Consider the following 72,089-nt stretch of genomic DNA (forward strand, 5'->3'; position numbering starts at 1 on the left):
GATTGTTTACAATCATGAAAAATGCATGAATTTATTATTATTAAGCATATCAATAAATCCTTTATCATTTATTTTTTCCTACCTTGAATTTCCTATCTTGATAAGCCATATTAACTTCTATTTTTGTATCATTTTAATACAAATTATATCTTTGTATTTAATAATATGTATAGCTACTGGTTGAGTGATGTTTGACAGGATACACTGTTACTTTTTAAATATGTAGTTAATGAAAAAATCTAAGCATTATTTGTTAATTTGCTTCCCACTAATTTGTAAGTCGAATATATTTGTTTTGTTTTGTTAGTAAAATTATTTTATATAAGGATGGCTTTTCTCTACCTTTTTATTTTGTTCCCATAGTCCCTCTGCTTATATAATCTGGTAAGGATCTCCACAATATACAAATCATCTTAACCCTGAAATGCTATATCTGAAAATATAAATATTATTTTATTCAGTTTTCCCAAGAAAAAAAAAGTTTATTCTCACCCAAATATACCTCAAAATGAATTTGTCAATCAAATAACCAAAATCTATAAAAACTCAGTTGGGATTTTATTGGATTGACACTAAATGTTTACATTGATGGTGGGGTGGGATTTATGTCATTATAATCCTCACCATCTAGAAGCACAGGATTGGTCTTTTTTTCTTTCTTTCTTCCTTTCTTTCTTTCTTTCTTTCTTTCTTATTATTATACTTTAAGTTCTAGGGTACATGTGCATAATGTGCAGGTTTCTTACATATGTATACTTGTGCCATGTTGGTGTGCTGCACCCATCAACTTGTCAGCACCCATCAACTCGTCATTTACATCAGGTATAACTCCCAATGCAATCCCTCACCCCTCCCCCCTCCCCATGATAGGCCCCGGTGTGTGATGTTCCCCTTCCCGAGTCCAAGTGATCTCATTGTTCAGTTCCCACCTACGAGTGAGAACATGCGGTGTTTGGTTTTCTGTTCTTGCGATAGTTTGCTGAGAATGATGGTTTCCAGCTGCATCCATGTCCCTACAAAGGACACAAACTCATCCTTTTTTATGGCTGCATAGTATTCCATGGTGTATATCTGCCACATTTTCTTAATCCCATCTGTCACTGATGGACATTTGGGTTGATTCCAAGTCTTTGCTATTGTGAATAGTGCCTCAGTAAACATACGTGTGCATGTGTCTTTATAGCAGCATGATTTGTAATCCTTTGGGTATATACCCAGTAATGGGATGGCTGGGTCATATGGTACTTCTAGTTCTAGATCCTTGAGGAATCGCCATACTGTTTTCCATAATGGTTGAACTAGTTTACAATCCCACCAACAGTGTAAAAGTGTTCCTATTTCTCCACATCCTCTCCAGCACCTGTTGTTTCCTGACTTTTGAATGATCGCCATTCTAACTGGTGTGAGATGGTATCTCATTGTGGTTTTGATTTGCATTTCTCTGATGGCCAGTGATGATGAGCATTTTTTCATGTGTCTGTTGGCTGTATGAATGTCCTCTTTTGAGAACTGTCTGTTCATATCCTTTGCCCACTTTTTGATGGGGTTGTTTGGTTTTTTCCTTGTAAATTTGTTTGAGTTCTTTGTAGGTTCTGGATATTAGCCCTTTGTCAGATGAGTAGATTGCAAAAATTTTCTCCCATTCTGTAGGTTGCCTGTTCACTCTGATGGTAGTTTCTTTTCCTGTGCAGAAGCTCTTTAGTTTAATTAGATCCCATTTGTCAATTTTGGCTTTTGTTGCCATTGCTTTTGGTGTTTTAGACATGAAGTCCTTGCCCATGCCTATGTCCTGAATGGTATGACCTAGGTTTTCTTCTAGGGTTTTTATGGTATTAGGTCTGACATTTAAGTCTCTAATCCATCTTGAATTAATTTTCGTATAAGGAGTAAGGAAAGGATCCAGTTTCAGCTTTCTACTTATGGCTAGCCAATTTTCCCAGCACCATTTATTAAATAGGAAATCCTTTCCCCATTTCTTGTTTTTCTCAGGTTTGTCAAAGATCAGATGGCTGTAGATGTGTGGTATTATTTCTGAGGACTCTGCTCCATTCCATTAGTCTATATCTCTGTTTTGGTACCAGTACCATGCTGTTTTGGTTACTGTAGCCTTGTAGTATAGTTTGAAGTCAGGTAGCATGATGCCTCCAGCTTCGTTCTTTTGACTTAGGATTGTCTTGGCAATGCGGGCTCTTTTTTGGTTCCATATGAACTTTAAAGCAGTTTTTTCCAATTCTGTGAAGAAGCTCATTGGTAGCTTGATGGGGATGGCATTGATCAAAACCGCTCAACTACATGAAAACTGAATAACCTGCTTCTAAATAACTACTGGGTACATAACGAAATGAAGGCAGAAATAAAGATGTTCTTTGAAACCAATGAGAACAAAGATACAACATACCAGAATCTCTGGGACACATTTAAAGCAGTGTGTAGAGGGAAATTTATAGCACTAAATGCCCACAAGAGAAAGCTGGAAAGATCTAAAATTGACACTCTAACATCACAATTAAAAGAACGAGAGAAGCAAGAGCAAACACATTCAAAAGCTAGCAGAAGGCAAGAAATAACTAAGATCAGAGCAGAACTGAACAAGATAGACACACAAAAAACCCTCCAAAAAATCAATGAATCCAGGAGTTGGTTTTTTGAAAAGATCAACAAAATTGATGGACCGCTAGCAAGACTAATAAAGAAGAAAAGAGAGAAGAATCAAATAGACGCAATAAAAAATGATAAAGGGGATATCACCACCGACCCCACAGAAATACAAACTGCCATCAGAGAATACTATAAACACCTCTACGCAAATAAACTAGAAAATCTAGAAGAAATGGATAATTTCCTGGACACTTACACTCTCCCAAGACTAAACCAGGAAGAAGCTGAATTCCTGAGTAGACCAATAGCAGGTTCTGAAATTGAGGCAATAATTAATAGCCTACCAACCAAAAAAAGTCCAGGACTAGATGGATTCACAGCTGAATTCTACCAGAGGTACAAGGAGGAGCTGGTACTATTCCTTCTGAAACTATTCCAATCAATAGAAAAAGAGGGAATCCTCGCTAACTCATTTTATGAGGCCAACATCATCCTGATACCAAAGCCTGGCAGAGACACAACAAAAAAAGAGAATTTTAGACCAATATCCCTGATGAACATCGATGCAAAAATCCTCAATAAAATACTGGCAAACCGGATCCAGCAGCACATCAAAAAGCTTATCCACCATGATCAAGTGGGCTTCATCCCTGGGACGCAAGGCTGGTTCAACATACGCAAATCAATAAACGTAATCCAGCATATAAACAGAACCAAAGACAAAAACCACATGATTATCTCAATAGATGCAGAAAAGGCCTTTGACAAAATTCAACAGCCCTTCATGCTAAAAATTCTCAATAAATTTGGTATTGATGGAACGTATCTCAAAATAATAAGAGCTATTTATGACAAACCCACAGCCAATATCATACTGAATGGGCAAAAACTGGAAAAATTCCCTTTGAAAACTGGCACAAGACAGGGATGCCCTCTCTCACCACTCCTATTCAACATAGTGTTGGAAGTTCTGGCTAGGGCAATCAGGCAAGAGAAAGAAATCAAGGGTATTCAGTTAGGAAAAGAAGAAGTCAAATTGTCCCTGTTTGCAGATGACATGATTTTATATTTAGAAAACCCCATTGTCTCAGCCCAAAATCTCCTTAAGCTGATAAGCAACTTCAGCAAAGTCTCAGGATACAAAATAAATGTGCAAAAATCACAAGCATTCTTATACACCAGTAACAGACAAACAGAGAGCCAAATCATGAATGAACTTCCATTCACAATTGCTTCAAAGAGAATGAAATACCTAGGAATCCAGCTTACAAGGGATGTAAAGGACCTCTTCAAGGACAACTACAAACCACTGCTCAGTGAGATAAAAGAGGACACAAACAAATGGAAGAACATACCATGCTCATGGATAGGAAGAATCAATATCATGAAAATGGCCATACTGCCCAAGGTAGTCTTTTTCTTTTTTTTAAGATAAATTTCTTCCATGTCTATTAATCTTTCCTATGTCCCTCATTTGTTCGTGCTCTTGTTTAGGAATCTTTTTAAAACTTTTGATTAGAAAATATAGTCCATATTCCCAAAAGTATATTCTCTGAGATATTAACGATGACTGATTAACAAAAAAATGTTTTATGGTGTTACATTTGGAAAAATGCGGATTTTACTTTAATAGGCGTTTTCTTTATTTGCTTTTTAGATTCTTGTTTGTATGTTGTGAAGGGGGTTTTTTTTTATAATTTATTTGAACAAAAACCCTTTTCAAGGGTCATATCTAGGGTCTCTTGTTAAGGAAAGTCCACTGGGACTTTGAGGTTTATTACGTCTGAGATCACATTTATGCATATAACATATCTTTTGGAATTTCTTTTGATAAAAATTTACTGGTGCCAAATTTTGTTTTGTTTCCCCTCAGCTATATATTTCACTTTATTCTTTAAAGATATATTTGTTCTGTATATAAATATGTTGTGTGGTGGGTAAATTATTTTCTGTCAGTATATTATAGAAATTTTGAACTAGGCTTTCATTGTGATGAATAACATCAGTTCAATTTTTTCATTTGTATATATCATCTGTACATTCTTTTCTAGTTCCTTTGAAGGTTTTCTCTTTGTTTCTATATTAAGCATTTTTAATCATCATATATTTGGGTGAATATATTTTTAGTCTGATTGGGATTTTTTGAGTTTTCTGAATCAAAATTGATGTCTTTCATTGGTCATAAAAAATTATTTGCCAATTTTGTGTATTGAACCACCCCTATTTTTTTCTCTTCATTCTAAAACTACAAATTGGATATACTTTGAACTTAGCACTCTATCCTCTATTATATCAGCTTCTTTTCCTTGGTTTCCATACATTCATTTCTTTGTATTTTGTTCTAGATAAATTTTTACTTTCTATCTTTTAGTTCATAAATCCTCTCTTCAACTATGTATAGTGTATTAGGGTTTTATAGAGGGACAAGACTAATAGGATAGATGCATATATGAAAGGGAGCTTATTAAGGAATATTGACTCATGATCACAAGCTGAAGTCCCACAATAAGCCATCTGCAAGCTGAGGAGCCAGGAAGCAGTCCAAGTCCCAAAACCTCAAAAGTAGGGAAGCCGACAGTGCAGTCTTCAGTCTGTGGCTGAATACCCGAAAGCCTCCTGCAAACCACTGGTGTAGGTCCAAGAGTCCAAAAGCCAAAGAACTTGGAGTCCAATGTTCGAGGGCAGGAAGCATCCAGCATGGGAGAAAGATGGAGGCTAGAAGACTTAGCCAGTCTAGTCCTTCCATGTTCCTCTGCCTACTATCCTAGCCATGCTGGCAGCTGATTAGATGATGCCCACCAAGATTGAGGGTGGGTCTGCCTCTTGTAGTCTACTGACTCAAATGTTAATCTCCTTTGGCAACACCCTCACAAACACACCCAGTAACAATACTTTGCATCCTTCAATTCAATAAAGTTGACACTCAATATTAACCATCACAAGTCCACCCCAGTCAACTTGAACCCATAAACATTAACTATCATAAGTCCACCCCTAGTCAACTTGAATCCATACACATCTCCTGAAATCATATGTAATCGTCAAATAAAGACAGTAATAAGGTTATAATTATACCTAACATAATACAGCTATCCTTCATACAACCAGAAATGCACCAATCCCCAACCCAAATGTTATTACATAAAGTTAACACTTAAATGCTAATATGAACTCCATAAATCTCATGTCACATAATAAAGGAAAAAGAAAGAAAATAAAATGAAGTTGCTTTTTAGTATAAGTGTGTATATGCACAAACATGTTCTTAACAAAACGAGAAGGAAAGACTCATGATAATTACAGTACTCATTTTTGTAGCTGGTCACATGGTCATAGCTGGTATCGATGACTACCTTCTTCTACTACCCATTCTGTATTCCTTTTGCCTTCAGCAAGCACCTCAGCAAGTTGTGGTCTTTTTACCTGATGGAGTGACCAAAACCTTCATTCCTAAAAGATCTGGGCCATTTGTAGTCCTTCCTGGATTGGGCTGTTTTAGTTTCCCATTGACCTTAATCACAGGGCATGGTAATATTAAGAGATGCCCCAAGGGATCTCCTGTTTTCCGAGCATAATCTTCCTTACCTCTACTGTGGAGTAGTAGACTGATTTCATCTTGATAGTCCAAGTCAATCACCCCTTCCAACACTGTAACTCCCTTCTTACCTTGTTGACTTAGAAGTAGGAGAATCCCAAAGTGGTCAGGTGGCAATCTTAACTTCCAGTTTCATGGAATCATTGCTGTATTTCCTGTTGGCAGCATCTTTCCCTCCGGAACTAAGACCTCTAGGCCAGCAGAACATAATGTCACAGGAACAGGAAGCAAAAATTTTGCTAATGGGTCACTAGGGGTGATGATGAGTGGAGGTGATGGTGAGTGGTGCCACTTCACTTCCACCCCTCGATTCTTGGACCCATGAATTCTGGCCATGGGAGAAACAGTCCCATATATTGGATGCTGATTCAGAGCATACAGCCTTCTGGAGAACTTTGCCCCAGCCCTACAAAGTATTGTCACCTAGTTGGTGTTGTAATTGTGACTTCAAAAGGCCATCCCAGCATTCTATCAATCCAGCTGCTCCAGGATGATGGGGAACATGGTAAGACCAGTGAATTCCATGAGCATGAGTACACTGCTATACTTCTCTAGCTGTAAAGTTAGTGCCTTGGTGAGAGAGAATGCTGTATAGAATACAATGACAGTGGATAAGGCATTCCACATGTCCACAATGGTAGTCTTGGCAGAAGCATCACATGTACGATAGGCAAACCCATATCTGGAGTGTCTTCCAGTGAGAACAAACCACTGTCCTTTCCATGATGGAAGAAATCCAATATAATCAACCTGCCACCAAGTAGCTGGTTGATCACTCCGAGGAATGGTGCCATATTTAGGGCTCAGTATTGGTCTCTGCTGCTGGCAAACTGGGCATTCAGCCGTGGCCATAGCCAGGTAGAACTTGGTGAATGGAAGTCCATGTTGCTGAGTCCATGGATAACTTCCATCACTGCCGCCATGCCCACTTTGTTCATGGGCCTATTGGGTGATGACAGGGGTGGCTGGAGAAAGAGGCTGAGTGGTATTCACAGAACGAGTCATCTTATTATTGATTATTAAAATTATCCTTTGCTGAGGTCGTCTTTTGGTGAGCACTCACATGAGATACGAATATCTTCACAGTTTGTGACCACTTAGAGAGCTCCATCCACATACCTCTTCCCCAAATTTCTTTGCCACCAATTTTCCAATCATGCTTCTTCCAAATCCCTGACCATCCAGCCAAACCATTGGCTATTGCTCATGTATCAGTATATAATTGTGAATCTGGCCATTTCTCCTTCCAAGCAAAATGCACAACAGGGTGCACTGCTAGAAGTTTTATCTGGCAAAAGAATAAAAGCTCATCAGAATTTAGGATCTCAGTGCCCCCAGTTTCATTGGGGTCCTCCCACATGTCCCCATTCCAAGTTGCAGGGTCCCGTTCTTTCTCAATCAATGCCCTCACTTTAACAGTAGACAACTGGCAAGGCTGTGTATGAATCTTTAGTTGCAGGGCAGCCATTCTCATGGTAAGAGCTTATGTCTGATTTTCTATACTTTCAACTCTTTCTCTACAGGAGATAAGACTGTCACTCAAGGAAATCTTAGAAGATTTGAGCCTCAGTATGTGCTTCTGGAGTTGGGGGATAGAATTCCTGAGTTCATCATTTTCTTTTACCACTTTGTCTAGTGAACTTAGCAGCAACCAACCAACTTCATTATATACCTTGGTTCTCCATATATGGTCAAAGATACTATGTATAGAGTCACTAACTCCTTGCCTCTCATGAGCAGTGAATCAGAAGTATCAAATGCATTTATTTTGCAAAACTGTCTAAACAGTTCATGCCAAGGATTATCAGTGTTCTCCATATTATTAGAAGTAGAGACCTTAGCATTTTGAGGCATAATCATATGAAGCAGCAAATGCCAGAAACTCAAAACTAACTAAAGAACTCCATCTTTAAAACCCTATTCCCCTAGAACCACTCCAGGCACCAAAATCTGTATTAGTCAGAGTTCTCTAGAGAGAGAGGACTAATAGGATTGATGTATATATGAAAGGAAGTTCACTATGGAGTACTGACTCACATGATCACAAGGTGAAGTCCCACAATAGGCTGTCTGCAAGGTGAGGTGCAAGGAAGCCAGACCAAGCCCCAAAACCTCAAAAGTAGGGAAGCCAACAGTGCAGCCTTCAGTCTGAAGGTGAAGACCCAAGAGCCCCTGGCAAACCACTGGTTTAGGTCCAAGAGTCCACAAACTGAAGAACTTGGAGTCCAATGTTCGAGGGCAGAAAGCATCAGCACAAGAGAAAGATGGAGGCCAGACGACTTAGCCAGTCTAGTTCTTCCATGTTTCTCCGCCTACTTTTACCCTAGCCATGCTGGCAGCTGATTAGATAGTGCCCCCATATTGAGGGTGGGTCTGCCTCTCCTAGTCTACTGGCTCAAATGTTAGTGTCCTTTGGCAACACCCTCAGTAAACACACCCAGGAACAATATTTTGCATCCTTCAATCCAATCAAGTTGACACTCAGTATTAACCATCACATATAGTCTGCTTTTTTTTTTTTTTTTTTTTTTTTTGAGACGGAGTCTCGCCATCTCACCCGGGCTGGAGTGCAATGTCAGATCACTGCAACCTCCACCTCGCAGGTTCAAGCAATTATCCTGCCTCAGCATCCCAAGTAGCTGAGACTACAGGCGTGCATCACCACACCCAGCTAATTTTTGTATTTTCAAGTCGAGATGGTGTTTCATCACTTTGGTCAGGCTGGTCTCGAACTCCTGACTTCAAATGATCCAACTGCCTCGGCTTCCCAAAGTGCTAAGATTACAGGCATGAGCCACCGCCCCTGGCCTATATCTTTTTAACTACATCTAATGAGCTTTAAATATCAGTTCTACTATTTTTAAAAAATTTTATTATTTCTTCTCAAATCTTTTTTAACTAACATATTTATCTTTGTTCATATATACAAATATGTATTCCTTTTGCTTATATATACTTATAGTTCATATTTACATATGTGCAATATTTTTTGTTTGTTGTTTGTTTGCTTTTGAGACTGAGCCTCACTCTGTCACCCAGGCTGGAGTGCAGTGGCCAAATCTCAGCTCACTGCAACCTCCACCGCCCAGGTTCAAGCAATTCTCCTGCCTCAACCTCTTGAGTAGCTGGGACTACAGGCATGAACCACCACGCCTGGCTGATTTTTGTATTCTTAGTAGAGATGGAGTTTAATCATGTTGGCCAGGCTGGTCTCGAACTCCTGACTTCAGGTGACCTGCCCACCTCGGCCTCCCAAAGTGCTGGGATTACAGGCATGAGCCACCATGCCTGGCCTATATGTACTAGTGTTATACTTTGTCTCTGACATTTGAAGCATTTGATGTCTAATTTGATTGCCTGTTGTCTGTCAAGACTTACTTATTGACACATCATTATTTGTGTGATGTATGAGTTTTGATTGTAGGCTTAGAATCTTTGGAAGTGTATTTGTACAAATTCCTCGTAACTTGGATTGACTCTGGGCTCAGGGAAGATTTTTATTTGCATCTTGCAGACACTTAAAGACACTATAAACAAATATTTTTTCAAACTTAATATTTGAACTAAGGCATTTGGATTCCCAGGCAATATTAGAGTGCAAACTCATATGAGGGCCATTTATGATTATAAATTCTTACAAGAGATTTATGGGAGATTTTTTCCTTCTACCTAGAACCAAATTTGCAGCCAAGCAATTTTTCTTAACTTTTCCTCGAAAGTAAATTTACAGCCAATTGACCATTCTACAGGCCTACCTTTCTGATGAGTATTTACTGTTAGATATGTCAGCTTGGTTGGATCCTGGTATCTTTCCGCAGTTCCCTACGCCCTGAGAAGCAATGGAAAGTAAAACTGAAGATTATTCAGATATGGAATTGACCTCATGGTTTAAATCAGTTTTAATAAAGCTTTTCTTTTTAAATTCAGATGAAGGCAAAGCATGGGATGGTGTTTCAGCTATAACTCCATAAAACCTATGGTTCAAGTTTTATTTCCTTGTTGACCAGCCCAAGCTCAGCTGCTGGCCTCAAACAATGAGGCTGGCTTACATGGAAACACGGTGCTGGTTATCCATTAGGTGCTTCTACCCCTTTAAGCTTGGAACCTGCATCCAGCAAGGCCCCTACATCTGTGTTGTTTCAAAGAATGATTTTTTTGCTTATTTTCTCTTCATGACCTATTAATATGTTTCATTTTTTTGTTTATTGAGGCCACACTCCTACACACATTTATAATATATATATGGTCATGCACCACATAGTGACATTTTGATCAACATTGGACTGCATATAAGATAGTGGTCCCATAAGATTATAATATTATATTTTTACTGAACCTTTCTATGTTTGTTTAGATTCACAATTACTTACAATTGTGTTGCAATTACACACAGTATTTTGTACAGTAATATGATGTATAGGTTTGTAACCTGGGAGCAATAGGCCATTCCACATAGCCTAGATATATAGTAGGCAACACCATTTCGGTTTGTGTAAGTACACCTTATGTTGCAAAAGTTAAATTTCCTAATGATGCATTTCTCAGAACAGAATGCTGTTATTAAGAGATGCATGACTCTGTATATATCAATATATACTAAAATATATCTATTTATAGTTTATAGTGATTTCTATTTCGTTAAAAAGTTACTTCATAGTATGAATTTATACAGCCATGTTGATAAGAGGTCTCTGTTCTTAGTACCATTTTCAAAATAAGATCATACAAAAACTCACATGTCAACTAAATCTTGATGACAAAACACCAAAACAGTCCAGTACATATTTGAAATAATATTTACATAACTTAGTGGCCTGGCTAAGAGGCTAAAATTTGTGTACTATTTTTTTTTTTTTTTAAATCTTGATTCGTAGAAGCTAGAATAAAAAACTTAAAAAAGAGAGAGAGAGAAGCCAAACAACCACGACAAATCCCTATATTAGCAGAGTGATTTCAAAGTTATATTAGGTTCTGTTTTTATCAGTTCGAAAAATAAAATTCTCATTTTAGTTGTTATAGGGCAACGCAAGGACAACAGGCTGAAAAATAATACAAACATTTCTTGAACACTCAAGAGAATTTGCTTGTGGTCATTGAGAGATAAATTTAGGGGATATGTGTTGAGAAGAGATTGAAGTCCTACTCTGAAGGACTTGATTTAAAATAGAGTAATATAAAAAATGAGATATCAGTATCAGGTTGACATGCTGTAAGTAATGCAACTATTTAAGAAAGAATATAATTTACTAATTTGTTATTCTGCAATAAACCAAATCAGAAATAGTTCTTATATCATCTCTACTTAGGAATCATCCTCCTCCATCCCTATTTTCAACCTCAAATTACCAAATACATATTTTGAAAACGTATGTCATAAATATATTTATTTGCTCTCCAGAAAAGAATGAAGGGAGAATGGGAAACACAATGTGAAACAAAGGTCATGATGCAAGCAAATATGCTTGGCTGAGTTACTGGGGAGGATTACTCAAGTTTCTCAGTGGACATAGAGTTCAATATTCTCTGCCTTTGATAAAACACTGGCCTTCATGCTACCTTTGATAAAAACACTTGTCTTTTATTCTGACTGCATGAACAACATGTACCCCACGGTTTCCAATCAATGGTTTGCAGGTGCTGAAAATACGCATAAGGGAAAATAAAAAGCCTCACTGAATAATTTATTGCTTGTTTCCTTCAGATTCCTTAAATTATCATCCCTAATTCTGACATCAAGATTAATAGAAAAATATGAAAAATGATTCCCCAATATAAAATGGCTTTTTAATAAAGAGTTCATCATTATAATTGAACACAGTAACTCATTAAAAGCAAGTTGGAAAAAATACTGAGTTGTTAATTTGTCAAAATATAATCAACCTTATTACTATATATAGTAGATATATGTATATGTGTAAAACTTATATGAAGTTATTTTCTAAGTAATTTATTAGTGATGAGATGTAAAGAATGGGCAGCAATTAGGGGATAAACAGCTAGATGACCTAGGAATATTATTTTTTAGAAGATCAGTTTAAATCTTGACATGCTACAAAAGCCGTATGTTATATATTGGCTTAAAATGTTAAAAAAAAAATTCAAATTCATATATGCATTTTAAGAAAGAGAGCATTCATTTCATCCAAATTTAAATCTTTTTAAGGTTCCTTGGTATTTTAATTCCTTTTCCTTTCTGAGGCAGTTTTTTTCCCTTGGTTTCACAATGTATGTTTGTATTGCTGAACAATATACTGTTTACTCTGCCTCTGAACTGAGCTTTCTGCCCCAACACTATGTTCTTGAGGTTTGTGTACAAAACAACAGATATTTCTTTCACTCCCTGTTGGTCCACTTTATGAATATAATGTAATTTAATCACCTTCTTTTCACTAAGCATTTCCTTGCTTCTAAATAGGAGCTATTAGAGAGATCTGCTATTAACATGAATGTACACGCTCCTATTGAAAATAAGCAAGTTCCTCTGATGTGTAAACCTTGATGAGAAAATATTGGGTCATAGGATACTGACACCTTAATATTTACTAGCTAATGACAGTGGTTATCTAACAGTTATACAAACTCCCAATATACAGTTTTTATCATTTTATTTTTTAAAATATATCTTGTAGTTTTTTTTTCAATTTTTTTTTTTTTTTTTTTTTTTTTTTTTTTTTTTTTGGTGAGACAGAGTCGTGCTCTGTCACCGAGGATGGAGTGCAGTGGTGCAATCTTGGCTCACTGCAACCTCTGCCTCCTGGGTTTAAGCCATTCTCCTGCCTCAGCCTCCCGAGCAGCTGGGATTACAGGCACGCACCACCACTCCCAGCTAACTTTTTGTATTTTTGCTAGAGACGGGGCTTCACCATGTTGCCCAGGCTGGTCTTGAACTCCTGAACTCAGGCAATCCACCTGTCTCGGCCTCCCAAAGTGCTAGGATTACAGGCATGAACCACCGTGCCCATCTCAAAAATTTTAATTAATCTACAAAACGCAGCGAAAATTGCGTATGCAATTTAAAGTGTTACATAGACAAGTGCCAGTGTACCCCAACCTAAGTCAAGTTATAAAACACTGCAAAAAACAAAATAATTCTTCCTTGGGTCTTCTCAAATCACTCCATTTTTCCTACCTCCTCCCAAAATATTACTACTATCTTGTCTTTTATAGTAATGATTCCTTTGCTTTTCCTTACAGTTTTATCATTTAAGGATTCATTAATAATTACTCTTATTTTGTTTAAGTCAGAATATTGATTTAAAATTTTAAATAACAGGTGTCATATAATTTGTGTAATGATGTGGCTAGCTATTCTTGCTTAAATCATATGTAAGATAGGTTATGCTATTAATTAGCTATAGTTCAGTTTCATTGTTGAATAATACATACTGTGTGTATATGTGTAGTACAGTGTGTTTATCCATTCTACTATTTCTTTCATTTAGATTATTTTTACTTTTTTACTATTATGAATAGTGCTTTTATAAGCATTCTTACATGTATCTTCATAGACACATTTCTGTTGGGCATATTCCTGAAATTAGAATTCCTGGTCATAGAAGCGCAAATGTACATTCAGCATAAGATAATGCCAAATATTTTCTTCAAACTGGTTTTACCAATTTATATTCCTACCAACAGTGAATTGGTATGTGTTCCACTTATTCACCAATATTTGGTTCAGCCAGTCTTTGTAATTGTAGTCATGCTTGTATGTGACTAATGATATCATAATGTGATTTTAATTTGCCATTTCCTTAAACTATTTAGTTTTATCTGATTTATTAGCTATAAATATCTTCCTACATAAATTAGGTTTTTAAAACTCCATCCATTTGTCATTTTTGTATTAATTTGTTTTTTGTATTTTTTATTTATGCCTAGAAGATATCTTTTTCTTCACTATCTTGCTGTCTTTTCACCCTTCTAATGAAATCTTTAGAAGTTCTTAATTTTATCCTAGTGTATTAGTCTTTTCTCACACTGCTATAAAGAACTGCCTGAGACTGGATATTTCACAAAGAAAAGAGATTTCATTGACTCACAGGTCCATAAGGCTGGAGGAGCGGGGGACTCAGGAAACTTACAATCATGGTGGAAGGGGAAGCAGGCACATCTTACATGGCAGCAGGTGAGACAGAGCTTGTGGAGGAGAAACTGCCAAACACTTATAAAACCATTAGATCTCATAAGAACTCACTCACCATCACAAGAACAGTTGGAGGAAACTGCCTCCATGATCCAATCATCCCCCACCAGGTTCCTCCCTCAACACTTGGGGATTACAGGGATTACAATTCAAGATGAGATTTCAGTGTGGACACAGAGCCAAACAATATCACCTACTCTGATTTATCAATCTGTATAGTAGGCATGATTTATTTCCTTTTTAATACATATTTTAACCATAGGAGTCATAAACATAGTCTCCTATGTTCTCTTCTAGAACTATTATAGTTGCTTTGAAACTTACATCTACACTCCACCTGCGATAAATTTTTGTGTTTAATGCAAGGTAAAAGTCACATGTTAATTTTTGTATATGAATATTCATTGCCCCAGCATATTATTTATTAAAGTGTTACCATTTTTCCACTTTCTATAGTACCCTAATTGTAATAAAGAGTCCTTATATGTAGACTCTTTGTTATTGACACCATATTATTTCCATTAAAAAAAAGAATTTGAAGAGATTTATTCTGAGCTAGATGTGAAGACCATGACCCATAACACAGCCTTAGGAGATCCTGAGAACATGTACCCAAGGTGGTTGGGTTATAGCTTGATTTTGTACATTTTAGGGAGGCAGAAGTTAAAGTCAAAGACCTAAAGCAATACATGTAAGATTTACATTGATTAAGCCCAGAGAGGCAGGACATTGTTGAGCATTAATCTTTACCTAAAGAGTTGAAAAAACAGATGCTTGGGGTTATGATAAGGGAGGTCCTGAAAGCCAAGGTTCTTGTTACGCAGATGAAGCCTCCAGGCAGCAGGCTTCAGAGAGAATAGATAGTAAATGTCTTTTATCAGACACTGAAAGGTGTCAAACTCTTAGTTAAATCTCTCCTGGATCAGGAAAAAACCTGGAAAGAAAAGAGGATTATCTACAGAATGCAAATTTTTTTTACAAGAGACAATTTTGCAGGGCCATTTCAATATATGTCAAAGAAACGTATTTGGGGGTAAAACACTGATTTCCTTTAGGGCCTCTTACCTGTCATGTGATTTATACCAGTCATGTTGGAGTTGGCATCTTATTGCTACGAAGAGTCTGTTCTGTTAGTCTTAGGATCTCTATTTTAATGTTAATGCTGGTCAGTTGTGTCTAAACTCCAAAAGAGAGAGGATACAATGAAGTATATCTAACCCCTCTTCCTGTCATGGCCTAAGCTAGTTTGTTTGGTGTGTGTGTGTGTGTGTGTGTGTGTGTGTTTGTGTGTTTTAGGGTTTCTTTGGAATCCCCTTGGTCAATAGGGGTATAGATTTAATCAGATGGGGGATTAAAAATCTTATTTTTGGTTTACAATCTGCTCGTACTGGCCAAGATTTGCCAGAGGAACAACAATATCCAAACTTGTATTTTGTCCCATAGCATTGCCAGGATGGTATGGCTGCCTGCCCCACGTCCACCCTCTCCCTCAGAATGGGACCCCTATATCATGTACTTAGAGCCAAAAGACTTGTAACCAATTTAAATATTCTAGGCCAGATGGAAATGGACGTGGACAGGCATGCATCAACCCTTAAAATTCTTTAAGTAATACAAAAGCCAAAAGCCAAAGGCCAAAGACAAGGTTACAAAATTGACTTATCCATAACTTCTATACCTGGAGCTACTATAATCTTGGTTTTAGTTACAGAGTTGTAGCAATTAGCTATACAAAACATAAACATTTTGTTAAAACCTTTTATGGAAAGGAATTTAGAGACTGGTGACTGATTTAAAAAAAAAAAAAAAAGGTTATACATATATCTGCATAAACCTCACAACTGGGAGCTGTATACCTAGGAGGCTTTGTTACCAGTATCTTGATATCCTCTCATTAATTTTCTTTTATTTCTACAGGAAGCAGGAAATTCTTTATGTTTGGGGTGGTTGAAAAGGGACCACATAATGGCCCAAGAGGCAAAGCTCCTTATTTTGCCAGCTATTTAGGCATTTGTGTGCCCATCATTGATTTGGAGGATTTAAACTAATTTTATCTTTCAAAATCAACCCTTTCAGTCTCACACGCCCCTGTCTTCTGTGATAGCCCCTGGGCCTAGAGGAAAGATGCTTGTATAGTTTTCCAGCGGGGCATCAGCAATGAAAACAGATCAAACCCTGTGGGATTTTAAATGGTTTTTAAATTTGGAGATATCAGATAGAAAAAGATAATCTTTGTTATTTCACTCAATTTTGTAAGCTACATACAGAATTAGCAGCATTGTAAACAGCAAAGACATAAAGCCCCGCCTAGCTCTATGGCAAGAAAAGGAAACTCACAGGTAGTTAAACATTTAAAACTACTAAACATTTAATATAATTATTTAAATTATCTAGTATTAAGGCATAAAATAAATTATATTAGAGAGAAGAAAAATTATTAATTGAGTATTTATGTCATTGTATACAGGCCCGGTTCAGTATCCTATGAAAGCAGTTTATTTTGACTGTTATGTTTTCCCAGGTATGAGGGTGAGGTTTTGGTTAACTTGAGTTTGGTTCCAGGTATTAGCATTGATGTTAAAGATTCAGTGGGAGTCGGTGCTCCCTTTTAGATGAGATTAGTGTACCCAAAAGTCAAAACCATGCCATGTAACAGCACAATGATTACTTAACAATATTTGATAAAGACCTTTTTTTAATGGAGCTGGAGAAAGTCTCTCAATTGATGAGGTGGTGCTAGTGGGATTTGTGACTTACTGGGAAGCTGTAAGAAAGATCTATAACCTTGGGGTGATTAATTTGTATAGTTTTGATAAGCCTCTGGCAATAAGTCTAAGTCAGAGACTTAATTTGGTATTTGCTTTTGAGCATATTTTTCAAATATGTTAAAAGGCTTACAACAATTTTATCAAAATAGAAACATAGATCATCATAAAATAATAGTCATTTATTTAACCAGTGATAATCAAAATACTTCAAAAGTGATATAGGAAGATACACAGATACAAAAATGTTGACCCTTTAAAAAAGTTTAGATTTTTAAGTAATTTTTAAAAACCAATTTAAAAGACAGGAATTATTTTGATAAAGCATAAAATCTTTGTTTCTTAAGCTAGGTACCAAAAAGATTAAAAAAAAAAAAAAAAAAGACTTTCTGCAGTGATTGTTTTTCCTTATGGGGAGCCCACTTGGATAACCTGAGAGTCAAACCTACCGAAGAGAGAAGTTGAATAAATCAGACACAGGGAAACTGCGTCCAGGATTGTGAGCGAACAGGACCTTATAGAGACCTTGAGCAGGGAAACGTGTGACTCTTAGCATCAGCATGAGAAGTTGCCTGGCTATATTGAACCTTTTACACATACGTTGGTACTAAGAAAACAGTACCCTAAAATGAAAGCCTCAGAAGCAACTTCAGAAGTAAAAGTTTTTCTCTGGCTTTCTCCTTTCTGTCTGTCCGTCCCATTTTCCGTCAAGGCTGGCCATAGAAACTAGATTCTCTCTTTCCCAAGGCAGATCCTAGAATCCAGAACTCCTTTTATTCAAAGCCAGTCATAAAGCTTAACCTTCCTCTGCCCTTCTGTGTAAGAACTGGCGCTAAAGAAATTATCTGACCTTTTTTGTTAAGATCCTAATACCCAGAAGGAAGGAAATGCATGCTCGGGGGGTTAAGAAGTTAGACAGGCTTACCTTGCTGGGTTTCCCCTAAACAATTAACTAGCATTAAATTATACTCTTTTGTTCGATCATATTTTTACATGGCTGTCCATATTTTGTTGAACTTAAGCATAAAAATGGGCAATTTCCTCTGTATCTTGGGTCTTTATTCTGGAAACTCCTGCATAAACACAACAAACAAATCTGTATGCCTTCTCCTTAACCAATCTCTTTTTTTCTTTTTTTTTTTTGAGAAGCAGTCTCGCTCTATTGCCCAGGCTGGAGTCCAGTGGCGCCATCTCGGCTCACTGCAAGCTCTGCCTCCCAGGTTCAGGCCATTCTCCTGCCTCAGCCTCCCGAGTAGCTGGGACTACAGGCGTCGGCCACCACGCCGGGCTAATTTTTTGTATTTTTAGTAGAGACGGGGTTTCACCATGTTAAGTAGGATGGTCTTGATCTCCTTACCTCGTGATCCACCTGCCTCGGCCTCCCAAAGTGCTGGGATTACAGGAGTAAGCCACCGTGCCCTGCCAAACGAATCTCTCTTTTATGAGTTTTGTTTTTTTGTTTGTTTGTTTGTTTGTTTTTGCAAACCTCTAGAGGGCCCCTGGCCTCTAAACATATTAAGAAAAACCAAGAGTACAAAATTATACTGGAAGAAAACATTTTTTGTTTTTCGGTTTTTTTGTTTTTTTGTTTTTTTGTTTTTTTTGAAAAAAAAAAACAACCTTCGAGATAAAACATTTTAGTGGTAGCCATAAAAACAGATTTGGAACTGAAGGAAAAACAAAATGTTACAGGATCCAACAAAAGTTGAAGGGGAGAATTGCCATCCCAGACCTTCTCAAAGGAAGAAGAGATGAAGCAGCAGAATATAGCAAAAGCTGAATTTCTAAGATCTCAATCTGAGAAATTTCAAAAAGAAATATTACAGAGTTAAAAAATTTAAAATTTCTTGAAATTTTATTAAAAGTAAATCAATACCTTAAGAAAATCTTGTTCTGACCAATTCTTTAATTTTGTATTAGTATATTTTTAATACTAAAGCCAAGTTTCCAAAAAGCCAATTATAAATGATTTCTTTTACATAATAGCCAACTTAATCACACACAAAATTTTTGTGAATTCTCTTCTTATGAACCTTATTGTGAATTACAAAGACCATTTCTGACAGGAGTAGACTTTCTGTTTTGCCCTAATCATACCTTTTTCTTAAATAACAAGTCATTTTATTTTAAGACAAAAACTTACCATACATGGTTATTTATCAAAGAAAATTATTTTCCTTTGAATGTTTCTTACCAAAAATACCTTTTTATAGCTAGAACTTTCTATCCAACTCTCTTATTTACTGATTCCATTTACCTTGTTTCACAAATAACCTTTAAATAATCTTTGAATTAGACAAAAATTATGTTCCTTTTAATAACAGCAAAATTTTTGGTCTTTCTTATCATTTTTTTCTTTATTCAAAGCACATCTTACTTTGGTGTCCTTTATATGTAGAATTATGTATTACCTGGAATTTTTATTTTTAGAAGCCTTAAATTTTTATGACTACCTAGGAAGTAAGAAATCTTGAATTGTCTGTCACATCAGCATTTTGTAGATGAGAATCCTTTTATAATTAATTTTTCGAAAACTTTTTCTGTAATACAATTTTAAAATACAACATTAAGATTTTAAATTACATGGCAAGTTCATTCATAAGCATTTATTCCATTACATTTACCTAATAAACTTACTTTTTTTAATAGTTTACCTAGATTACTTATGAAAACTGCAGTATTAGGCAAAGCTAATCATCATTTAAAGTTCTTTCCTTTTTTATGATGGTGAATCAGAGGCTTTTAGCATGCCTTGACCACTTGGAAATAGCAAGATAGTGCATAAAGATCAACTCTGCCAGCTTTAATTTAACAAGGAAAATGGGAGTTCACCAGAATCATAAAAGATGCCTCTGATCTTGGAGAGAAGAATGCCTGCAAAGATCCCCTGTGACAGCATCCAGCTGATAAAAATGAGTGAATTTCCAATATATGAGAGAGGCAGACACCCTCCGTCTGTGACTCCGCTCTCCCCTGGGGATCCGAGCAACCTAGGCCAAGCAAGAGCACTTTATTTCTCCCAGTCCCTGGAACTTACTTGGGGAGAAGTTTGGGGACGCTGTGAGGGAAACACACCAGGAAAAGCTGCAGACATTTTCCCAGACCTAGGACAAAGAGCACGCTGCCATTTTTAATCTAGGTGCATACAAAATCAGCCATGCTTTGATGACCCAGGGGCGTGGCCACACAGGCATTTTAGTTTCAGACCAGAGATTGGAGTGCCTGCTCTAGAGTAGGATAAGGGCCTTCACAATCAGAACTGTGGCACCTCACTAGTGCGCTGGAATTAGATTCTCCCCCATGGCAGGCCTGGGGTGGCAAGAGAGCTGCTACAGTTGCAGTTTCTTCTGGATGACAAGACTAGTAGCCAGGGCCATTTTGATGACCTGGAACCATTCTGCATGACGCATTACTGGGTTCCCCAACCTGCCCCCCTGAGATTGTGGTGTAATGAGAACCTCTCTGCTTTGTGGGCTCCAGAGCACCAGCCCTGGGGAGGCACACCCTGAACTGCCCCACCATTCCTCTGCAGAGATCTTGGTACAGGAGGGCCCTCTCTGCTACACATTCAGGCATATCTCCAGGCATTCAGAGCATCTGCTTGCCTGTTTCAGCAGCATTAGTCACCTCACTTGCCCTGTGCAGAGATCGTGGTGCAGGTGGGCCCCCTCGGCTCTATGCCCAGGCAGACTGGGCATTCAGAGCACTAGCTCACCTGGATCAGCACCCTGACCTGCCCCACCATTCCTATGCAGAGATCCTGGTACAGGGAGGTCTTATCTGCCTTGTTCCTAGGCAGATCTCCAGGCAATTAGAATACCTGGTCTTTTGGTTCAGCAGCTTGAGCCAGCTCACCCTTCCTGGACATAGATCATGATGCAGCAAGGCCCTTTCTGCTACCTGCCCAGACATATCTCCAGGCTTTCAGAGCACCAGCTCACCTGGATCAGCAGCCTGAGCCACCCCACCCCTCCTGTGTAGAGATTCTGGTGAAAGGTGGCTCACTCCACCTCATGCCCAGGCGAATATCCAGGCATCTGTAGCACCCACTTACCTGGATAAGGAGTTCAGGCAGCCCCCTTGTCTGTGTAGAGAACTTGGAGTGGAGGAGGTTTCCTAACTGCATGTCTAGGCACATCTCTGGGTGCAGGATGATTACACGCTGAATTCTCTCTCAGCACTGGACAGATCACTTGGGGGACCTGTAGGTGGATCCACTGTGTCCAGTCTGCCCACCATGGACCCCAACCTTCTGGAGCTGAGGAGAAAGCTCAGACAACTCAGTATTTCAAAAATCAGCTCATTGCCTGAGGCAACAGAAAGCTTCTGCCAGTAAACAAAGGTCAAATACGTACCCAGCCATATGGGCTGCAGCCTGCTCTTACCTATAAGCACCATCTACTGGCTTGTAGGTCAAATTGCATAGCCCAGTATATAACCTGCTGACAGCAGTGCATAGGGCTATAGAAGCAAAGCCAAATCACCCTACCCAGCATTCTCTGCAATTACCCTTCCTAGGGAGATGGAGAGAAAAAGGGAAAGGAAAAAAATAATAATAATAGTATAGGGAAGAAAAGAAAAAGAAAACAATTCTACCCAACTGAAAATAATTCAAAACATTAGAAGTGCCACCTCTGCAGATAAGAAGGAAACAGCACAAGAATTCTGGCATCATGAAAAGTCCGGATGTAGTAACAGTACCAAAGGGTCGCACTAACTCTCCAACAATAACCAAAATGGAAACTCAGAAATGATAAAGAATTCCAAGCACGGATTACAAAAACACTCACTGTGATCCAAGACAAAGTTGAAAATCGACACAAAGAAACTTCTAAGGTGACCCAGGAGATAAAGAAAGAGATAAACACTTAAAAAGAAATCAATCAGAGTTTCTGGAATTGAAGAATACACTTAAGGAATTTCAAATACAATTGAAAACTTTATCAATAGACTGGACCAAGCAGAAGAAAGAACTTCAGAGCTTGAAGACTAGTCTTTAGATTGAACCCATTTAGACAAAAAATAAGAAAAAATAATTTAAAAAAATAAACAAAGACTTTGATAAATATGGGATTAGCTAAAGCAAACAAATGTATAAATCATCACATTCCTGAGAGAGAAGGAGAAATAGTAAAACACATTTGAAATGGAAAACATATTTGAGGGAATAATTCAAGAAAATTCCCCTAATCTTGCTAGAGAGGTAGACATTCAGATACAACAAATACAGAGAACACCTGTGAGATACTATACAAAATGAACATCACCATGGCATATAGTCACCAAACTATGTAAGATCAACACTAAAGAAAAATATCTTAAAGGTGATTAGAGAAAAAGGTCAGATCACATACAAAGGGAACCCCATCAGGCTAATCTGCACATCTCAACATAAACTTTACAAGCCAAGAGAGACTAGGGGCCCATTTTAACCATTCTTAAAGGAAGTAAATTCCAAATAAGAATTTCATATCCTGCCAAACTAAGCTTCATAAGTGAAGAAGAAATAAAGTCTTTTTCAGGCAAGAAAGTGTTAAGGGAATTCTTTACCACTAGACCTGCCTTACAAGAGGTTCTTAAAGGAGTTCTAAACATGATAGGATCAAAATCTCACATATCAGTATTAACCTTGTCTGTAAATGGTCTAAATGCTCCCACTTAAAAGGCACAGAGTGGCAAGTTAGATAAAAAGAATAAGAGCTATCTGCTGTTTCCAAGAGACACATCTCACACCTAATGACACACATAAGCTCAAAAGAAAGGATTGCAGAAATATCTACTATGCAAACAGGGGGAAAAAAGAAGGGATTGTTATTCTTATATCAGATAGAATGACTTTAAACCAACAACAATAAAGTACAAAGAAGGACATTATATCACGATGAAAAGTTCAATTAAAAAAGAAGACTTAACTATCCTAAATACATACACACTCAACTTTGGAGCACTCTGACTCATAAAACAAGTAAATCTAGACCTGTGAAAACACTTACACAGCTACATAGTAATAGTGGGGAATTTCAACAGCCCACTGACAGCATTTGACAGATCATCAAGGCGGAAAACTAACAAATTCTGGATTTAAACTTGACATTTGACCAATCTGACCTGTTAAAGCAAACTAAATATGGCCTGAGGACTCCATATTTCTATATTTGAGTACTTGTGGATGAACTGTAACCTAGCTTATTAGTCAGACAAGATTGAAAATCTAATTCACAAGTATTAGCCTGTAACAATAACTAAGTATTGGGCTATCGCAGCAACCATACTTCAACCACTCATAGACTGTTAAGTGTTCAAATTGTGTTCAAATAAGGCAAATGCAAACCTGTAACCAATCCAGTTGTTTCTGTAACTGACTGCCGATTTCTGTACGTTATTTCCCTTTATTTTGTCTATAAATATTTTTCCAACACGTGGCCGTGCTGCAGTCTCTGCGAATCTGCTGTGATTCTGGGGGCTGCCCAATTCATGAATCATTCATTGATCAGTTAAACTCCTTTAAGTTTAATTCAGCTGAAGTTTTTCTTTTATCAGATCTAATAGACATCTACAGAATAATCCACTCATCAACCAGAGAATATACACACTTATCACCTGCGCATGGAACATACTCCAAGATCAACCATATGCTCAGCCGTAAAGCAAGCCTCAATAAATTAACAAAAATAAAAATCATACAAACCATACTTTTGGACCACATGGGATAAAAATAGAATTCAATACCAAGCTCTCTCAAAACCACACAATAACAAAGAAATGAAACAACTTGCTCCTGAATGACTTTTGTAAATGATGAAACTGAGGAAGAAGTGAGAACATTATTAAAAGTAAATGAAGATTGAGGCACAACATACTAAAATCTCTGGAATGCAGAAAAAGCAGTGTTGAGAAAAGTTTATGGCACTAAATGCCCACCTCAAAAAGTTAGAAAGATCTCAAAGAAGTAATATAACAGCTACAGGAAATAGAAAAACAAGAACAAACTAACCCCAAAGCTCTCGAAAGAAAAGTAAAAACTAAGAACAGATGTGAATGAAATTGAGACCCCAAAATCCATACAAAGAATCAACAAAACCAAAAATGGGTTATTTGAAATGCTAAACAAGATGCATAGACCACTAGCTAGTTTTACCAAAAATAAAGAGAGATAAAATACAAATAAGCACAATCAGAAATAACAAAGGTGGCGAAGATCCCCAGAGAGTATCATACACACCTGTATGCATAAAAGCTAGTAAATCTACAGGAAATAGATAAATTCCTGGAAACATGCTATCTCCCAAGATTGAATCAGGAAGAAACTAAAACCCTAAACAGACCAATATTGAGTTTCAAAACTGAATCAGTAACAAAAAATCTACCAACTAGAAAAAAGCCAGAACCAATTGGATTTACAAATTTTACCAGATGTACAAAAAAGAGCCAGTACAAATCCTACTGAAGCTATTCCAAAAAATTGAGGAGTAGGAACTTCTCCTTGACTCAGTCTATGAAGCCAGCATCAACCTGATACCAAAACTTGGCAAAGATACAATGAAAAGAGAAAACTACAGGATAATATGCCTTATTAACATATATGCAAAATCCTCAAGAAAATACTAGCAATGTGAATCAAATAGCCCATTAAAAACTTAATTGACCATGATCAAGTAGGTTTAATTCCCGGGATGCAAGATTGGCTCAACATACGTGAATTAATAAATGGGATTCACCATATAAACAGAATAAAGATCAAAAACCATGTAATCATCCCAATAGACACAGAAAAAGCTTTCAATTAAACCAAACATCCCATCATGATAAAGACTCTTGAAAAACTAGACATCAAAGGAACATATCTCAAAATAATAGGAGCTATCTGTCAAAAACCCACAGCCAATATCACACTGAATGGGCAAAAGCTGGAAGCCTTCCCCTTGAGAACCAGAAGAAGACAAGGATTCCCACTCTCACCTTTCTTATTCAAGATAGTACTGCAAGTGTTTGCTACAGCAATCAGGCAAGAGAAAGAAATAATAGGCATCCAAATATGAAAACAAAAAGTCAAACTATCTCTCTTCATGGACAATATAAGTCTATACCTAAAAAACCCTAAAGAGACTTTCCAAAAAATCTCCTGCAGCTGATAAATAACCTCAATAATGTTTCAGCCTCCAAAGTCAACGTACAAAAATAAGTAGCATTTATGTGCACCAGTAATATTCAAACTGAGAGCCAAATCAAGAACTCTATTTCATTTATGATAGTCAAAAAAAAAAAATTAAGTGCCTAGGGCTACATCTAACCAAGGAGGTGAAAGATCTCTACAAGGAGAACGACAAAACACTGCTAAAAGAAATCAGAGATGAAAAAAACAAACAGAAAACTATTCCATACTCATGGGTAGAAATGATCAATATCATTAAAATAGCTATACTGCCCAAAGCAATCTACAGATTCAATGCTATTTCTACTCAACTACCAAAATTCATTTTTCACAGAATTACAAAAAACTATTACAATTCATCTGGATTACAAAAAACTATTCAACTGGAACCAAAAAAATTATTTTGTAATTTTGGTTATTCATCTGAATAACCAAAACAAATCTAAGCAAAAAGAACAAGGCCTGAGGCATCACAGTGCTTGACTTCAAACTATACTATATGGCTAGAGTAACTAAACAGCATGGTACTGGTACAAAAGTAGACACATAGACCAGTGGAACAGAATATGGACCCCAGAAATAAAGTTGCACACCTACATTCATCTGATCTTTGGCACCACTGACAAAAATAAGCAATGGTGAATGGTCCCCTATTCCATAGACGGTACTTGGATAGCTGGCTAGCCATTTGCAGAATAGTAAAACTGGACACCTACTTTTTACCATACAAAAAAATTAACTCAAGATGGATTAAATATTTAAACATAACACTTCAATCTACAGGAATCCTGGAAGAAAACCCAGGAAACACCATTCTGGAAACCAGCCTTGTGAAATAATTTCTGACTAAGTCCCCAAAACTAATTGCAACAAAAACAAAACTTGACAAGTAGGACCTAATTAAGCTGAAGAGTTTCTGCGCAGCAAAAAAACCATCAACTCAGTAAACAGACAATCTACAGAATGAGAGAAAATATTTGCAAACTATGTATCCAAAAATGGCCTAATATCCAGAATCTATAAGGAACTTAAAAAGGGGCAAAAGCCATGAACAGACACTTTTCCAAAGAAGACATACAAGTGGCCAACCAGCATATGAATAAAAAGCTCATCATCACTAATTATCAGAGAAATGCAAATCAAAACCACAGTGAAATACCATCTCACACCAGTCAGAATGGCTGCTATTAAAAAGTCAAATACAATAGATAATGTAGAGGCTACAGAGGAAAGGAAATGCTTATTCATTCTTTGTCGGAATGTAAGCTGGTTCAGCCACTATGAAAGGCAGTTTGAAAATTTCGCCAAAATTTAAAACAGAAGTACCATTTGACCCAGCAATCCCATTTCTGGGTATACACCCAAAGGAACATATCATCATAATAAAAACACCCGTGCACTCGTATGTTTATCTCAGCACTATACTTAATAACAAAGACATGGAATAAACCTAGGTGCCCATCAATCATGGATTGGAAAAAGAAAGTATGATACATATATACCATGGAATACTACGTAGCCATAAAAAAGAATACAATCATGTCCTTTGCAGCCATAAAAAAGAACAAAAACATGAATGCAGCTGGAGGCCATTATCCTAAGCAAATTAATGCAGCAACAGAAAACCAAATATCACATGTTCTCACTTATAAGTGAAAGCTAACCATTAGATACTCATAGACATAAAGATGGTGACAATGGATACTGGGGAATACTAGAACAGGAAGGAAGGGAGGCAAGGTTTGAAAAACTATTAGATACTCTGCTCAGTACCCAGGTGATGAGACTATTTGTAACCAAAACCTAAGCATCACACAATACACCCATGTAACAAACCTGCACAGGTACCCCCTGAATCTAAAAACTGAAAAAAAAAAGAAAAGTAAATGCATACATTACAATTAAGTTTACTAAAGCACATTTATATAGATATTATTTTATTTGATCTACTTGAGAATCTGCTAAGATCAAACCCAGGATAACCAAAGGTTTATCTAGATTTTTCTTTCTCCTTCATGCTGAAGATGTTTGCTATATCAAGGTACCAAAAAGGGGTGCTTAGAAAAGACACTCAAATGGAATACTCAAATTCGTAACACAAATTGATAGAGATTCAATAATTATTTTCTAATGTAAGTCCGATAACTTAGTGGTGTTGAATTAGAAGAAAAGTTGCCTTCTGTTTTTGTGCCCTGCCACGAAGATGACACATGAGCACCAACAAGCTCCATCCTCCATATTGATGCTCTTCTGGGATGGTAAGAGCCACATGGACATGACTTTGTTTCCACAAGAGAGCTCAAAATATCGATTTAAATAAATGGTTTTATTGAAAGAAAGAAGTATATTCCTTGTATACAATTTCAGCTAGGAAGGCATGTTCCAAATTTAAAAGAATCAGTGCTATTAAACATGCTAATTCTCATTGCATTAAATGCCCACATAATTTAAAGTGGACATCTCAACAATAGTTAAATAAATAAATAAAGCCAAGAATACAAAGAAAAAATAAAATTATTTCCCTGTTAACCACTTTTATAGCCTGTGACTATCAGGTGTTTACCTAAGTAAGAACCTTAAGGTTAAAAAAGTTTTTTTTTTTTTTTAATGATCTCTTCCTATAACTCAAGATTTGGTTTTCATTAAACAAACAATATTAAATATTTTATTTATCAAAAATTGCGCAAAGATAATTCGTTTTGAGCTGGGTTTATAACTTTATAACCTTCATGCCAAGTTTTGACACTTTATAATATCTCACACACACAAATATAAAACCACTTGGGCAATAAATCTAAACAAACATAAATATGGACAATTCTGAAGATATTTCTAATTTTATTTTTACCAATAATCTTAAAGACAGATTCTTTATTAAAGATTTGTTTGAGTCACATGAACTTGAAAGGCATTTGGGCTTATTTACTTAATTTATGAGTCCTCCTTTTGTTTATTTGTTTTTCGAGACAGAGTCTCATGCTGTCCCCAAGGCTGGACTGCAGTGACAGGATCTCAGCTCACTGCAACCTCTGCCTCCTGGTTTCAAGCAATTCTCCTGCCTCAGCCTGCTGAGTAGCTGGGATTACAGGTGTGCACCACCACGCCCAGCTAATTTTTGTATTTTTAGTAGAGACGGGGTTTCGCCGTGTTGGCCAGGCTGGTCTCAGACCCTCACCTCAGGTGATCCGCTTGCCTCGGCCTCTCAAAGTGCTGGGATTACAGGCATGAGTCACTGTGCCCGGCCTAGTCCTCCTTTGTTTTTAATCCAATTTGCTTCCTTGTAGCTACAGCACATAATAAAATATAGGTACACCCACATAAACACATATAAACACACATTGACACATATACAAACAAAGATTCTATAGTTTTTACTTCGGAACTCTATCCTATGAGATATCAATACAAACTCACTAGTTTACAGCAACAACAAAAACATAGTTGGATACAAACAGTGGTTTTTCTCTCAAAACCAGTAGAAAAGTAACAGCAGATTTAAATCAGGCAGAAAAGAAAATAGAGAAATAGAGAAGTTAGGAACTCTATAGTTGCAGGTTGACTTTTGAGCTCTGATTTTTTCTTGATGTAATTTGCCAGTTTAAATTGTACACAAGAACAAACCATAATATGTAACCAGTTGGAGTCCTAGAAAACCTGGCATGCCCTGGAACTTTCCTATTTACAAACACTTGCAGGGAGAGATGCCAGCAAACCAAACAGAGGGCCTTTAAGAGAGTTGTTCTCCTCGTCTTTCCTCATTCATAGATCATTTATTTCCCACTTTTTTCCTTAAGGGAGAAACTGAAATGTAGTCTGGGTTTCAGTGTAGTGGCACTGAGAATCTCAGTCTCTGATTCATTTACACAAGTGACAGCTTGGTTTCTCAAGCAAATGTACAGACGAGCCAATTGAGATTTATTTTGGGAGAAAAAGGCACTGAAGGAGACTCTTTAAACTGCACCTCTGAACCAAAATTAGGATCCTAAGCAACGACTTGCTGGAAGAGAACCAGCTCAGAATAAACCAGAGGACCATCAGCCAAGCGAAAGGTCCCGGACTCAGGAGTTACCAGTTTCATCCAAAGAGATAGTTGAAGTTGGGGAGTTTCAGTGGGCGCAGGTCAGTACCTCAATCCTGATTTAGGGTGACATTTTAGGAGGTCCTGAGTTTTCTCTGAGGCCAGGCATTGGGCACCAATCAATATTGACCCAAAAAAAGCCAAACTCTGTAAAATATTTGAAGACATTTATTCTGAACAAAATGTGAGGACCATGACACATGATACAGACTCAGGAAGTCCCGAATATATATGCCCCCATTTTTATAGCTATCTGTCTTTCCTCCCATAACTCTCGATAATCTCCCACATTGGTTCATTTGTTCCATGACAATTTTGTATACATTTTAGGAACAGCTAACAAAGATACACACCAAAAAAAAAAAAAAATGAATTTGAATTGATATTTTATTAAAGATATAAATTAACTTTGAAATAATTGACCCATTTAAAATATTAGTGATTACAGTTACGAGCATTTTTAGTTTTCCATTTTATTTCCCTAAATAGTTTGGATGGATGTTTTTCAATTAAACTGATTTATTCAAATAATTAGTTTTGATGTCAGTGATTTTATATTTTTGCTGCATTTTTAAAATTTTACCAATTTCTGATTTTATTACATTATTTCCTTTCTTCTATTTATTTTGAGTTTAATCTGTTTTTTTTGCTAATTTTTTAAGGTGGAAGCTTAGGTTATTTATTTCAGAAAGTTCTTCTTTTCTAATATAAGTGTCTAATGCTATGAATTTCCTTCTAAGCACTGTTTTAGCAGCATTCCACAAATTTTGATGTGTTTTCATTACATTCTATCCACAACGTTTTATAAATTCCCTTTTGACTTATTCATTGACCAATGTGTCATAAGCTTTTTATTTATATACTTTTAAATTATTTGAGAACTTTCCAGATATCTTTATTGGCTTTCAATTTAATTCTGTTATAATCAGAGAACATACTCTATATGATTTCAATCTTTGAAAAGTTACTATGTGTCTAAGTACAGTCTATCTTGGTAAATGCTCTGTTTACACTTAAAAAGAAAATAAATTTTCTTTATTATGGTAGAATTTTCTGCAAATGGCAATTAGATCAAGTTGCTTGACAGTGTTATACTATTTTCGATATTTTTACTGACTTCCGTCTACTTGCTTTATCAACTAATGAGAGAGGGTGTTGAAACCTCCAAACAGAACTGTAACTTGTTCTATTTTTTATTTCATTTCTACTAGCTTTCATTTCATGAATTCTGAAGTTCTGTCCTCTTATATTGATCACTTTATGAAATGTATCTCTTCATTCCTGGTAATATGTTTTATAATGAAATGTTTTGATATGTATGAAGCCATTCCACCTTTATTTTTATTAGTGTTTTTCATTTGTGTTTCTGTCTTTTAACTCATTTATGTCATTTTGTGTAAGAACTTTTTGTTTTTCTTGTTGGCAGCATAAAGACCTGCTTTGCTATTTGAGAATCTCTGTCTTTTAATTGATATGTTTAGGACATTTACTCTGAATATGGTTAGTGATATGGGGCGGTCACATGGTTAGTGATATGGATTTAAGTATTACAAAGAAAATAATTTTAATATTTCAACATTTAAAAAAATATACCCTATACTAGTTGAAGGAAGTTCCCTATGTTTTTAATTTTGATGAGTATTTTTGAAATGTCATATTTAATTGCATGCTTCTTTCTATTAAGGTAGTAATATAGTCTTTATGAGCATGACTCTTTTCTTTTATATTATGTTCTTGTCTCAATTGGTGCGTTAGAAAATACTCCTCAATTCTTAAAATTGTGTAAGAAGTTTTCTTTTCAATAATATATGAATATATGTATATACAATATAGAATGTTTTTATAATCTTGTTATCTTATAGAATCGTTTTTAAATTAAATTTAAATTTTGTTCCTCCTTGACAGTTCTTAAAACTTACTTAAATCATCCAGTCCTGCTGCTTTCCTTCCCAACAGATTTTTCCTTGCTATTAAAAGAAAATTATTTCATTAATGCAAGAGATACATTCTGAATATCTATCTGAAACCTGACACCATTCTAAGTACAGTATACACACAAGCTATAAAACAAGAAATCTCTGCTTTATGAAATTTACATCCCAATGGAGATATGTAAATATGAAAATAGATAAATACATTAATTTACCCACTCTTATTATGAATTTGCCAGTTTCTCCTTGCAGTTCTGATAATATTTACCTTATATGTTTTGTCATATGTCATGATATGCAGGTAAGTTTCCAATTGTTTGCTTCTGAACCCAGTGACCTTTTTAACAATTTATAATAAACCCCTTTATTTAGATAATATTGTCATTACCTTCTGATTAGCATATTTTTACATCATTTTACTTTTAACCTTTCTTGCTTTTTTGTTTTAAATGTTTCTCATAAATAAAAAATAACTGCCTTATGGGTTTTCATCTTGCCTCATAATCTGTTTTTTAATGAGAGTATTTGATTCATTATTATTTATGTTAGTAGTGGTCTTCTTTTAAACTTCCCATTCTGATTATTTCTCTAGGTTTTTTCTTCAGTTCCTCATGCTTTCAGAGGTCATGAATAAAGTTCATGGTCATCGGGGCTAGTGAAAACCACCATTAATTCTTTGTTTAGCTCTCAGATTTTCTTGTTTCATTTAGTTTTATTTCCTGAGCATTATTAATTTTATGCCAATAACTTATAGTTAGATGTCTCTTTTTTCCTTTTACTTAGCTTTTGAGTCTTTTCAGTAGATGATTATCTGTTCCACAATACAGCTAGGAAAAGAAATCCAGGAGCCTTTTCCACTTTTACTTAACAATTATTTAAAAAGCAATTAAAAACGTTTAAAGTATTTTATAAATATTAACTAATTTAATTTAGCTAGTTTAGTGTAGTTAGTTAATTTAGTTAAAAAATTTAACCTTCATAACAAAATTCTGCAGATACTAGTATTATATCTTTTTGAGACGAGAGAATTACTGTATGGAAAGATTAAAGAACTTACTTCAAGTCAGAGTTAGTAAATTATGAAGCTAGCATTCAAACTCAGGAAGCATGTACTTTTAAGTACTATGAAACTCTATGCCCCCTTTCTTATCCCCCCAATCCCTGCACAATCTTTTGTGGTGAAACACACATAGACACATACATAAGAATGATTATCTGTTCATTGTGCCATTTGTTTAAAAAAGAAGTCAAATTATACTATAACTTACTAATGAAAAGGAATTAAGAAATGCCCAGATTATGACTTGGTCATTTATTAATGTTCATTTATTAAGAAATATCAAAATTTATTGTAACATTGACTTTAAAATAAATTAGAGAATACATGATAACCAGATAAAATATTTGTTTATATAGTCCTCCATCCAAACCTTGTCACCTGTATCCATTCATACATGAAAAGAGGATTATTATAGGTACAGGACTATAGCAATGGAAGAACTTTCTCTAAAAAGTCAGTTTTCGTGGAGAAGGAAGAAGTGGGATAAGAAAGAACCTTAAGAGATTAACAAAATAAGTGGAAAATATATCACATCATAGTGACTTCATTCCCATCTTCCCATGTAGAAATCAACCACCCAACCTCCCATCCATTCCACTTTCTACATTGCTAAAATGCTAGTGAATAAAATGATCTCTTTTTAAAATTAATTTTGTATTACAGCATCATTCTCCTTACCAGTCTTTCTTTCTCTAGTCTTACTTCATCAATCTGTTTATTAATCCATATTTCAGACTTCATAAACTTTTCAAATAAAATATATTCAATTAAATCCCTTCATTGCACCTACATTTCCCATAAGAGAGAGTTCATATAAACATTTGGGATGGCAAGACATAGCTTCTTGATCTTGTCCGTAATCAGCTATTTTCATCTCCCACTGTTGTCCTTGTATGTGTGTGTTAATAAGTAATGATTGACTACCTATGTAAATAAACAATACTGCTACAATTCTCTAGTTTTGTTGTTAATGAGCCTTGTAATAGAGATAATGATTAATTGATTATATGAGCACTATATGGAATTCCTGAGTATGTTTTGCATGAACTAGGGATGAAGTTATCATTGCCAATATTATGATTTAATATTCCATAAATGTAATTATGTAGATGTGGAAGATCAGATAAAAAAGGATCATTTTAAGTCAGAGAATATGTGAATGGTTTACCTGTCACTTAAATCTGAGATAAAACCTTATAGACAAAAAATCTTCTTGGTGACATTTCTCTTGTCAAAATCCTTCAACTTAAGAAAATGTTCCCGCCACAATTAAGTCAAGATTTAGTGTTTGATCAAATGCCAGACACTCACTTAATGGCCCCAAAATATCGTGAGCCTCAAAAGATGTCAACTGTTGTCAGTACGACCATATTGTTTGGCCTTATTTTTCCTCAAAATTTATACACACACACACACACACACACACACACACACACTGAATTCACTTTGGTAATTACTTTCTGATTAATTCAAAAATCTTGATTATGAAATCAACATCATAAAGTTATTAGGGCAGACAATTAATAATAATTTAGTTGAAGGTAAACCTAGGTTGAGACAGCTTAAGACTACAGCTCAAAACAATGTCTAATAAGCAGTACCAACCTAAGTTTTTAAAATTCAGATTTGGAGCTGTTGTTCTACTTTGATAACTGCTTTAAGTAATGCGTGTTACTATAAGGCAAAGCAAAAAAAAATTATGTATTGATGGCACTCTCATACAATTGCTGAGAAGGTCAGAAAGCAAAACATGTAGGTAATCTGACATTTTCTTGATTATCAGCTACAGATGGAACAGTATTTATTTTATAACTTTGACATTCTCTGGAAATAAAATGGGTGTAGTAACATACTCACCTAGAATTACATTATTTTTATGTATCCTTTTCAGTAATTTCATATTTATTTTTGATTTCTGGCTACTTCTCTGTTCTTAAGGTATAATTTTTTCTACAAATGTTGTATGATTTTAGTATAATTAATTTTAGTTTACTGAGAATTTTCAGTAGGGTTTTAAAAGACTGTGATTTTATAGAACAAACTAAGCAGAAGATTAACAAGTAAATAAAGACTAAAAAAAAAACAACTAGATCTAATAGATGTGCAGAACTCTCCACTCAACAGAAACAGAAACACACATTCTTAACTGCACATGGAAAATTCTCCAAGATAGACACATTTTGTATAATTTTATATTTTTGAATTTATTGAGGCTTTTGAAAAAATATCAGATTATACAAAATATGTTCTCTGACATCAGTGGAATTACAATAGAAATTAATTGCAGAAGGAAAATTGGGCGATTCAAATACAAATTGTCCCCAACTTATGATGGTTCCACTTACAATTTTTAGACTTTATATTGGGTTTACCAGAGTGCTGAATACATTTTCAACTTATAATATTTTCAATTTACAATGGGTTTATCAAGAGGTGATGTATCTTAAGTAGCAGAACATCTGCATTTGAAAATTAACAGCACAGTCCTAAATAACCAATTGGTTAAATAAGAAATTACAAGGGAAATCAGAAAATTTTATGAAATGAACAAAAAATATCTCACAATATATCAAAAGTTATGGCAAGAATCTAAAGAAGTGCTCAGAGGGAAATTTTATAGCAGTAAATGCCAATATTTTTTTAAAAGAGCAACATTCTAAAATTAACAACTTTTCTACTTTAAGAAACTAAAAAATAAGGAAAACTAAACCCACAGCAAGGAGAAGTGAGGAAATAATAAAGATCATAAGGGAAACAAAATCGAGACTAGAAAAACAATAGGGAAAATCAATGAAACCAAAAGTTAGTTCTTTGAAAAGATCAACAAAACTGTTAAACCTTTAGATAGACGGATACATACACACACACACACACACACACACACACACACATATGCACACAGAGACAGAGAGAGAGAGAATTCAACTTACTAAAATTAGGAGTAACTGCCAATATTGCAGATATGTAAAATTCCAAAAGGGCACAACTACCCTCCAACAAATTAAATAATCTAAATAAAACAGAAAAATTCCTAGAAAGACACGAACTGCTGAAGTTGACAGATATGGTCATAGCAACATTAATCATAATAACTAAAATGTAGAAAGAACACAAGTGTGTATCAATTGATGAATGGATTTTTTCAATGTGGTATATTCATACACTAGAATATTATTCAGCAAAATTTTTCCTGATACAGGTTACAACATGGATGAACCTTGAAACCATGTTAAGTAAAAGAATCCGGTATCAAAAGACTAAATATTATATTATTTTATTTATCTGGAATGTTCAGAATAGGAAAATCTACAGAGACAGAAAGCTATGGGATTGGGGAATCTGGAAATAAATGAGAGGCTGCTAAAGAGTATGGGATTTCTATTAGGGTGAATATAACATTGTAAAATTAGTGATGTTGGCTGCACAACTCTGAATATACTACAGGCCATGGATTTGTATACTTTTAAAGGGTAAATTTGATAGTGTTTAAGAACATTTCAAATCTTTCTAAGAACATATGATTCAGAGAAAAATTAAAATTCTATGAAAATATCCAATTCACATACTTACACACGCACACACACACACACACACACACACATATATATATATATATATATATATATATATAATTTTTTTTTTTTTGAGACGGAGTCTCGCTCTGTCCCCCAGGGTGGAGTGCAGTGGCCAGATCTCAGCTCACTGCAAGCTCCGCCTCCCGGGTTCACGCCATTCTCCTGGCGCAGCCTCCTGAGTAGCTGGAACTACAGGCGCCCGCCACCTCGCCCGGCTAGTTTTTTTTTGTATTTTTTAGTAGAGACGGGGTTTCACCATGTTAGCCAGGATGGTCTCGATCTCCTGACCTCGTGATCCACACGTCTCGGCCTCCCAAAGTGCTGGGATTACAGGCTTGAGCCACCGCGCCCAGCCCACTTAACATATATTTTTGACATTCACCATAATTTTCATTTGTTATAACTATCAATATTTCACTTAAATACTCAAATACTTAATACCAACTTTTAAATTTCAATATATATGGTAAAATAAAAAACTGCAGAATTTTGCTTTTGATTGAGTACTAGCTTTGCACCAAAAACTGTTAATATGAGCAGCCAACCAAAGTGTCTTTTAAAGAATCATGCTGAAATATTTGTAATACAATGTTTAAGACTTCCTTCAGGAAAAAATTGAATTAAGCAGAGAAGTGAACTGGGCTATGTAGGAAATAAAATTGGTTATGAGTTGATAATTTTTGAAACTGAGTGCTGGGCACATGAAATTCATTGTATTATTTCTCTTTGTGTATATATGAAGTTATACATATTATAAAGTTTTAAAACGCACATAGAAAGTGAAAGTGGAGATTTAAACTAAATGATTTCACCACAAAAGTTTTAAATAGTAAGTATATCAGGTGATTAATATGTTAATTTCAGTGATTACCTCACAATGTGTACAGATATAAAAATAATATGCTGTATGTCATAAATATAAACAATTTGTATGTGTCAAAAATTAATTTACTATTTAAACTGAATGGATAACAAAGTTATTTGTAAGAAAATTTTTGAAAATCAAAGGCAAAAGAGAAAATATTAAGTCACCCAGTGGAGGAAAAAGACAGGCTTGTTTCAGTCATTCTTTTGGTGGTATTCAACAATAAAAAACATTGGATTTTCCTATGAATTTTGAAGAAAATAGTTAATCAAGAATTTCACAATGAAACAACAAATCAATCAAATCTAAATGCTAAACAAGTAATTATTTATATCTATGAATGCAGAGGATATTGTTCTCATGAGCTCATCCTAAAGAAAATATTGTAAGGGATTCTATGTGCTCCAAAATGGAAGAATGAAGAATCCATTTATCTGAAGGAATTGGAGAACTTCATTGCTATTGCCCCTTTGCACACCCTCCCCAATCCCCTAACCCATCCCCAAACCATTGACCTTCCATTTATATTGGCATTCCCATAGTCACTCTGCCCCTCATGGTTCCTCAGTGAGGATCCTACTCCTCTTGGTCTGTAGTTCCTCCTTTGCTCCATACTGTCCCACTGCAACCTTCCCAATGGCCTAGTGAGTAACCTTCTCCTTCAGATCTTAATTAAAAGATGTGTTTCAGTGAGTGCTTTCCTGAATAGAAAATATTTTCTTAGTATAGAGAATATGGTCCTAGAATATATTTTATATGTGTAGAAATTGCACAATAACAAAAATTAGCATGGAGACAGAAGAAAATAAGTTATAATTTAAACACTAATTTCTTTCATTTGAATATGATGAAAACGTAATAAAGTAATATAAGTTTGACAATATTTAAATATATAACAAGAGCAAGAATATGCTAAAGTGGAATCGAAAATTTAAAATTTGGTTAGTGCATGGGAAATAATCTTATGAGAAAAATATGGAAATATGCTAATTCTATTATTTTTCTTGGATAGAAATTTACTGATTTTTTCCTAAAGAAACAGATAATAGATGTATTATTTTAAATTATGTGCAAAATATAAAAAACTTTTAAACGTGAAAAAAATACATGCACATGAAACAAAAGAGGAGAACATATATAAAATCAATCATTATAAGTAACTAAGAAAGAAATAATACTATTCTATTTTAAAACCCTCTAATAAATAAATAAAAATACCCTTCTAGGAAGAAGCTATATGTTGGTGTGATTAGGAGAGGCTGGGATTTGCCTTTGGAAGAAAGCAATTACAGCTAACAACAACCAAATAATAAAATACACTTTGAAGCCTGCAAATTATTTTTAAATACAAGGTTACTATGTCTAAAGAGAAAATAGTTATCATGCATATACACAGAGAAAACGTTATAATATCACTCAATTTTCTAGGTTTTCTGGCTTATGATTTAAAATATTATGAGACAAATTATTAAATTCTTTCATATCTTTAAACTTTATATATTTTAATTTTTAAGAGATTACAAAGCAAAATGATTTTACATTACCTATTTTCCTCACTTAAAAGTAATGGAATCACCAGTGATATGAAATATACAGGAAATGGAATTTTCATTCCTTTTTTGCAGTCATTTTTTATTGTAACTTTAAAAAAGTAACATAAAATTTGCCATCTGAGTCATTTTTAAGTGTACAATTCGGTAGTGTTAAGTATATTCACATTGTTGTGAAGCAGATATCCAGAACTTCTTGACCTGGCAAGCCTACTACTCTATATCTCTTGCAAAAGAATTCCCCTCGCCCTTTGTATTCCTTTTAAACACTAAGGTATTATTATTTGCATCTAATTTATCATCACAACAGTTTATTCACAGTGGATATATGTGACAAGACCTGCAGCATGAGGAGTCACGCTATTGCCCCTTTGCACACCCTCTCCCATTCCCTCACCCATTCCCGGACCACCGGCCCTGCGTTTGCTTTGCCACAGTCACTCTACTGTTCATAGTGCCTCTCGCGCAGATTCCGCTCCTTTCGGCCTACAGTTCCTCCTTTGCTCCACACTGTCCCACCACAACCTCCACACATGGCCTAGTGAGTGAGCTGCTCCTTCAGATCTTACTTCAAAGATGTGTTTCGGCGAATGCTCTTTTTGTTTGTTTGTTTTTTGAGACGGAGTCTCGCTCTGTCACCCAGACTGGAGTCCAGTGGCCTGGTCTCGGCTCACTGCAACCTCCACCTTCAGAGTTCAAGTGATTCTCCTGCCTCAGCCTCCCGCGTAGCTAGGACTACAGGTGGACGCTATCACACCCACCTAATTTTTCTGTTTTTAGTAGAGATGGGGTTTTGCCATGTTGGCCCAGGCTGGTCTCAAACTCCTGACCTCAAGTGATCCCCCTGCCTCGGCCTCCCAAAGTGCTGGGATTACAGGTGTGAGGCAGGCGCCCGGCCAAAGTGAATGCTCTCTTGACCCCTGGGCTACATCAGGCCCTTCCTTCCCACTCGCACTGTCCCAGTGTGGAGAAACACTTCTCCAGAGGACTTACCAGTGTTGAGAGACAGGGATTTACTTTAAAATTTTTGATTAATAGGCCTGGTGCGGTGGCTCACGCCTGTAAGCCCTGCACTTTGGGAGGCAGAGGCGGCGGGGCCGGGTGGCGGGGCGGATCACGAGGTCAGGAGTTGGAGACCAGCCTGACCAGCATGGTGAAACCCCGTCTCTAATAAAAATACAAAAAATTAGCTGGGCATGGTGGTGCATGCCTGTAGTCCCAGGTACTTTGGAGGCTGAAGCAGGAGAATTGCTTGAACCCGGTAGGCAGAGGTTGCAGTGAGCCAAGAGAGCCACTGCACTCCAGCCTGGGTGACAGAGTGAGACTCTGTCTCAAAAAAAAAAAAAAAAGAACAGTTTTTTTTCTAGTAATGACTATCCTTTTCTGTGCATGACAAACTTCATGATGGCATGAATTAGGTGTTTGCTCTATATCTATCACAATGTAGATGATCACAAAATACTTGTTGAATGAGTGAAATAAATGAACGGATGTATGCTTTCATGCCTTCATTATGGAGTAAACTTTTCATTGAGACAAAGTATACTAATAATACTGTCTCGGATACAAAATCTTCAGGCTTAGTTCCTTGTTTCTGTAAAAGATGCAGAAAACACCTAATTTCCAATAATTCACAGAAAATTTTAGCTTAACAAAACAAACAGAACTCAAGAATCCCCAAAAGTTTGAACATAGGATGCAACACAAAATATACATTTGCAAAGTTACATACTACAAACCTAATTTGATTTTTCTTCCCAGCTACAATTATTGATCCCTAAGAAACCATCTGACAAAAACTCCATCTTTTAGAAAAGCAATATTATGAATACCATATTATGAATGAAATGACTGAGATTCATGGTCACATAAGAGAAAAAACTTCTGTTTTCTTTGAGCAACTTTTTAAAATTATTATTATTATTAGATAAAGTGAAATCTAACCTTTATTTACACACTCTTTAAATCTCAGTTTCCTAATTTGTGAAACGGGTTAATCTACCTTGTAGAATCGTCACAAGAAATAAATTTCTAAAGTGGCAATTCGAAAAGGAATGAAAACAACTCTATATTTACCAGTGAAACCATCTCAACCTCACGTTGTTGGCAGAAAAGACTCAATTATAAATTTAACCACAGTAATAAAAATACAGTAATATAAATTTTATATTTCATCCTGGGTTGATTTTAATAAATTATCTTTTTAAATGAAGTTTTCCATTTAGACTGTATTTTTATATTTAGTGCCATAAAGTTGTTCAAAATACTCTCTTCTCAACTATTTGTGTGAATCAAGTCTGTATAGAGGCCCCTGCTTTTACTCATGATATTTATAAGTATTCATTTTATCTAGTTCCAAGAATTTATTGAATTTGGGGTTTCTTTAACTCCACTTGTCCCTCACCTGTATAATTGTTGACATGTATTTTTATATGTATTTTAGTCATCACCTAATATTATTTTTAAATTTTTGTGCACTTAATATTTATTCATTTATATCCATATATTACAATTTCTGTTGCTGTTCACTTCTCTCTGCAATTGCGGGGTGGGCAATTTAGGGTATTTTTTTAAGTTTTCCTAGTGACTGAAGTATTCTGCCACTAGCATTTTATTCAAATTTTTTGAGGTTCTACAGGTAATAATCTCTCTCTTTTTTGTGCCTTTTAAATTCCTTAGAGATGTTTTTATTTCAACTTTAATTGGGAAAAGTATTTTCAGTGGCTGTAGAATTCTAGATTAAAACATTTAAAGTTGGTTTTCCACTATACTCTGTTTTCCTGCTCTTTCTGTTGACCACTTGGCTCTTAATCTGAAAGTTAGTGAATATATTAGTCACAGGTGTTGTAAAGCCCATATCTAGTATCTTCAATAACTGGATCGTTTAAAGGTATGTTTCTATTGTCTGGTTTTTCTCTTAATTTCTATTAATAAGTTTTTCAGTTAGCTACTGCTGTGTTATAAGCAACTCCAAAACTGAGTGTCTCCTATTGCTCATGAATCTACCAATCAATTCCTTGTAGTTCTCATCTCATTTGGATTCCATTATGTATCTGTAGTCAGCTAGGTATAAAGTTGGTGTATCTATCAATCATGGCTTCACCCTTTCACAAGTTTGAGATGAGCTTTAAACTGGTCTAGAATAGATCAGATAGAGCAAATGGGCTCTGAGCTGTCTTCCATGTCGTCCCTCATTCTCTAATATGTTAACCCAGGCTATTCATGTAGTGGTGATAGGAATTGAAAACAGAGAGACAGAGAGGGAGAAAGAGAAAGAGGAGAAATATACAAATCTTGAGCCCTGAACTGATACATGATCACTTTCAGCATATTCATATAAATTACAGCTCATCTCAACGCATTGTCTGCCTAGATACAACGGATGGGGGAATGTCCTCTGTCTCCTGATGCAAGGAACAGCAAAGACATATTGCAAGGAACATAGATTCAAGTAACAATACAATATTGGGATTATTTTTGCAATTAAAGCGTAATTTTTATGTTTTATTTTTAAATTGAATGCTAATTTGCATTTATGCCATCCATTTTAGAGGCTGTGCATGTTCTCTTCCTTCAGAAAAGCTTAACCCTGCCCTCTAGATGGCAGTACAGCAGCAGATTATCTCAATGGAGCCACAAATTTAGCTCATTCAAGGCTGCTCTGCAACCTTTGAAAGGACATATTTATTTCTGTTTTCCCCTACTCCTACTAAGTGACCTTCCAGGAGTCCAGCAAGTGTTTCTGAGGGCCCCTTCTTTTTTTTTGAATTCTGAATTCAAATATCTGTCTTCCTTGCACTGTGAGATTGCCAAAAAGTATTCTCTTTTTCTAAGCTCCTTTGTGTTTGGCTATTTTGTCATTTGCCTTTGAAGCTTAATTACAAATGACTAAAGGAGAAAATCTATGTTAAGTATTGCTCTCACTTGTCTGCCGTTGCCTTCTCTATCAGATCTTGACCTTCTAAATTCTGGTTGTTTTGGCAACCCCAAAATGCAATTTTTTGGTCTCACAACTCCATAGGTTGGTTAAAGCTCTATTAGCTTCTCTATCTCTCAGCACTGCTCTATGCCTAGCTCCTTACCATCTTGCCTGTGATAAGATTTGGATAATGCCTTGAGAGATTTTCATTAGCATACAGGAAGTTGGTTTGTCTCAATAAACTTCTCCCCAGGATATGGCCTCTCAACTCCTGGCTGCCTTGCCAGCTCAAAGTTGATGCCTTTAAACAGATTACTAAAAACAGACAAATAAACCTATTTTATGCAGCTTTTCTAGCTGTCTTCAGTGGGGGCCTTAGTCTCCTCCAATCTATTTGATCATGGCTAAAACACACACAAGTCCATCAGAGTATTTGTATTTTACTTGTATTTCAAACCCCATAAAACATCATGAGTATTACTTTTAATAGTAAACATTCATTTTATATTTACCCTTCCCATTATTTTTCCTCCTTCCTGTATTTCTTTGTTTCTATTTGGGATCCTATTTTTTTCTGCCTCAAAAATATTTTTTAATGTCTCTTTTAATGTAGTTCTGCTAATAATAAATTCTATCAGCTTTTATTGATTTGAAAATGCCTTTTTCACATTAAATTGGAAGAATACATTATTTGGGCATTAAATTGTATGCGTACTATTTTCTTTTCGGACTTTATCTCATTTCCTGTGGCTTATGCTCTTTTCATTACACAATTGGCTCTATGTCCTTTGTTCACGTTTGAAGGCAATCTGACATTTTTTTTAAAATGGTTCTAAAATTTTTCAATATTTTTTATTTTCAGCAATTTGACTATGATATGCCTTAGTAGGATTTTCCTTGTAATTACCCTGCCTTTTTTTGTTGTTTCAGCTCATTGAATCTATGACTTTATATCTTTTATCAGATTTTAAAAATTCTTAACCATAATCTCTCCCAAATGTTATCTCTCTTTTTGCCTTGTGTGAATCCAATCAACAGATAAGAAATCTTATCAGTATATTCCACCTAAGATATTATAGTCATTATTATATTTTTTCACTCTTTTTTCTCCATGTCTTACTTTGAATATGTCCTAATGCCCTATTTTCCAGAATACAAATCTTTTCTTTAACTATAAATAACCTGCTATTAATCCTATATTTCATTAATAATTTTATTTGTCATAGTTTTCAATTCTATAGTTCTTCATCCTGTCATTTATTTTTCTGAACGTATTTATCAGTTGTTTTCTTAAAAATATATATCAGATTAAAAAAAACCTTGTAAATCTGTTTTTACTGTCTGTTTTAACTTATTCTTGTTCATTAGTTTTCCAGGTAAGTTTATTGGTTCCTGTAGAAAGTAGAAAAATTCCTCTTCAAAGCTCACCTTGATTTAAAAATAAAATAATAGACACTAGGAATAATAGCTTCTTACTCTGAAGCCTTCTATCAACTATCAGTTCCTACACTTTAGCCCAGTTAGTTGCTTTGGCTTACTCAGGTATGTCTAGACAGGCCCAGGTAAGTCTTAGCTCATAGCTTATGCTTCTTCCTTATTTGGAAATGTTATTGCTTCCTTAAACCTTTCATAAGCAACTTCCTCTCCTTCTTTGTTTGCACTTACCTATTTAGGAAAGTTTCAGGTTGTTAGCAAATCAGGTATCAGTTTAAGGCTATAAGGTCCAGTTCCAGTCAATGGATGCAGGACACAGAAGTAAGGATGACCAAAATGCTTAAGGGATAAATATGTCTGTTTTTCCTTTGTTCAAACGTGCTCTCACTATTGTTCCATCTGTGAAGGGCACCCTTTCTGCAGAAAGTAAAGACTGCCTTGCTGAGAGATCCTTTGTCTCCATGCTGACTTTTCTTCATGGCACCAATTATCTGTTTCCAACAGTTCCTAAACATTGTGTATTAAAAATTAAGATATTAAAGATAATGCATTTTCCAGCAATTTTCTGTACATATTAGCAGGCAATTAAAGTGAGAGTAGATCATTTTTCTACAACCAAACTTGGTTATAAGCTTTGTAAGTTCTAGTTTCTTTCTGATTTACCATCAGTTTTACAGCGTGATCTTTCAGGGATCTCAAGTGAAAGCCTGGAAATACCCTGCCTGAGAGTGCTGTAAGTTCCAAATTTCTATTTTGACAGCAGAAAGAGACTGCTAAGAGCTGAAATTAGGAAGTTAAACTTATGTTAGTGTTGGTTTTGTGGATGTTTTAAGAAGAGAAGCCACGGACGTTTAGCTGCCCAGAGAGCTTTCCTTTTCTCTGAAATCTTGGCCTCTCAAATCCCAGCTACCTTGAAGATACCATCAAGAAATTTATTGTTTTCAAAACTAGCTTTACATTAATCTTCTGAAGAAGGGTTGATCTGTTATATACAGCTAGTGCATCACAGCCATAGGCTTATTGCTTCTTTTTGAAAAAGCCATTGTATATACTTCTTTTCATTGTTGTTCTTCAATATCATCATACTTTACATTTTAAAATGCTTTATGGAAAATATTTTCAATATTTAATTCAATATCCCTCATTATTGTCAAAGTGTACTCTACATGGTAACCATGCTATGATTGTAATATATATGTGTAAAAAATGTTCTTGATCTTAGGAAATAGAAATTAGAGTTTTCCAGGCATATTAGCTGCAACTTTTTCATCACTCTCTCCTCTCCTCTTGGTCTTCTGGAAATAATATTCTGGAAAACACACACACACACACACACACACACACACATACATACGTATATGTATATATGTAGAGTAATCTCTCAGTATCAGCAGGGCATTGGTTTCAGGACCCACCACTTGAGGATACCACAATTCACAGATGCTTAATTTCCTTATATAAAATGGCATAGTGTTTGCCTATAATCTATGCCCATCCAACCTTATATTTTAAATGACCTCTAGATTACATATAATACCTAATACAATGTAAATTCTATGTAAAAGTTGTTACACTATATTGTTTTAAAAAATAACAAGAAAAAGTCTTTACATGTTTGGTGCAGTCATTCCCTTTTTTGTAGTCCCCTAAACTTTTATCTATGGTTGGTTGAAATCTAAATTATATCTAAAATATAATCATTAATATATTAACTATTTGATATATTAATGTTATGCAATTAATTATGGCATACAATTAAAATAACATTATATTAATTTTTGGAAAACATGTATAGAGGGAAGACATTATATTTGTTATATAATTGAATTATATTATTTATATATAGATACGACATAATATATTTTAATTAAATACTAACATATAGTATCAGTATTCTGAAAAAATATTAAACATATATACATAGAAAGAGCATACACAAAGTAAAAAAGTTGGAGATAATAATGGAAATATTGGAAATACAATAATGGAAAGATCTGTGTACTTTCTTCAAAATTTTTCTGTGTAAAATTATATCTTAAAAACTGGGAAAAAATAATATATTTGTCTATACTTTAGATTTTTATAACGTAAAAAATTGACTTTGTGGAGGTGAGATCTGACATGTAAGTAGCATTCATGGAAGCAGTATGTTTAAAAAGTTTGTTTTATTAAAAAATTAAGTTTCCGGCCAGGTGCAGTGGCTCACGCCTGTAATCCCAGCACCTTGGAAGGCTGAGGCAGGTGGATCACTAGGTCAGGAGTTTGAGACCAGCCTGACCAACATGGTGAAACCCCGTCTCTACTAAAAATACAAAAATTAGCTGGGCGTGGTGGTGTGCGCCTGTAATCCCAGCTACTCAGGAGGCTGAGGCAGGAGAATCACTTGAACCTGGGAGGCGGAGGTTGCAGTGAGCCGAGATGGTGCCTTTGCACTCCAGCCTGGGCGACAGAGCAAGACTCTATCTCAAAAAAAAAAAAAAAAGTTAAGTTGTGAATGGGGAATCTTTTTAAAACAGATAGTTTAAATTACTTTCTATTAGATTAAATTAATTGTTCATTTTGCCTTGAATTGTCTCTGTCTCATTTCTTTAAATAGCTACCATTATCTCACTAATACATTGTAGACACAACACATAAAATTATGCCTGCTATTGACTCAGGCCAAGTCAGTTTATACTTAGCTTGAAATTAACATATTCTGTTTCATTATGTCCACTCACAGACTTAATGAACATGTTTCTTTTTCACAAATAATTTCTTAAACTAATTCAGTTTCATCTTCTGTTTATTAATTTTTGAATAACTATTAATTGTGAGAACATTATAGCACATTAATAGTAAAATGAATAAAGCAAAAATTCCTATAACCCCCTAAAAAAAAGTTTTACATCTTCATTTCCGTTTTCTTACAGAGTCTTCAAAATGCTCACTGTTTGTTGATGCATAATGTCCCATCAGGTTGTTGCTCCATAGTTTACTTAACAACTTGTCTTTGCTGGACATTAGGTTGGCTTACAATTTTTAACAATCATGAATAATACCTCACTAATTTTGATGCAACCTACATGAATAAAATGCAATTTCAAATCTTTATAAATGTGCCTCTCTTGGGAAAAAGCACACATTCTTCTTCCTTTATTAATATTCTTGTAACATTAAAACATGGTGTGCTGGAAATAATGGACGGACAATTTTGCTGCACCTCAGAAAAACTCTCAGCATACTGAGGTCAGTGTAGAAAAAGAAAACTGTTAATATAGGCTTTATTTTGTTGTTATAATGGGTTGGTATTTAATGTAATTGAGGTGTAATTTAACACATCACATTATATATGCATATCCAATATTATGTATCTCATATTTAATTAGTGATTTTACACACCTGGAAAATGGGTCCAATATTGTTTGAGAAATTTTGAGCAATGTAGTTGAGTAAAAATAACCCAAAGCCCAGCCGGGCACGGTGGCTCACACCTGTAATCCCAGCACTTTGGGGGGCCGAGGTGGGCGGATCACCTGAGGTCAGGAGTTCGAGACCAGCCTGGCCAACATAGTGAAATCCAGTCTCTACTAAAAATACAAAAATTAGTCAGGAGTGGTGGAGTGGTGGCAGGCACCTGTAATCCCAGCTACTAGGGAGGCTAAGGCAGGAGAATCACTTGAACCCAGGAGGCGGAGGTTGCAGTCAGCCGAGATCACGCCATTACACTCCAGCCTGGGGGAGAAAAGCAAGACTTTGTCTTAAAAAAAAAAAAAAAAAAAAACCCTAAGCCCTTCACAGATACTTCAAGGCCTATCACTGTGTGACCAGGTGTGTGGCCTTCTGCCAACACCTAAAAAGTTGCCTTGATTACCATCTTTCCAAAGGGTGTGCCTATATGTATTCAGGCTTCCAAGACATGCTCAGATAAGTGATGTTTCTTTAACAACCAGGCATGAGAGCTCTCCATTCCCTAACTCTTCGTGTTTTGTCCTTCTCTATATTATCCCTCACTGATTCCTTACATGAGGGCATGTACACTCATGTATGCGCATTCACATAATTTCAAGTATTGTTTGTATATACCATGCGACGTGACTACCAAAATTCTACCTTGGGCTAGTATCTCAGTACTATTACTAATATTACTTCTTACTATCCCTGAGTTTCTGATACCTTTAACCTTTTTACTCAATGATGGACAGAGACTTCCCTTTCCCATGGCCCAAAACTTCATCAACACTAGGCTGCCACATTTGCTAGTGTTCATCAAAATTCAGAAATAACAGCATAAGATTTCTCACAGTAATTAACTACAAATTCATTACTATGCTGGACTCCATTTGGCACCCACAGTCTCCTGAAACTCTTAAAAGCCTTTCCCTGCCCTGCCCGTAAGGTATCTTGATTGGGTAGATGGCATTTTATTCCCACAACCCATGTGTGTCCTCAGCATCCTTAGGCTTCTTGGAACCTACCTCAGAGACAATGAGCCAAAGGAAAAAGAATAAATTTCTTCTTGGATTTGCATTGTGTTGTAAACAAACCAGTTTTTAAAAAATGAACCAGTTAGATGAATTTGAAACTGATTATGTATCTGATGAGATTAAGAAATTGTTTTAGGTATAATGATTGCAGTATTGTAATGTTTAAAAGGAGGGAGTATTTATCTTCTAGAAGTATACACTGAAACATTTATTGAAGTAATTATGTAACATCAGGGAATTGCTTTAAAAAATACAATCAGCGGCCAGGCACGGTGGCTCACACCTGTAATCTCAGCACTTTGGGAGGCTGAGGCGTGCAGATCACCTGAGGTCGAGATCAGCCTGGCCAACGTGGTGAAACCCCGTCTCTACTAAAAGTATAAAAATTAGCTGGGGATGGTGGCAGGCACCTGTAATCCCAGCTACTCAGGAGGCTAAGGCAGGAGAATCACTTGAACCCAGGAGGCAGAGGTTGCAGTGAGCCGAAACCATATCACTGCACTCCAGCCTGGGTGGCAAGAGCAAGACTCCGTCTCAAAAACAAACAAAAAAACAAAACAATAGGGGTGAGGGAGAATGAGTCAGCGTTTATATAGGTGAAACTAGATTGTTAAATGCTGATAATATTTGAACCTGGAAAATGTCTATATGGGGCTTTATTATATTATACAGTATTTATTCACTTATTTTTACTAAGGTACATGGCATCTCCATTCAATTGCCTTATTTTCCTTTCATTAAAAAATAAAGATGAAAGAAAGAATAAAAGAAAGAAGGAAAGAAAGCAAGCTATATTTTATAAATTTTCATAATAAAATTATTTCTTAAACTATTTTTATCTAGTCTAATCAGTCTTTGTTTCTTGTAACAAGATCTGCCTCCTTCTAAATTAATTGGCACATATATGCTGCTGTTAGTGGAAGCACCATTACCCATGGAGAGTGGCCTTGTTCTGGTTACAATAATACAATCAAATCAGGAAAAAATGAATCTGCATATTGTACGTGAGCACAGTTTTTGTAAATTAACTAACTGCCTGGTTTTAAATCCTATTCTACCACTAGCCAGCTGCCAGCACTTGAGAAAAATTCACTTAAATGCTCCTCATATTTAAAAGGAGAATATTAAAAATAACTGTATCTTATGGTTGTTGTCTTGATTAAGTGAAGCAATCCATATAAAGTGTTTTACATAATATATGGAACATAGTAAATTTTAAACAAATGTTTAAAGTCAAATTGAACCAAAAAATCACATATTAATATGTTTGTCAAAGTCCACATCATTCCATCTTAGATAACATATGTGATGCATCAGTATCACAGTACAGGGAAATCTCTCTAAATCCAGCTCATTTCCTTTTAATAATCAATGCCCCAGTAGGATATCAAAGCCATTTCTGCTCATCCATCCTGCAACTTCAGAATTCTTGGTATTTGATTTCTTGTGAGTCACTTTCTGAACCAGAATGCATATATATCCACAGAGACAAGAAATAGATGCAGGTCAGGCACAGACTAAATGGTATTTACAAAAGAAACATTTCTCCAAATTAAAGATAATGAGATTCAAGACTGTCTACAATATACATTACTAGGTCTCAAACATTTTTGCTGAAGACGATAATTTTTTTCCTTATTTTTACAGAAATAAATATCCCTTCCAATAGTTTTTCAAGAGTAATTAAATAGCCTGCATAATGATCGTATTCTGTTTGAAATACACTGAAGAATTTAAAGTGGCAATTTCTAGGTTGTATACAGTTTTTATTCCACTTTCAAGTTCTTAGGATCAAATTTTAGCCAAGATTGCAGCTCTTCCTCTTTTTGATTTCTTCAGTTACACATAGTAAGCTTTGTACAAAATTCAGTAATGAAAATTTAGCTAGGGGATCATGGCATAGAAAATGTATTTTCCTGGGACCTTCCTTTTTTACCTCTTCCAGATTCTCCAATAATCTGTTATTCCCTGAACACTATTCTTCATAAATGTAGATACAGTTGTAAGTGAGGTACAGGTGTAAGTATAAGTATAAAAGGTAAAAATAAGTTCTAGGGTATAGGCAGTGAAGGATGTATATATTCAGAACTAAAAGAAAAATCAGTTGTTAAGCATATAACTTTGTATGAGTTATCTAATTCAATTTTATCAGTGACCACTCACTGTATTATTAACACTGCAATGCATAACCATTCTGCATTCTTATGAATATGTCAGTCTAATAGGTATCTTATAGGTATCTTTCTTTCTACCTTTATAATCTTATAGGTATCTTTTCACTTTCTTTGAATACTCATGAATTCAATGTCTCATTTTTTTAAAAAAATCACCTATTTGAAGAATGCAATATGAGTAAAGAAGACGTAATTTCATGACACAACCTTGAGTTAAAATGAAATGTTATTAAGTTACTTCAAATAATCTTTTAAGATTTTCTACACAGTAGTGATATTCACCATTGCAAAAAAAAAAAAAATCTTGTGCTTGGATTGTTGCAATTCTCATATTTCTACATCTTGGCTGAAAATACAAGTCTATTTACTATCATCTTGGTACATAATTTATATGAGAATTACCTGTGGAGTTTAAATTTTATGCCATTGTTACTTTTGAACACTGAGTTTTAAAATGACTAGCAGGGACATGTTTTTCAGATACAGTTACTCATAACAGTATACGAGTAATAGAAAATATATAATAGAAAATTGTAGAAAAATATCAAAAACATGACTCAATTTTATGTGCGTATAAATACTTATACATGTATTAAAATCTCTGCTAAAGCACATGAAAGACTTGAATAAAAAGGAAGATATGTCACAGTAGTAGATGATTTGGCCTATCATTGCAAACATTGCAATATCAAACTAATCTACAAACTAATCATCTTATGATGTTTTATTAAAATTTTATTGAATAGTTTAGAAACCAAATGCAACTATTTTGAAAGAATAATGGTCTACAAATAGTTAAGATAATTGAAAAGAGAAATAAAGAGGGAGTACTTGTCCCATCTGATGATATAACACATACAGACCAGTAACCTCACCTCACCATGTAGTGCTGTCACTGAAAGGTACCTAAAATAAATCAGTGGAACAGAATAGGTATCTCAGAAACAGACTGATGTACACTAAATAGTAGATATATTACACAAGTAGCATTAACAAATCACTGAAATAATGCAAGATATTTTTAATGTTTTGTTTTAAAAAAACTTGGATGACAATATAAGAAAAAATAAAGTTAGATATCTCATACCATATACCAAAAATTAAAGATGTAGAACTACATGAATTACAAAAGAAAAACTAGAAAAACATCTTTTTAATTAGAGGAAAGGGCATAATCTTTTAAGCAAGGGGAGGAATGATGACTTTACACCAAATTTGAAGTGTTTAATACAACAACACCATAGACATAGGTAAGTATGGGATGACAAATTTAGAGATGATATCTCAGTGTTTGAAACTAACATGAAATAAAAATTAAAAATGTTCATTATTCTTGATACAGCAGACCAAGATAAACTATATGAAAATAAGAAAAGGAATAAAAACAGAAACTCCGAGGTTAAGAAATCCGAAGGTTAATAATCATATGAATGATTCATCTGTAATAACATTTTAAGACATACAAATTAAAATAAGAATGAGATTCTACAACCTTGATAATGCCAACATTAAGAAATTAAAATAGCATATGATAAAATAATGTAAAATTCAATTGTTAGCCAGGACATGAGGAAACAGGAATTCAAATGCACTTCTGGTAGCAATGCAAACTGGTACAGAAGGGGAAAGCCATCAGGGCCTACTAATGACAGTTATCCAAATCACACTCTAGGAATCCTTTTATCTCTAAGAAGTTCTCTCAAGGACCTGTAACGGAAAATACACAAGGAGGTACATTGCTACAAGGAGTTACCTATAATGTGGCATATTTATTCACTATTAAACACATAACATTCAGAGTGGATTTCCACAGGTTTTTAAAAGATAAAGTTGAGTTTATCAAATAAACAAAAGAAAAAATCTGTAAAACAATACCATTTGTAAAATTAAACCCACACATACACATAAACAAGCACATGCATTAAAAAAAAAAAAAAACTACAAAGAGCAAACTAAAACCAAAGCAAATAGAACGTAGGAAATGATAAACATTAGAGCTGAAACCAATAAAACTTTAAAAATAGATAAAATCAGCAAAGGCAAACGTTGGTTTATCTAAAAGAGCAACAAAATTGGAAAACCTTTAGCCAGACTAAGAAAAGGAGAAATGATTTAAATTACTAAAATGAAGAAGAGAAGCTATTACAATCAACTTTATAGAAATAAAAGGAGTGTAAGGGGAATACTAAAAAAATTTATGCTAACAAATTAAATTGCCCAGATGAAAAGTACAAATTTCTAGGAAAATACAAATGGTCAAAATGAACTCAGGAAGAAACAGAAATCCGAAAAACACTTCTCGGTATGTTCTATGAGGTCATTATTACCCTGCTACTAAAACCAGACAAAAAACTCATGATAAAAGAAAACTGCAGATGAACACTCGTTGTGAATACAGACACAAAAATTTTCAATAAAATACTAGCAATTAGAATCTGGCAACAAATCAAAAGGATGATACACCATGACCAAGAAGGATTTATTCCAGGAATGCAACATACAAAAAATAATCAAGGCGACATCACCTTAATAGAATAAAGAACAAATACCTTCACATGATCATCCAAAGAGATATAGAAAATGCATTTGACAAAAGCCTTTCATGACAAAACCACTCAACAAATTAGAAATCGATGGAAACTTCCTCAAACAAACAAGAAGCATCTCTTAAAAAGATAACCACTATATAATTAATGGTGAAAAGTGAACATTATCATTCTAAGATGAGAAATGGTACAGAGATGCCCACACTCACCACTGTATTTAACATAATACTGAAGGCTGTAGCTAGGGCTATTAAGCAAGAAAAAAATAATAAGTGATATCCATATAGGAAAAGAAGAAGTAAAGGAATGTTTGTTTGCAGAAGGCAAGGTATTATATGTAAAAAATCCTAAGACATTAAAAAATACTATTAGAGCTATTAAATGAGTTGGGACACATGGCAGAATACAGTCAGTAAACAAAAATCAATGGTATTTCTATACATTAGCAAGAAACAATTCAAAACTGAAATTAAGAGACAATTCCATTTACAATAATATCAGATGGAATAAACTGTTTATTGATAAACTGAACAACAGAAGTATAAAACTTGTATACTGAAACTACAAATCATCATTGGAAAATATTGAAGACAACTTACATAAATGGAGACACTCTATTTTCATGGATAGGAATATATAATGTTGTTAAGAGGGTAATACATGCCAAATTTATCTACAGATTCAACATAATCACAATCATATTTCCAGCTGGCATCTGTCAAGGGATTGACAGGCTGATCTTAAAATTCATATGGAAATGAAAGGGTCTCAGAATAGCCAAAAGATTCTTGAAAAAAGAACAAGGTAAGAGAATATATACTTCCTGGTTACAAAACGTACTCTAAGCTATGTTAATCAAGACTGTGTAATACTACCATAAGGATAAACATGTGGAATAGAATTTGAAGTTCAGAAATAAACCATCTATTTTTTGGCAACTCATGTTTAACAAGGCTGTCAAAACAATTCAACAGGGAAATAATTTTCTTTTAACAAACAGTTCTGGGAAAGCTGGATTCACATCCAGAAAAATGAAGTTTGACCTCTTACCTCCACACATGTACAAAAATTAATTCCAAAATAAAGTGGGTCAAATAGCTAAAATTTAACAATGGAAAACTCATAGTAGAAAACATACATGTACATCTTTGTGATCTTAGATTAGGGAATGGTTTATTAGATGTGACACCTGAAGCACAAGCAACCAAAGGAAAAAAATAGATACATTGGACCAAATCTAAATTAAATACATGTGTGCTGCAAAGGACACCATCCAAAAATTGAAAATTAAACCTACAGTACAAGGGAAAATATCTGAAAATTAGAAAGGTAGCTGGATAGACAGATCCAAAATATATTTCTACAAACCTCTTACAACTCAGTAATGAAAACAGAAATAATATAGCCAAAAAATGGACAAAGAATTTGAATAGACATTCATCCAAGAAATATATACAACTGGCAACTAAGGGCTTGCAAAGGGTACACAACATAAATATTCATCAGGGAAATGCAAATCAAAACCACAATGAGATACTACTTTCATACCCATTAGTATGATGATAATCAAAAACACAGAAAATAGCAAGTGTTGACAAGGTTTGGAGAAATTAGAACCCCAATAAATTGCTGGTGGAAATGTAAAATGCAGCCACTTTGGAAAATAGCTGGATAATTCCTCAAAAATTGAAATGTACAGTTAACAGATAGTCTAGCAATTCCACTCCTATGTATATATCCAAGAAAACTGGAAACACATATCTACACAAAACATGTACATGAATATTCCTAATGGCAGTATTTTATAATAGCCCCATAAGTAGACATAATCCAAATGGTCAACTGAGGAGTAAACAAAGTATGATAAATCAAATCAATGAAATGCTATTCATTAATAAAAATAAAAGTATTGATACATGCTACAGTATTGATAAACCCTGAAAACATTCTGTCAAAATGCTTATGAAAGAAGCCAGATGCAAAAGGCCACTATTGTGTTATTCCATTTAATCATTCTGAAATGTCCAGAATAGGCAAATCTGTAAAAACAAAAAGTGGATTAGGGTTTCCCAGGAGATGAGCAGGAAGGAAGGAAGGATGGGAAATGACTGCTAAAGACTGGATTTCCTTTTGAGGTGCTGATTGAACAGACTTTTGAATAACTTTAAAAACACTTACTTGTACATTTTACAAGGGAAGTCTTCATAGTACGTGAGTTACATCTCAATAAATAAAAGCAAAAATATTTTTCATACATATTAAAATAAATAATTGGAAGTTAGATTTGAAGTACAGATAATAAAACTATTGGAGCAATTTACCCATTTTGGGAAAGAGACGTAGAGTATGCAGGTACAAGTTGAAAAATTACATTTTCTTCCTTCTCATTGGTAGTTTCCATATCTTTTAAGACAGCTAGATTTTAGGGAAAATGCTCAGTGTCTAAGATGGGGAGCACTATTTCTGATATCATAAGCTAGAAATTACCATGCCTGTACCAAAATATCTCATGTACCACATAAATATATATACCTACTATGTACTCCCAAAAATTTTTAATAATAAAAAAAGTATTCATGAGTTAGCAATATTTCCTGATGATGAATATATACAGATATAAAATACCTTTTAGACAACACATCTCTATCTTAAACAAAGTTTGTTAAGATAACATTTTAATTATCACTCATGTTTTAACTTGCATAATCAATATTAACACTTTTTGCTATGGCAAAGTTTTAACTAAAGCCTGGTATGGTGGTATACACCTACAGTCTCAGCTACTTGGGGGCTGTAGTGGAAGGATCACTGGGTCCCAGGAATCCGAGGACAACTTGAGCAACATAGTGAGATCCTGTCTCTGAAAATATAAAAATAAATAAATAAAAGTTTTAACAAATTATATTTTAGAAGAGTTTCATAAAAGGCATAATTGTAAGTGCTTGTCCAAAATGCAGATCCATTTGGGAAGACAATGAATAAGAATACTTCATTTCCTAGGGCTTCCTACCCAAAATTTTAGATCTATTTATTATAATTCTATTAAGTGTTTCTGAATAGTAATTAGCTGATTTTTTAATCTTTTCATGTCATCTGTAAAATTCTTCATTCTTTTAAAAAAGCAAAAAAAAAAAAAAATCACTAACTTTATAACAAAATAGTCTGTGTTCATTTTCAACCACTATAAAAGAATCTAACAAACTGGATAATTTTTAAGTAAAGTAAGTTTATTTGGCTCATGGTTCTGGAGACTGAGAAGTCCAAGACTGAATGACCACATCTAGTGAGGGCCTCCTTGCTGTGTCATTAACATGGCAGAAGTGTAAGTAAGCATGCAGGAGACAGAGAGAACTAGGCCCAAACTTGTCTTTTGTATCAAGAACCCACTTCAATAACTAATCCCCTCCCATGATAATGGCATTAATACATTCATGAGGGCAAAACCTTCATGACGCAATCATCTTTTAAAGTCCCTACCTCCCAACACCATTATATTGGCATTTCACGAATATATTTCACCATGTTTTAGGGGAACATTCAAACCATAGCAGCCTTTCTGCCAAAGTAGTTATATTTATTTTGTAAAATATATGGAAGTGAAAAGGTCATGAGTGATAAAATACAAATCCATATTTTATGAGATGAGTCTTGGTGTGGCTTGGTGAAATGTGGCACATGTATCAAGATATTCAAGTAAACATCAGCTGAAGAGGAAACGTACGCAGTCGTTTGAGAGAACTGGGTCCAATCAAAGGAAAGAGTGGATAACAACAAAAAAGTTCAAGGGAGTCCCACCAACAGGCAGAACTAGAAAGTCATTATGCAGAATAGGGCAGATTTAGAAGACAAGAGTTCAGTAGATGGGAGCAGCACAAGGGAGGGAATGTCAAATAGGAATACAAAATGGTGAAAAAGTAAAGGTCACGCCTGTAATCCCAGACTTTGGGAGGCGGAGGCGGGTGGATCACTTGAAGTCAGGAGCTCCTGACCAGCCCGGCCAACATACTGAAACCCTGTCTCTACTAAGAATACAAATAATAATAATGATAATTAGCCGGTGTTGTGGCGCACACCTGTAATCTCAGCCCCTCGGGAGGATGAGGCAGGAGAATCGCTTGAACCCCGGAGGCAGAGGTTGCAGTCAGCTGAGATTGCGTCACTGCACTCCAGCCTGGCGACAGAGCAAGACCCCGTCTCAAAAAAAAAAGAAAAAAGAAAAAAGAAAAAAAAAAGTAAAGGTAATAATAGGTAGTGAAAAGAAAGTGTAGTGACTATCTAAATTTTAAAGCAGTACTGTCATGGTTCGACTCACTTTGATTATGGAAATATTCATAATCTGATCTGTCCAATAGAACAGCCACTAACACATGGCTAATGAATTCTGGAAACACGGATAGTGTGACTGAGTAAATTTTGAATTTTCTTTGATTTTAATTAATTTAAATTTAAATAGACGCACGTGGCAATTAAACTAGGCTCTTGTATAACGCAGCACAGATGTAGAATGGTTGGAGTTAAAAAGCACAGTCTCTTCAAACAACAAAAAACGTTGTTATTAGCTCTCCTTTATGTATGCTCTCACCCTGTAAGGTTCTCTACACTCAAGTTTTGTGAGAAAACCCTAGAAGTTTCAGACGATTTGGAAGTGGAAAGAACATGAAAACTGAGTATATGTAATCCAGGCATTAGAATAATTTGGCTTAATTCTCAATAAATTTCAGCATACTAATGGATGACCCTGCTCTTCATCTTATAAGTGTTTAGAAATATGAAAGATCTTTAAGTAGGTATAATAATCAGATTTTTATGTAAGCGATCATTCTTCTTGCAATGTGGAGAAGCAACAAATTCCTTGAGTGCAATGTCTAGTTTTCATCAGATGAGTATTGATCCATATCCAGTCTATAAAGTAAAGGCACTTATCTCTGATAAGTCCTCAAACAATTTCAATTGACCTCTGGTCTACCGTTCCCCAAATGAGAGTCCTTGCATCCATGATGTGATTATGACATCTCATACTGTAGAATTACCATCAAGGGCTGCACTTCTCAAAAAGCCAAAATACTCAGACTTTACTCTCACATTGAATGAGCCAAGTACATTATATTACCTTTCTTCTGTAGCTAGAACTATGTGAATATCCCTAAACCATGATGCTATTTATATTTATGATTAAATAAATACGTCAAGATGAACTTACAATATGCCTGAAAGAAAACTCCATTAGCAAAATACTTTTCAAAACCTTGATTATCATTATCAGAACCTGAATTTATCATGTAGGATTTAAATACATGCACAAAGTGGGCACGGTGGCTGACGCCTGTAATCCCAGCACTTGGGAGGCCGAGGCAGGCAGATAATTTGAGGTCAAGAGTTCAAGACCAGCTTGGCCAACATGGTGAAACCCCATGCCTACTAAAAGATACAAAAATTAGCTGAGCATGGTGGTGCATGCCTGTAATCGCAGCTACTTGGGAGGCTGAGGCAGGAGAATCACTTGAATCCACGATGCGGAGGTTGCAGTGAGCCGAAATCCTGCCACTGCACTCCAGCCTGGGTGACAGAGCAAGACTCTGTCTCTAAATAAATAAATAAATACTCAAAAAGAAAATAAACTTTAAAGAGCTTAAAATCCTATACAAAAGGTGTGTATTAATTTAATTATTTCAAAAAATAAAGATTATAGATGTATGTTTGTAAATGGCTCATGATTTCTAATGTGGCCTCTTCAACTTTGGCACTAATTATTCTACGGAAGAATCTTAAAACACAAGGTACTGATGAATGCAGTGACCAAAAAGTTAACCAGTGTGTGAATCTCCTTTGATTTAGATTGACAAATGCATGTGTAGATTTCACCTCATGGTACAACTAACTTTCATTTTAGGAAATAAATAACTCTCACAAAACATAATGTGGAACTTTGCACCTCTCCACATGTCTGTGCCTCATTCATGCACATGAGAACCATGGCTTCTACAACTTGGGAAACTCTCCTCTGACTCCGCTGGGGCACATTTTGTGGTGGGACTCTCCACTCTGACCTGCTTTACTCTGAATTTTCAGCAACATCCATAGCCTAATTCTTCATGAAGTTGAGAAGACAAAAGAGATTTGTAGTATTGAAGGAAAAATAAGATACATGAATCTTTCCAATAGATAATTTTAACATTAAAAGAGCACACTACCGTTTAGGATCCTATTTTTAATTAATCAAGTTATATTTTACCTAGTCTACTATTTTTTTTCCTTGGCTTTCAATTCCATCGCATTTCCATGTATCCATAGCAATTTCTTCCTCTTGTTTAGTTTCCTTTTAAAAATCAATTACATTCTTTAATTCTTGAGTTTAAACTTTAGGTCTTTATGCTAACTTATTTAGTTTATTAAATAAATGATTTACTACTATTAATTCACCTCAACACATAACTGAGCATCTTTTAATAATAATCAACTGTGCCTGTTCTCATAATCATCTAAACATTCTTTAATTCAACTTGTCATAATCTCCTTGACATAAGTATTATTTTCTAGTTCTGTTGTAGTCAATATAATTTTTCATTATATCTTTACCTTATTTTCTCTTTTAGTACTACAGTTAGATAATATGGCTTACAAATTGTAAGTATTTTGTATGTGTACCTTAGTGACTGAATTTTTAGAAATCCTTAAATATACTCTATTGTTTCTTGAAAATAAGATATATTTCCTTTTAATAGAATATAAATACATCTATTACATAAATCTTACTATATTATTCAAATATTCTTTCTTTCTAGTTTATGTTTCTGTGTTTGGTTTGTCAAGCTCTGATTCTGACTTTATGATTATATTGAAATCAATTTTTCTATTTTTTCTTTCCAAAATATATTTTTTGATTGCTAAAAAATAAATGAATTGATTAATTTACTTGTCAACAGACAGAACATGGGCCTAGCCCCTCACTCTCTGTTCACCTGTGTGATGAATAAATCTTCAGGTCTGAATCAGAGGTCCAGCTCCCCATTTGAGTCAGTTCCCAGCACATTTGGCCAAGTACCTGTATTATTCTGCTATTCAGAGTAGTATTGTCTCTTGATCCATTGCATGGGCCTCTTGTATGCTAACATGTCCATCCTTCAAAAATTCAAGCATACTCAGTAATTTTATTGCTCTCTTTACTTTTAAAACTGGGACAAAAACATGGTTTTGTTCATAATCTCTAAATGTGACTATTCTAGTAAATGGGATGGTTCAATGAAAAATCTGATTTGCTGCACTTTTTCCAATACACCCTGCTGTGAACAATAGTGATTTAATTAACAAACATAAGTACAATTACAAAAATAATGAATTGGAAACACAATTCTAGCATTCTGTCTTTTAATGAGTTGGAATACATTAATCCTTGTACATACTTGCAGTGCCAGGATTGAAAGTGCTACTAAATGAGGAAACCAAAAGTGAAGATGGAGAAAAGACATCAGCAGGATACACAGTATGACCACTTCTTATTTTTCCTCCTCAATAAAATCTAGCTAACATTTCCCTGTTCATCTGTATGTCTTTCAGGAATAAACCTTGACTCACTCAAATGATGCGTAGTCAAACATGATGAGAGAGGCTGTTAGAAAACAATTACTGAACCCTAAAGAGCTCTATGTTGACTAAGCTCACGAGAAAAAGAATGCTTTCAAATAAAACATGTAAATGGAATTACCTTAACTGTAGAGACCCACATACATACATGTGAGAATGCCTGTTCAGTTACATTAGGCTAAGTGTAAAGACCTGTCTGATCAGCAAGAGTTTACATTAAAATGATTTTATTCTATGTTTAAACAAGACCAAATGACTGATGCAAACTTTGGCAAGTTTATTCTAGACTTCACACTGCTCATTTTGAATTTTAGAAAAATAATTAAACCAAAACCAGTCTCCACTGGGAAAATAATGTTTGTAAGGAAAATGAAAGGTTTTCCAAATAGTATAAAAACATCAGACTCTGCTTTTCTGTATTTACTCGACTAAACAATGCTGTTTTCATATTTGCTCACTGGCCATGCTACAAATGTCCCACCCTGTCCATGACAATGAACTGAACCATCTTATCAGAGCTATTTCTGCTATCTGTTGTATTAATTCCATCCCCTTCACCTCCTCTGGCATGTCCCTTCATGAAGTAGCTTACTTTTTGACAGTGCAGTCCTGTTAAGAAGTAATTTTCCCCACAGCCTACAATAAGCATAACTGTATTAGGTCTTTTAAAAAACAGCAAGATTTTCTTTCTACACACAATCTGGTAATCTGTCCACAGCCCTGAATAATAGATTTCTTAAACTTTCATTTGTCATAGTGGCAAAAAAAAAAAAAAGAAAAAGAAAAAGAAAATCATGCATCAGCTAATGTTTGGCTTATTCTTCCTACAGAATTCTATACCAATTACCTCCTTTATGAAAAAGATACAAAGGACAGCTGAGCACGGTGGCTCACGCCTGTAATCCCAGCACTTTGGGAGGCCGAGGCAGATGGGTCACCTGAGGTCAGGAGTTCGAAAACCAGCCTGGCCAACATGTGAAACCCTGTCTCTATTAAAAATACAAAAAATTAGCTGGGCATGGTGGCGGGTGCCTATAATCCCAGCTACTCAGGAGGCTGAGGCAGGAGAATCACTTGAACCCAGGAGGAGGAGGTTGCAGTGAGCTGAGATCACGCCGCTGCACTTCAGCCTGGGCAATAAAAGCAAAACTCCATCTTAGAAAAACAAAACATAAACAAACAAAAAACAAAAACAAAGGACAGCTGACTATGTTTAAGCTAGACAGTACATATATTTTTATTTAAATTGCATTGCAAATGAGAAAAATATCTACCATACATTAACATACATTAAATACACTCAGTACAAATGTAACTCCTAGCATAAATATAATATGCAATATAATATGAAGTATATCTAGATGTTCAGAATGAATAGATGTGTACACATACTGATATACACATGTGTATATAATATGTATAATTTAAAGTATTGCACACTTCTGTTCATTTATTCTATAAAATAATATTTATCAAGTGTGTACTGTGTGCCAAGCACTATTCCAGGTGCTGAGAATAGCCAGTGAACAAAACAGACAATCTTGCTCTTTTAGTGTTTAGAGACCAGTGAAAGAGGAAACATATTAAGCATTATACATAATAAGTAAACACATTAACAGTAAGTTAGAATGGGGTAAATGCAGGGTAAGCAGTATGAAAGTTTAAAATTTTAAATATGGGAATCAATTTAGGCCTAGTTGAGGGGGGCAACATTTGAGATAACTATAGTTAGACCCTCAGTCTTCAGAGAGAGTCAAAGGAAAAAATGAGTGATAAAGGTCTCTTTCTTCTTTTCATTATGTCTCTTTTAGGAGACTGTGGGTCCAAATGGTATTACTCCCACATTTTAGACATCCCTACATAAGTCATTGGCAGGTGCATAATTGTGTGTCTCTTTATCTTTCATATGGGGAGATGCTGACAGCTCTGAATTATGGCAATTGATAAGTGGTGGCAGGCAGGCATAGTTGTGTGAGTTCTGGTTGGCCAGCCCTGAACAAGCATGTGCTGACCATGGCTGAGATGCTATCAGAAGTCCACTTTATATAAACAGGCTTCTCTGTGTGTAAAAAAATGATGCTACCAATTCGAACACCCAGAAGCTCTTTAAAATTCTAAAGTAGTTCCTCCTTAGGACTGGCAAGTTTCAGGAATCCTTCCTCTACCCCCCAACATCAAGCAGACAGATTCTGGCTGGCCAGCCTGCACAGACAAAAAGCTTACACTGTCGCCTCAATAGGAGACAAGATTCTTCCCCTAATGCTAGAATTCGATCTTGATTGTTTCATGAAATCAAATATTGTAAACAAAGCGTGTTATTCAAAGAATTCAAATACACTTCAATTAAAGAAAATATATTAATATAATTAATCACATCAAATGCTCACATAAGAAAAAGCTTAAAGCTTATGATCAACACTATAAATGCTGTGAGAGATCTTCAAAAATTCACACTTTATTCATGGCCAGAAGATGGCTCAACTCATCTAGCAACAATCTTCAGGGTTTTGGCCAAAAAAGGTACCTCTTACTCTCACCTGAGTGAGAAAGGGCATTTAAACCCATTCATGCCTGAGGTTGCAATTGATTGAATTTTTGCAATGAGACCTTGGCTGTGACCTTGAGCAGTAGGATATAAATAACTCCCACATGCTTAGCGTTCCAATAATGGAACATGAGGCATAAACTGGAGGACACCTGTCACAGCAGTTCTATCCATTATCTCTCATTTAATCAGTGTAGGTATTCTACTACTGTGAATTTCCAAGTGTCTGTATGCCTTGTTTTCCTTGTGTTTCAGACACAAACAGCAATAACAATAGTTTCTCATTGCCATTCCAGGTTTATTCTTCACTTTGTTTTCTCAGTTAAAAGGCTGCATCCTCTGAGAGTCTTCACTTCTGATGTGATAACTAAACTCGCCTAACTGTATATTCCCTATAGCTCTTGGTCCTCAATAGGTACTCAAATCCTGACTTTTGTGACAACACTGTCCTTTCATCTTACTTTTACAAGCTATGAAGCCATCCCTAAATGACATACTTAGAATAGCCCAGTTTGAACATTACATGAATAGAAAGATTCTCTATGGATTTTTTTCATGTGTTGGTTTTTTTTTGGCTCAACATTCACTTTGTTGGATTCAAACTTGTTGTTTGGGCTATTTATTTTATATTTATTTGACTTGTTTGTAATATTCCACAGGCAGCAATTTATTTGCCCATTTGAATGTTTAGGATACTTAAATTCTTTCTAGTTTGGAGTTAAGAAAGATGGTGCTATGAACATTCTTCTGCGTATTTTCCTGGTGAAAATGTGTATATTTCTTTACAGCATCTGATAGAAACAGAATTGCTAAGCCATAGAATATGAGTAGTTTCTAAATCACTCATGTCATACTGTTTCACAAATGTACACATTTATACTCTAATAGCACTTTGTGAGAATTCATATCTCCATGTATCTGCCACCACCACTTGTTATTGTCAAAATTATAGCTTTTGCCAGTATAGTATGTATTGTTCTGAATTGTGATTGTAATATTCAAATCCCTGATTATTAATGATTACATATATATATATATATATATAGTTTTGGATTTCCTATTATAGTTTGTTCAAATTGTAGTTCTTTTTCCTACTGAGTTATCTCTTTTCCTTTGATTTGTAGGACTTCTACAGTTGTGATGACTTCCAATGATTCAACACTAAGCTTGAAGCTTGCTCTATATTTTATTGTCATACACTTACATTAAAAAGACTTTTTGAGGCCCAAATATCCTAAATTATCTATTATAAAAGGCTGTTGAAATTATCAAGTGCTTTTTTGATAACCATTAAGATTTTCGTATATTTCTATTCTCTGTGATCTGTTAATGTTTTGACTGACATTAATTAGTTTCCAATATTAAACAAACCTTGCATTCTGGGTATACTTATCTTAGAAACTTATTTTTCATATACTGCTAAATGGTGCTTTGCTAATATTTTGTTTAGGAATATTCATATATATATCCATGAGTAAAAATTTAATGTATTTTTTGTATATCTTGTAGATTTTTAGATTTTTGTGACAGGTTATGATAGTGTTATGAATTGAGTTTTGGAATGTTTCCTCTTGATTTATTTATTGAAATAATTTGTTTGATATGGAGAATCATCTTTGAAAAATTAGCAAAATTTGCTAAGGAAGCTGAGACCTAAGTTTTTATTTAAAAAATACTTTGGGCCGGGCGCGGTGGCTCAAGCCTGTAATCCCAGCACTTTGGGAGGCCGAGACGGGCGGATCATGAGGTCAGGAGATCGAGACCATCCTGGTTAACACGGTGAAACCCCGTCTCTACTAAAAAATACAAAAAAAACCTAGCCGGGCGAGGTGGCAGGCGCCTGTGGTCCCAGCTACTCGGGAGGCTGAGGCAGGAGAATGGCGTAAACCCGGCAGGCGGAGCTTGCAGTGAGCTGAGATCCGGCCATTGCACTCCAGCCTGGGTGACAGAGCGAGACTCCGCCTCAAAAAAAAAATAAAATAAAATAAAAATAAAATAAAATAAAAAATACTTTACTTCTTTCTCAATGCATTTAATGATAATATGATGGTTTCATTTTTATTTATCCTTGAGTTAATATTTATCACATATACATGCATAGTTAACCATAAATTTTTACCTTATTAGCATAATATAGTTATATTATCTTAATTTCTGCATTACCTGCAGTGATGCCTTTTTTCATTATTGATATTATGCTTTCTCTTTCTACATCTTCTTACTAGAGATGTGCCAACTTCATTCATCTTTAAAATTAACCAAGTTTTTGCTTTGTTTATCCTGTTATAGATTTACTTACTTTTCAATTAATTTTATTATTTTCTTCCTTCTATTTTTCTTCACTGTTCTTTCTCTAGCTTCTTGAGATTGATGCTTAACTCATTTATCTTCAGCTCTTCTTTCCTAACATAATTAAGGTTGCAAAGATTCCGCTAATTATGGCTTTACTTTTTTGTTTTTGCAGGTATTCTTTTTATAATAAATTAATTTTAAATATATTCTAATTTCCATTATGGTTTTTCTGGACTCATGTATTTCATAAATTCCAAATACACAGGGTTTTTCTAGTTGGTTTTTCTTATTTTTTCTAGAATACTACAACCACAGCCAAAGAACATAATTTAAATTATTTCATCTTTTAAAAATTCTTGAAATTGCTCTATCATCAGACATATGGTCAGTTGGCTTGGCATATAACTCATATGTAATTTCAAAGCTCTTTTCCTTCAGTTTGGGGGTGCAGTATTTTATAAAGGCCAATTAAATTGAGTTATTGATTAGCTTTATCAAATCTCCTATATGCTTATAAATTTTTAAATCTATATGTGCTGTCTAAACTGACACAGTTGCATTAACCCTCTCACTGTGATTTTGGATTTATCAATTTTCTGTTTTATTTATTTTAATTTAGTTCTATACATTAGAAGCCTATATTATCGGGTACATTAATTAGACATATTTGTCACCCCATCTCTATTTTCTTTACCCACCATTTTTGTCTGTTTTTTCCCCTGTGGCAGATATAGCCTGGCAGTACTTTGTCTGTCTACATGACAGATCTTTTCATTTCTACTACTAGGCTTCTCTTTATGCCACCAAATAGCTTATCTTTAGCAACCTTTAAGCCATTCTGGTGCATAGGAAAACTTGAAAGTAAAAAAAGTAAAAATCTCAGAGTAATCTTTTGACAAAAGGTCACAAGATGAAATGTTCACATATCAAAGACCATTACTAACCAGCTTTTTCTTGCTGGACAGAGCAATGATTTTAATATAGTGTAATTTCACTTACTCCATCACACCTTATATATAATTTCTCATGTATTTTAATTATACAGGTATACGTATATACTATATGTACTGTAAATTTCCTCCAAATTTTTTGCCTATTTACCTTTATATCTATAGACTCATGATATATAGATATAGAGCAATCCCACTAAAAATCCCAAACTTTTTTGGTGAAACTTGACAAGCTGATCTGAATTTATTGGCACATGTAAGATACCAAGAATAGCCAAGCAATTCTTGCAAAAGCATATGTTGAGAGAACTCAAACTGTAGCAATTAAAACATTATGTTATAGGTGCAAAAGTAGATAAATAGCAAGCAAACTGATGGAAGAGAATGGAGAGCCCTGAAAAAGATCTGTACGTAATAGCAAGCAAAAGGCACACAGAAGATCACTGGGGGTGGAAGTGGGGGTGAGGACAGGGGGAGTAGCCTTTTAAATAATGATAATGGATTATTAGGATTATTATTAATGAGTTATCTTTAGGAGATAAATCATTGTATATCTTCTTACACCAGGTACATAACCGAACTTTTTCATGTGTATTAGAAAATAAAATGTGAAAAGAAACACGATACGGCTCTTACATGAGTAAACAAAATGTGCAGGTCATATTAGCTGTGGGATTTAGTCATTTCAAACCTTTGAGCACAGGTTGCTCCTTTGAAAAATAAAATTGTAGAACAAGTACAGTTCTGACTTTTAAAAAATGTTATTCTGAAATAACGTTGATTTTGAGAAGGGCTGATTCATTAATAGTAATCAGTAATTTAGCATAGATTAGGAGTAATAAAATATACTTCTTTCTGCTGAGTGACATAGAACAAAATGTTCCTGGGGTATTTATGGGATGGAATCATAAAGTCCAATCCATAAAATGTTAAATCTCTCTATAATATGAAAAGCAATAAAACTGACTATTTTTATTTGCACCTTTAGGGACACAGAAGCAGTAGCAAGCATATATCCACTGAGAAGCATGTTAACTTCATCAAAGCTGTAGGCTATTCCCTAGAGGCGAATAAATCTTGTGCAGAAACAAAACAAAGAATCCATTAGTAATACCTAGAAATTTAGAATGTGGAAATATAAAAGTTACATTTTGTAGCAATGACCATTAGGAAGCAATTATTTTAAATTTATAGTACATTGCTGTAATATATATGTTTCTCATTTGAAATAGTAAATAATATATTCTCTATATTAAATAATAATGGTTGCTGTGAGTCGATGAAAATTGTTTCAAAGAATTTGTGATCATTTATTAAATTTGTTTTAAGTTAGGCAGTTATTTGCTATAAGAAGGAAAAGACTTTTAATGAATCCTAATGAAGATGGAACATTCATAAAATAAAGATAATTAAAATGTTCTGGACTTTCAAAATTCTAAAATTGTTTTCTAAATGACAGGAATAGAGTCAGGCCTGCATTCGAATCTTAACTTTATCTTTCATAACTTCTATGAATTCAAGCAAATTACTTAACTTTTGGTAGTATCAATTTTTCCACATGTAAAAAAAGAGGCTACATGTCTCTAAGAGTTTATCTAAGAATTAACCCAGATAACACGTGTGAAAGAATTAATACAGTGGTTGGTACGGTTAAAAATTCATAGCACATGCTCTGTAAAGTTTTTTATCTTTATTTCAGCTATGCACAAAATTGATTGCCATAACACAACAAAATTTTCAGGCCTATGAGCATAGCCAGCCAAATCAAAAGGCTAAAAATTTTTAGAAAGAGACATTGAGAAATGACAATCTTACCTTTTTAGTTTTTGGAAATTAGGCTAAAACATCCACTCTTTAACCAATAAGTGTAATATTAGCAATAAGTTTTTAATAGATGGCCATATCAGATTGAAAATTATCCCACTGTTGCTGGTGGTTCACTCAGAGATTTTTATCATAAATTTGTTTTTCATGAAAAAGAAAATTCTTTTTTCAGAAGATTTTTTCAACATCTATTGAGATGATTATATGACTTCTTTATTAATATGATGCATAACATGAAGCGATTCCCAGAAGCTAAAATAACTGCATTCCAAGGATAAACTCCACTTGGTTACGATGCATTATTCTTTTTGTATATTGCTAAATTCAATTTGTTAATATTTTGATAAGAACCTAATCTACCTTTATGAGGAATATTGGTCTGTAAATTATTTGTCGTCGTTTTACTTTGTGTCTTTTGATGACTTTAGCTTTACTATAAGCATAATATCAGCCTAATATCAGCCTCATAAAATGAGAAATGTTCTTACCTCCTGTATTTTCTCAAAGATTTTTTAGAGCTCATATCATTTCTTCCTTAAACGTTTGACAGTATTCACTACTGAATCCACTTGGGCTTAAACTTTTCTTGTGAGAAATTTTAAACTAGCAATTCAACTTCTTTACTTGGTTTAGATTTGTTGAGATTTCTCCTATTTCTTGGGTTAGTTTTAGTGATTTTTTTTTGTTTGTTTTTTGTTTTTTGTTTTTTTTGAGAAAGTCTCACTGTGTCACCCAGGCTGAAGTACAATGGCACGATCTCTGCTCACTGTAACCTCTGCCTTCTGGATCCAAGCCAATCTCCTGCCTCAGCCTCCCAAGTAGCTGGGATTACAGGTGCCCACCACGACGCCTGGCTAATTTTTGTATTTTTAATAGAGACGGAGTTTCACCATGTTGGCCAGGCTGGTCTCGAACTCCTGACCTCAGGTGATCCACCCCTCTGGACCTCCCAAAGTGCTGGGATTATAGGCGTGACCCACCATGCCAGGCCGTGATTTGTATTTTTCTAGAGAATTGATCCACTTCACCCATCATCAAATTTATTGGCATATTCACAGATTTCTCCTTTATTATTCTTTTAATGCTTATTATATCTGTAAAGATGGTCCCTCTCTCAAACTTGATATTAGTAATTTGTGTATTCTCTTTTTTTCTTGATCAGCTTAGGCAAAATTTTAACAATATTTTTGTTCTTTGGAAAGAACCAGGTCTTGACTTGACTGTTTACATGTGATCTATGACTGTACATTACAACAGCAGGGTTTAGTGGTTGTGACAGAGACCATATGGTCTGTAAAACTTCAAATATTTACTGACCAAAACAGCGATCTGACCTCTGATCCACATCATTATTGATGTCCACTATGATATTTATTATTTCCTATTTTCTATGTGCCTTAGATTTAATTTGTTTTCTTTTTAAGTTCCTTATGGTTGAAACATAGAGCACTGATTTGAGTTTACTTATTTCTAATACAATAATTTAATGCCATAAATTTCTCTCTAGGCTTTGTTTTATTCGCATCTCACATATTTTGATATATTGTGATTTCATTTTTTACAATACTTTCTTACATTGTTTACATTAATTGAGTGTACTTTCTAATTTACTTTGTGATTTAAAGTGTGAATCAGACAATGTAGTGTTTCATTTCCACACATTTAGGGATTTTTCAGATTTCTTTCTGTTGTTGATTTCTAATTTAATCCTGTTGGAGTTTAAGAACATACTCTGAATTACTTCAATTATTTTAAATCAATTAAGACTTGCTTTATGGCCAAGCATATTATCCATGTTGGTGAATGTTTCAGGTGCACTTGGAAAGAATGTACATTTTTGTTCAGTGTTGTGCTCTTCACGTTTACATTAGGCAAAATTGGTTAATGTTTTGGTCTTCCATATGTTATCTGTTTTGTTTACTTGTTCTATCGCTTACTTAGAGAAAAATAGTGAAACTCCAGCTAGTTTTGATTTATGTATTTCTCCTTTTAATTCCATATTTCATTTCTTATAGCTCTGGTTTTCATTGTGTATACATTTGTAATTGATATATCTTCTTGTTATACTGTTTTATAATTTTGAAATGTCCCTATTTATCTCAAATAGTTTTCATCTTAGAGTATTTTTTGTTGCAGGAAGTTGGGGACCCCAAACAGAGGGACCAACTGAAGCCGTGGCAGAAGAACATAAATTGTGAAGATTTCATGGACATTTATTAGTTCCCCAAAGTAATACTTTTATAATTTCTTACACCTGTCTTTACTGTAATCTCTGAACATAAATTTTGAAGATTTCATGGACACTTATCACTTCCCCAATGAATATCCTTGTGATTTCCTATGCCTGTCTTTACTTTAATCTCTTAATCCCATCATCTTCTTTGTAAGCTGAGAAGGATGAATGTCGCCTCAGGACCCTGTGATTGCATCAACTGTACAAATTGTTTGTAGAGCATGTGTGTCTGAACAACATGAAATCTGGGCATCTTAAAAAAAGAACAGGATCACAGCAATGTTCAGGGAACAAGAGAGGTAACTTTGAACTGGCCGCTGGTGAGCCAGACAGAACAGAGCTATATTTCTCCTCTCTCAAAAGCAAATAGGAGAAATATCTCTGAATTCTTTTTCTCAGCAAGAAACATCCCTGAGAAAGAGAATGCGCCCTGAGGGTAGGCCTATGAATGGCCCCTTTTTAAGGCGACCCGTCTTTTATGGCGGAAGCTGAAGGCATGAAATAAGCCTGGGTCTAGTGTAGCGCTCCCAGGCTTATTAGGATGGGAAAATTCCCACCTAATAAATTGTGGTCAGACAGGTTATCTGCTCTCAAACCTTGTTTCCTGATAAGATATTATCAATGACAATGCGTGCCCAAAACTTCATTAGCAATTTTAATTTCACCTCATCCAGTGGTCCTGTGATCTCGCCCTGCCTCCATTTGCTTTGTGATATTTTATTACCTTGTGAAGTATGTGATCTCTGTGACCCACACCCTATTCGTGCACTCCTTCCCCTTTTGAAAATCGATAATAAAAACTTGCTGGTTTTATGGCTCCGGGAACATCACGGATCCTGCCAACATGTGATGTCTCCCCCAGACACCTAGCTTTAAATTTCTCTCTCTTGTGCTCTTTCCCTTTATTTCTCAACCCAGCCAAGGAAATAGAAAAGAACCCACGTTAAACATCGGGAGTGGGTTCTCCCGATAATTTTTAGCTGATATTAATTTAGCGACTTCACCTATCTTACATTAATTGCTTGCATGTAATTTTTTTATCCTTTTACCTCAAACTTTTTGATTTTTTGAACCTAAAGTACATCTCTCTTTAGATAGCAAGTAATTGAATCTTACTTTTAATACAATTAATCATCTGTGCTTTTTGATAGATTATTTACTCATTCACATTTAATATAACTGTCCATATAATGGCATATTAGGTCTACCATTTTGCTGTTTGCTTTTATCTCTCTTTTTTGTTTGTTCTCAGTTCCTCTTTTATTGACATCTTTTGTGTTAAATATTTTATAGTACACCATTTTATTTTCTTTATTGACTAGCTTATTTCTGTGCATTACTTTCTACTGATTTTTTAGGAATTACAATATTTATCCTCATCACAATATATTTCAAGTTAATACTTACTTACCTTGGTTATAGAAACTTTGCACAAAAATACTGGCATCCCACCCTCCCATGTAATAGTGTTGTCATATGTAGTGCATCTATGTATGTTGCAAACTCAGCAATGTGGTGTAATAAAATTTGTTTTCAAATAGTTTTTTCTCTTAAAAAATTAAGAAAAGAGAAGAAAAAAGTGTATATAATACATAACCATAGTACATATAGTATATTCATATAATATTGTATTTACCAAAATATTTACCATTTCTGATGTCTATTATCTTTTCTGTGGATCTGTAGCATCATTGTGTCATTTATCTTTGACCTAATGAAATATATTTAGTCTTTGTTCTAGTCCAGGCCTGCTACCAATAAATTTTCATAATTTTTATTTAAAATTGCCTTTAGTTTGCTTTTATTTTTG

Source organism: Theropithecus gelada, chromosome 9, assembly GCF_003255815.1.
Source record: "Theropithecus gelada isolate Dixy chromosome 9, Tgel_1.0, whole genome shotgun sequence".
NCBI classification, from domain to species: Eukaryota; Metazoa; Chordata; class Mammalia; order Primates; family Cercopithecidae; genus Theropithecus; species Theropithecus gelada.